Below are 72,089 nucleotides of genomic sequence, written 5' to 3'. Positions count from 1 at the left end.
TCAAGAATGCGGGGCTGATATTTTCTCACAATTCTATTAACCCAGATTTAATCAGATCCTGTGGGGGAATTTCCGATTTGCCGCGCAAATTTGGATTTGATGGAAAAAAATCGGTTCGGAATAATTTAAAAAAAAAACCGGGAGTGATCTCCCCTAAACTTTCTCGAATATTCTTACATAAAATAACAGGGGATGGGAACTCGGGCTATAGACATGATTTTTAATCCATTTTAAATACTTAAAGTTTTTAAAATAGAATAAAATCTCGTAGACAAATTAATTGCACACCATGTGAACGCCAAATAAAAAAGCGCATAATAGTGCGCAATATTATTAGTACTTTTAAAATTTACATTAGTTTTTTGAGAAATCGGAAGTAGCGTAAATTACTACTTCCGGTCAACGGAAATTACTCAAAATTTAACAGAAGGTAGACAATTAGATGTTTTACTTACATGTGAAATTTCATTTATCTATCTGAAATAGTACTCAAGTTATAGGCTTTTGAAAAATTCAAAGTAGAAAAAGTACCACTTCCGGTTATCGGAAATCGCTCAAAAGTTGATACGGATCTACGATTTTGATAAAATACTTATATATGAAATTTCATCAACCTTGCTGTAACGGTACTCAAGTTATCGTGTTTACACACGGACACACACACAGACACACACACAGACATACGGACAGAATTGCAAAGCCCGGTTTTTCAGACTGGATTACGCATAAAACCTCTTAGTTTTGATAAATCTGGATTGATAATTTTTGCCCGATTAAAATAAGTCCTCTATACTTCGGATGTGATGAAGGACTGAGGTGTAATACGGTGAAAATTGTTAAAATTTCAAGTGATTTTTGTGCACAATTACAATACTTTCTCTATACTTCGTATATACGAGAAAGTAAAAAACAACAAAAAAAAACAACAATTACGAATGAAATATAATCTTGCCATATGCGTGAGCCCTACCCACCCCTAACTCAACACCACCCCCTCCTCCACCCATACACATCACATCCTACACATTAGAAGACCGATGATTCTGGAATGTTAAAAGCCATTTTTCGCTTGTCTGTCTTAGGTTAAGTCTGGTTTATGGGCGATTTATATCAGGTATCACCACGGCCCATCTTTATGCGACATATTGTTCAGGCTGGTGTCAGTGTCAGTTCAAGTGTCAGTGTCAGTCCAAGTGTCAGTGTCAGTCCAAGTGTCAATGTCAGTCTTAGTGTCAGTGACAGGCCGAGTGTCAGTGTCAGTCAATGTGTTAGTGTCAGTCCAAAAGTCAGTGACAGGCCAAGTGTCAACGACAGGCCGAGTGTCAGTGTCAGAGTGTCAGTGACAGGCCAAGTGTCAACGACAGGCTGATGTCAGTGACAGGCTGGTGTCAGTGACAGGCCAAGTGTCAACGACAGGCTGGTGTCAGTGACAGGCTGGTGTCAGTGACAGGCTGGTGTCAGTGACAGGCTGGTGTCAGTGACAGGCTGGTGTCAGTGACAGGCCAAGTGTCAACGACAGGCTGGTGTCAGTGACAGGCTGGTGTCAGTGACAGGCTGGTGTCAGTGACAGGCTGGTGTCAGTGACAGGCCAAGTGTCAACGGCAGGCTGATGTCAGTGACAGGCTGGTGTCAGTGACAGGCCAAGTGTCAACGACAGGCTGGTGTCAGTGACAGGCTGGTGTCAGTGACAGGCTGGTGTCAGTGACAGGCTGGTGTCAGTGACAGGCTGGTGTCAGTGACAGGCCAAGTGTCAACGACAGGCCGAGTGTCAGTGTCAGAGTGTCAGTGACAGGCGGAGTGTCAGTGACAGGCTGGTGTCAGTGACAGGCTGGTGTCAGTGACAGGCTGGTGTCAGTGACAGGCTGGTGTCAGTGACAGGCTGGTGTCAGTGACAGGCTGGTGTCAGTGACAGGGTGGTGTCAGTGACAGGGTGGTGTCAGTGACAGGGTGGTGTCAGTGACAGGGTGGTGTCAGTGACAGGCTGGTGTCAGTGACAGGGTGGTGTCAGTGACAGGGTGGTGTCAGTGACAGGGTGGTGTCAGTGACAGGCTGGTGTCAGTGACAGGGTGGTGTCAGTGACAGGCTGGTGTCAGTGACAGGGCAAGTCAAATTTCGGGCCACTTCTGCAAACATTCCGAAACAAAAAACTTGATTGATTAAATTTACAAAAAAAAAGAACATCGAAAATTTTAATACGTAACAAAAATTTTAAAAAATGTTAGTGACAAGTTTTTTTTTTTTTGGAACCCTGAACAAAAATCTTATATAAATTTTTAGTAATTCAGATGCATGACATCAAAATTTGATATTTTATCAGCCAGGTGCTTAGCTTAGCCTTAATGTTTTACCTGTAACTCAGGCACATTGACGATGAAAGGAAATCATACACAACTTACCTTGTTGGTCAGGGTTGGCTGGGCCGCTGAGACACCGGAAAAATTCCGGTGAGCCGCCGGGAAAAATTCCGGTGGGCCGACAGGAAAAATTCCGGTGGGCCGCTAGGAAAAATTCCGGTGGGTCGCCATGATTACTTTTGTAATTGGCCTATTTAGTATTTACAAAAGAAATGCAATCTAGTTCGAGAAAGGGCCGCTTTTTAAACATTTCCCGATACGTTTGTAGACAGCCAGCTAAACCCCTGATGTTGGTATAACAAATTCAGCAGAAACTTTACTGCACTATATAGTATTCGTATATTTGTGTATAGTAATGCAGTATTGTCACACCATCGTCACAACCAGTAGTATAGTGCTGATCAAACCAGTAGTATAGTGTTGATACATCAATATCATTCAATGATTAGACTTTTAACCAAAATACATAGTTTTCTGACATACATTTAACACTACAGTGTAAGTATAGGTTCATATGAGTGCTGGGAAAGTTGGATAACATAATGGATAATTGATCGGAATTCTCGAGAAAAAAAATCAAACAGAGGATGATTTATTAGACTTTAGAGTGATGGGAAAACTGATAAAATATTTCTTGAGTTTCATTCGAGAGTTGTCAATTGTAGAAAACTGTTTAATTCGACACTTTAAATAATCCTACTTCTCGGTTTCCATGGCGATGGAAGGGAGGGGGGGGGGGGGTTAGAAGAACTTGTGCTTCTCAAACTGGGTTCGACTGAACCCAAGGGGTTCGATGAGTCAGGCTCATGGGGTTCCTTGGAGGTCAAGACACACACCCGACTCTTGTTTTAAGGTTGGATATTGTCAGTGTGGACGTTAAACATTATTAAGAAGGGTACGGACAATGCACATAAGAAATTAGTAGGGTTCGGTACCACAAAAAAGGTTAAGAATCACTGCTTGCTTTAGACAAATTTTGACATCCAATTTAAGTTTTTGTTTTTCACAACACGTCAATTCAGAAATGGAAATTAGGCAAAAATAGTAATCAATTTACGAGAAGAAAAAAAAAATCAATTATACTTGTTTGGATTATTTGGCGAGCAAAAAAAAAAAAAAATGGCTGCGTGGAAATTCAGTAGTCTCGATTTCATCAGCGTCAGCATATTGGGATAGAGACTCTCAGCTATGTTACATGGGAAATTCTTGATTAGAAACATTCACAGGTTTTATGTTTCTATAAAATCAATTTTTCCCTTTTATTTAGCATATTTTTATCCGACTAAGATGTACGAATGTATATGTAGGAAATGTACTTCAGACGAATTCAAACAGGTGAAAATCTCTATCTTTGAATCAGACTAAATCAATAGGTAGAAATTTGTCATCATATCACACAATAAACAGGCAGAAATTGTTCATAATATCACACAATCAAACAGGCAGAAATTGTTCATAATATCACACAATCAAACAGGCAGAAATTGTTCATAATATCACACAATCAAACAGGCAGAAATTGTTCATAATATCACACAATCAAACAAGCAGAAATTGTTCATAATATCACACAATCAAACAAGCAGGAATTGTTCATAATATCACCCAATCAAACAGGCAGAAATTGTTCATAATATCACACAATCAAACAGGCAGAAATTGTTTATATCACACAATCAAACAGGCAGAAATTGTTCATAATATCACACAATCAAACAGGCAGAAATTGTTCATAATATCACACTATCAAACAGGCAGAAATTGTTCATAATATTACACAATCAAACAGGCAGAAATTGTTCATAATATCACACTATCAAACAGGCAGAAATTGTTCATAATATCACACAATCAAACAGGCAGAAATTGTTCATAATATCACACAATCAAACAGGCAGAAATTGTTCATAATATCACACTATCAAACAGGCAGAAATTGTTCATAATATCACACTATCAAACAGGCAGAAATTGTTCATAATATCACACAATCAAACAGGCAGAAATTGTTCATAATATCACACAATCAAACAGGCAGAAATTGTTCATAATATCACACAATCAAACAGGCAGATATTGTTCATAATATCACACAATCAAACAGGCAGAAATTGTTCATAATATCACACAATCAAACAGGCAGAAATTGTTCATAATATCACACAATCAAACAGGCAGAAATTGTTCATAATATCACACAATCAAACATGCAGAAATTGTTCATAATATCACACAATCAAACAGGCAGAAATTGTTCATAATATCACACAATCAAACAGGCAGAAATTGTTCATAATATCACACAATCAAACAGGCAGAAATTGTTCATAATATCACACAATCAAACAGGCAGAAATTGTTCATCATATCACACAATCAAACAGGCAGAAATTGTTCATAATATCACACAATCAAACAGGCAGAAATTGTTCATAATATCACACAATCAAACAGGCAGAAATTGTTCATAATATCACACAATCAAACAGGCAGAAATTGTTCATCATATCACACAATCAAACAGGCAGAAATTGTTCATAATATTACACAATCAAACAGGCAGAAATTGTTCATAATACCACACAATCAAACAGGCAGGAATTGTTCATAATACCACACAATCAAACAGGCAGATATTGTTCATAATATCACACAATCAAACAGGCAGAAATTGTTCATAATATCACACAATCAAACAAGCAGAAATTGTTCATAACATCACACAATCAAACAGGTAGAAATTGTTCATAATACCACACAATCAAACAGGTAGAAATTGTTCATAATATCACACAATCAAACAGGCAGAAATTGTTCATAATATCACTCAATCAAACAGGCAGAAATTTCGTTCGTCCCTTCACTCCACCAACTGTATGATTTTTTTATTGACTAAATTCTAATCAGGCCAGTCGCCCACACTGTGTGAAATGTGGGTTATCGCCCCCACACCACTACACCCCACTCCACCACTTCACGCCAATGCTCAGAATTCCCCCACCCACCCACCCCCTAGCTTGAGGACAGAAAGCATTGATCGCCAGGGGAGAGGAGAATCGTTACTGCTTTAAAAAACGTGTCTCAAAGGTCTTGTTTAGTGACTTCACCAGCGTGTCTCAAAGGTCTTGTTTACTGACGTCACCAGTGTGTCTCAGAGGTCTTGTTTGGTGACTTCACCAGCGTGTCTCAAAGGTCTTGTTTAGTGACTTCACCAGCGTGTCTCAAAGGTCTTGTTTACTGACGTCACCAGTGTGTCTCAGAGGTCTTGTTTGGTGACTTCACCAGCGTGTCTCAGAGGTCTTGTTTGGTGACTTCACCAGCGTGTCTCAAAGGTCTTGTTTAGTGACTTCACCAGCGTGTCTCAAAGGTCTTGTTTACTGACGTCACCAGTGTGTCTCAAAGGTCTTGTTTAGTGACTTCACCAGTGTGTCTCAAAGGTCTTGTTTAGTGACTTCACCAGTGTGTCTCAAAAGTCTTGTTTAGTGACTTCACCAGTGTGTCTCAAAGGTCTTGTTTAGTGACTTCACCAGTGTGTCTCAAAAGTCTTGTTTAGTGACTTCACCAGTGTGTCTCAAAAGTCTTGTTTAGTGACTTCACCAGTGTGTCTCAAAAGTCTTGTTTAGTGACTTCACCAGTGTGTCTAAAAAGTCTTGTTTAGTGACTTCACCAGTGTGTCTCAAAAGTCTTGTTTAGTGACTTCACCAGTGTGTCTCATAGATCTTGTTTAGTGACTTCACCAGTGTGTCTCAAAAGTCTTGTTTAGTGACTTCACCAGTGTGTCTCAAAAGTCTTGTTTAGTGACTTCACCAGTGTGTCTCAAAAGTCTTGTTTAGTGACTTCACCAGTGTGTCTCATAGATCTTGTTTAGTGACTTCACCAGTGTGTCTCAAAAGTCTTGTTTAGTGACTTCACCAGTGTGTCTCAAAAGTCTTGTTTAGTGACTTCACCAGTGTGGCTCAAAAGTCTTGTTTAGTGACTTCACCAGTGTGACTCAGAGGTCTTGTTTAGTGACTTCACCAGTGTGTCTCATAGATCTTGTTTAGTGACTTCACCAGTGTGTCTCAAAAGTCTTGTTTAGTGACTTCACCAGTGTGTCTCAAAAGTCTTGTTTAGTGACTTCACCAGTGTGTCTCAAAAGTCTTGTTTAGTGACTTCACCAGTGTGTCTCATAGATCTTGTTTAGTGACTTCACCAGTGTGTCTCAAAAGTCTTGTTTAGTGACTTCACCAGTGTGTCTCAAAAGTCTTGTTTAGTGACTTCACCAGTGTGTCTCAAAAGTCTTGTTTAGTGACTTCACCAGTGTGACTCAAAGGTCTTGTTTAGTGACTTCACCAGTGTGTCTCATAGATCTTGTTTAGTGACTTCACCAGTGTGTCTCAAAAGTCTTGTTTAGTGACTTCACCAGTGTGTCTCATAGATCTTGTTTAGTGACTTCACCAGTGTGTCTCAAAAGTCTTGTTTAGTGACTTCACCAGTGTGTCTCAAAAGTCTTGTTTAGTGACTTCACCAGTGTGTCTCATAGATCTTGTTTAGTGACTTCACCAGTGTGTCTCAAAAGTCTTGTTTAGTGACTTCACCAGTGTGTCTCAAAAGTCTTGTTTAGTGACTTCACCAGTGTGGCTCAGAGGTCTTGTTTAGTGACTTCACCAGTGTGTCTCAAAAGTCTTGTTTAGTGACTTCACCAGTGTGTCTCATAGATCTTGTTTAGTGACTTCACCAGTGTGTCTCAAAAGTCTTGTTTAGTGACTTCACCAGTGTGTCTCAAAAGTCTTGTTTAGTGACTTCACCAGTGTGTCTCAAAAGTCTTGTTTAGTGACTTCACCAGTGTGTCTCAAAAGTCTTGTTTAGTGACTTCACCAGTGTGTCTCATAGATCTTGTTTAGTGACTTCACCAGTGTGTCTCAAAAGTCTTGTTTAGTGACTTCACCAGTGTGTCTCATAGATCTTGTTTAGTGACTTCACCAGTGTGTCTCAAAAGTCTTGTTTAGTGACTTCACCAGTGTGTCTCATAGATCTTGTTTAGTGACTTCACCAGTGTGTCTCAAAAGTCTTGTTTAGTGACTTTACCAGTGTGTCTCAAAAGTCTTGTTTAGTGACTTCACCAGTGTGTCTCAAAAGTCTTGTTTAGTGACTTCACCAGTGTGTCTCAAAAGTCTTGTTTAGTGACTTCACCAGTGTGTCTCATAGATCTTGTTTAGTGACTTCACCAGTGTGTCTCAAAAGTCTTGTTTAGTGACTTCACCAGTGTGTCTCATAGATCTTGTTTAGTGACTTCACCAGTGTGTCTCAAAAGTCTTGTTTAGTGACTTCACCAGTGTGTCTCAAAAGTCTTGTTTAGTGACTTCACCAGTGTGTCTCAAAAGTCTTGTTTAGTGACTTCACCAGTGTGTCTCAAAAGTCTTGTTTAGTGACTTCACCAGTGTGTCTCAAAAGTCTTGTTTAGTGACTTTACCAGTGTGACTCAGAGGTCTTGTTTAGTGACGTCACCAGTGTGGACCACAAAAATAGCCCCAAGTTGTATGTGAATTGTTATTTGTCTGCGTGAGCGGAGAAGAGGGGTGGGGGGCACCTTCTAACAAACAAACACTACCCCCATACAAAACAGCATCAACAGGCTACAAAGTGTAACTGAATTATTTCAGTCTTCCCCCGCCCCTATGCCATCCCCTCCCCTGTGTCCTCCCCTACCCTGAGTCCAAGAAATCAACACGGTGTAAGAGAAAGGTCTGGACACGCGGATTTTAAAACCTTAGGGGCCGGGTTCACCCCAAGCCATGTTATGTCTTTAGAAATTTTAGAGGCAGAGAGTTCACTGGTTACAATGTAACTACCGTTTCTGTTTTGATTTGAACATGTTGAACTGGATCAAAACTTCTCTAGATTTAGCCCCTCTTGGCTTACCACATACCAAATATATATTCATCGAAATCCTGTTAAAATATCTCGACAAACTGTGACAAAAATTCGAGACATTTCGCCATAGCAATATATATCACAGACGGCCATCTCAGTTTTGTCTAGATATTTTAATCACCACGATCTTCCCTCCTTCTTCCAACCCCCCTCTTCCCCGCACAAACTTTCTCCCTGCTTGAGAAAAGCCATTAGCAATGTGTAGTGAAGATCAGTGGTCCCATGGGGTATGGGACAACAGCATAGACACAAGAGCCGAAATTTAAGTTTAGTTCAGTGCGGTAAGCAATACTTGAACTTTTATTTCTTCTTACTTCTTTATTATTATTCTTTTAAATCATCGTATTATTGATGTCAATTTCATCAAAAAGCATTAAATATTATGTGTTAGCATCTTATTCCGAATTCATCCTCTTTTTTTCTGGATTTGTTTTCATAACCTTTGTCCACCCAAATATATCAGCCAACAGTTGTCTGATTTTGGAGTTGTCTCTCCTAGATGGGTAGCTGGCCTTAGCTCAAGACAAGAGTTAGTGAGCATACGCACTACCACCCGACCCCACGAAAAGACCTTTAACATGACAATAAGTGAACAAAAGTTATCACATGAAGCAATCACTGAACACCTTTAGGTTGATAGTCTATTTACCTGTATTTGTTTCTGTCCTCTTTAAATACAATATACACAAACTCACCAGTATGTTAATCCAATATGACCTACCTTGCTGTTTGGTCATATTGCATATTTATGGCCAATCATATGATATGTTGTACAGATATTTATGTTCACATGTAACATAGATTATTTGGCCTAGCAAACGATCTGATCAACCTATAATACAACCAACATCTAATAAACACAAGCAAGTTATACTAAGACCAACAGCCAATGAAGTCAAACAGACAATCTGTACAACTTATTTCATTCGACCCCCACATACTAAGGACTAACAGCCAACACAATTAAGCAGACAATATGTCCAACCTATATATTAGAACCCTCACATAATAAGGACCAACAGACTATCAGACTGACTTAGTCTTGTCTGTAAATGGTAGCAGCTGCAGACGAATCCTCTAATCCCTTCTGACCAAATTTGGACCTCGATTACTTCCCTCTACGGTAGCCGAAAATCCAGGAATATGACAGCTTCTCTCTCGAGCATTCCCCCACGTCCGCCCTCGGTGAAGATCTGACCAAGCCGTTTAATTAGCTCCTCTTTGCACTCGACACACTCAGTGGTGCCACCATCATAGACAACAAGAACTTGGGTCTGGCAGCAGAAGGGTAGCTGGTGTGTTGTATGGTGTCGTAATATATATATATATATATATATATATATATATATATATATATATATATATATATATATATATATATATATATATATATATATATATGTTGACTGTGTTGACTGACGCGAATGTTGACTGGCGTGAATGTTGACTGACGTGAATATTGATTGTGTTGATTGACGTGAATATTGACTGACGTGAATGTTGACTCACGTGAATGTTGACTGACGTGAATGTTGACTGACGTGAATGTTGACTGATGTGAATGTTGACTGACGTGAATGTTGACTGACGTGAATGTTGACTGACGTGAATGTTGACTGACGTGAATGTTGACTGATGTGAATGTTAACTGTGTTGACTGATGTGAATGTTGATTGATGTGAATGTTGACTGATGTGAATGTTGACTGATGTGAATGTTGATTGATGTGAATGTTGACTGATGTGAATGTTGACTGACGTGAATATTGACTGACGTGGATGTTGACAACAGCACGGGACCTGGCGTTAATTAATCAGCTGCAGGCGACTAGAGAATGACGTCACGGCTGACGAGGTTTGTTGTCAGCATGCACCACAGGGGAGTGGGGGGGAAACGTGTGTGGTATTTGTGGAGGATATGTCAACATTCCCACAGTCATGTCTAATAGGCAAATATATTTACAAGATGTAATGGCTAGACGGCCTATTTATGTATAGGCCATATGTAACTAAATGTACCATATTTTTAAAGTACTTAATGTTGTCTAAGCAATCTATATGTTTTAAGTGAATAATATTCTAATACATGCTTATTTTTAATTTGTGTCATAGATCATAGTGTGCCTTATTTACAGCCTATGTGGGGTACCCAGTGTTGGCCTTGAACTCCCAGCTTGACTCCTATCAGGGGTGCCAAATGATGGCCTTGAACTTCCAACTCTTTACCCCTATCATGTGTACCCAGTGTTGGCTTTGAAATTCCAACTTGACCCCTATCAGGTGTACCCAGTGTTTAAAATACGATCGACGTTTCGTGTGACACTGGAATAAAACGCGTCATTAAATTTCAAGTTGCCATGACAACCAGGTCCTGTCGCCAACAAGCCAGGCCCGTTATCTGCCCATTATCTGTCCGTTATCTGTCCGTTACACCAGGTGAGTGTCCACATCTAACAAGGCTGTTGCTGGTATTTGGCCGGAAATTTTCCAGTGTTTGTTTTGGTATTTTTCCGGTACTCGACAGGTGTTTATCTGGTGTTTGTCTTGTGTTCAACATGCCATTTACCCGTTATATTCATGTATAGAAACAAGTATTTTTCACATTTACCCGTTATATTCATGTATAGAAACAAGTATTTTTCACATTTACCCGTTATATTCATGTATAGAAACAAGTATTTTTCTGGTATTTAACGGGAATTTGTCTGAAAATTGTCGTATTTATCCGATAATTATGACAGATATTTTGTCCGACTTTGAAGGATATATAAGTGAGATATCTTTTACAGTTGTAAAGCAACGTTATCAATTCATCAAATCGTATAGGTTACATTTTGTTAATTGATTGAACAATGATGTCAAACAATTGTCATAATTATATTTTAAGTCTTTGTTTTTTAACAAAGATATTCGTAATGGCTAGTAGAAGAACATCAGTTTTACAGTCTGAAAAGAATACATTTGTTCTGAAGTCCAAAAATTATTATTATTTTTTGTCAATGTAACCAACTTATTTTATAAATCCTTTCCTTAAAGATAAAAATACATTGCACTATTAAATTTTATCACTACCATAACTCGAAACTCTAGTGTCAGATTTGGGAATGTATTTTATCTGATACTTAAAACTGTATTAAGCATTTTATTTTTTAAAAATTATCAACTAAAATAAGAAAAAAATGTATTAGATGCGTCAGTAAAACTAAAAGAAGTTCAACTCTCCACGAACATTTGTGACCAGCACTTTTATGTTTACTATTATAATAATCTTATCTAAAGAAAATGCGTGTTTTTTTTGTATTTGACTACAAAATTATCCACCTAATTACAATCGGATAAATAACCGGGTCGTATAACTCTAGCTTGCAAAAATTACAAATCCCCGCTCTGTTTCTATAATCTCAATAGTGAAGAAAGGTCAATTTTTCATGTTGAACTCTACAAATCAGCAATCCCAAATTAAAAATCCATTGCCATTAAAATACCTGCCTGTTGAAGAATCAACGGTTTAACAAGTGTGAAGCTACATCTGAAGTTTATTTTCTGAATCTCTGAAATAACAGGATTAGAACTCTTTAAATCTCACCGTCATGATGAGCGAATGTTAACAGGAAAAGCATGTTTACCTTTAGAGAATGTTTACCTTTAGAGACTGTTTACGTTAAGAGAATGTTTACGTAAAGAGAATGTTTACGCCGAAAGCAGTTGCAGCTTGTATTGATTCAGACAATATTTTTAACCGGCGTGTCCCGGAAAAGCAGACAAATAAACAAGGAAGAAATCTTCTTGATTTCGCAAAAAAAACACACGAGTTCTCGGCCTTTAATCTCGATTGTCGTTCCTGTTTGTGCTGCTTTTTTTTTTATCTCCGAACGCAACAAATTTAACACTTTGTTCAGGTGCTGAGCCCGTGACTCGTAACTCAATAGTGACAGGTTCGAATCCCGCGGTAGAGGGCCTATGATGTATGTATGACATTAGATGGGAACATGACAAAATGGCCCACATGACCACTGGAGATAAACCCTTCACACATAATGTTCATTGAACATTTCAATATGAGTTTGGGGGCCCCTTTTAACAATTTCCCAGACCTCTTGGACGAAGCCAGTCCATCTCTATACATTCCCTTGTATTTTATTGTAAGTAGCTACAGTATTAAAATACACTACTACATGTGTTGTGTATTTATTCTAGAAGTGACTTTGTAAACACATTTTGACCTGAGGTTTTATATGATAGAACTGACTTTATAAATACATTTTGACCTGATGTTTTATATGCTAGAACTGGCTTTATAAATACATTTTGACCTGATGTTTTATATGCTAGATCTGACTTTATAAATAAATTTTGACCTGAGGTTTTATATGCTAGAACTGGCTTTATAAATACATTTTGACCTGATGTTTTATATGCTAGATCTGACTTTATAAATAAATTTTGACCTGAGGTTTTTATATGCTAGAACTGACTTTATAAATAAATTTTGACCTGATGTTTTATATGATAGAACTGACTTTATAAATACATTTTGACCTGATGTTGAAAATGACGTCGATGAACGTGTTTAGACGACAAGATTTCGCAAAGCTATGTAAATATCAATCGTGACATGTCCTTCCCTAATTAATGTTTTTAATTAGAGATTAGTTTCATTAGATCGTGAGTGCATTGTCTCGCAAAAAATAAAATAAATGATAGGCACGTCTTGAAAAGGGGTGATGGGCTTGAAGTGTGTGGGGTTGGGGGTGAGGTGGAGGTGAAGATTAATGAATAGCTGCTGATTTAAGAACCTGTTGTCTGTAGACATCGATTCATGTTAAACATTTGGCACCAACTTACAGACATGAACACCCGCACAAGCTATTGTAGACAAACCATGCATCGGATTACATAAATAACTACTCACTTGCAATCAGAACAAACACGGAGTATCTCTTACGCTCACATTTAACATTAGATGATATCAACACGAACACAACGATATTACATCACACTGAGACATTCACACACACACACACACACACACTCAAACACACACTACACAGGGCATGTATAAAAGACGTCCCCAATACTTAACATGAAAAATCAGCCCTACTTCCCCTTCAACTGTCGATCCTACAATAACCATAAACCTAGCGAGAATCCATTCTACCTGTTTTACATTGGTTTTTCAGATATAAAAATTATATGCTCCGTCACAGTTAGTGAGACTCTTCCCTCAACCAAAAGTCAGACCCCCACCCTTCTAAGGTGCAAGACCCCCCCCCCCCCCACTCCTCAACCTGCAGTATTCCAAGCGATTCTTGACTTCATCCATACGCTAAACACCCCTGTGTGACCGCGTCATGAAATCACGTGACGCTGAGCCCGGCGTCATCCTGGTTTCACTTCCGGTTCCAGTTCTTTATCTCGACGTTATGACGTCATCGCCGGATGACCGAGAGATAAGGTCGGCTGCTGTCGCCAAGCTGTTTGCGGTTGCTGTCACGGCTGTTCAGGGTAGGGGGTTCTGGCGGGCTGTAGCGAGGTGGTTTTTTTTTTTAGCTGGAGTGGTTGAGCTGGGTGTGTTAAGACTAAAGGGGGGGGGGGATGTTGAAATAGTCCTAGTAGTTGTGTTGGAGTTGTTGTATTAGATTGACGAGAAGAAGTGGTTGAGATTAGGTGGTTGAGATGAGGTTGTTATTATTGGAGTGGTTGACTTGTGTGGTCTAAAGTGCATTAATTGCAGTGCTTGAAGCCAGCGAAGTCGTTTTCTACTCAGTGATATATCATTATAATATCGCCAAAATAACTGCAAAAACACGTTGATATTAATCTATAACTTGGTCAGTATAATGAGTGTTTGATTACATCATGTAATATTACATACGCTACTTGGTCATAATGATAGAAGCTTTGATTACATTATTATATCTAGCCTGAACATCATGATTAAGTGCTTGATTACATAATTAATACCGGTTATTTTTGGCTCATCACTGCGACATTTAGATCTTACCCGACAGTTTTAAAAACAAGGTTAAAAATTAATTAATTATCAATGCAATTTTCGCTGTAGGCGTGTATTTTATCATGAAGAATGTGGAGAGCATTTTTGTACATTGACATGCTGTGAAAGAGGTTAAAATATCTTATCAAGACCGCCTTAAACAAGCCATGTCATCTTTAATGACAGATCTGGTGTCTGGAGTATAATTTGCTTTCGTCCTTGTGTTAACTTGCAAAGGGAGAGAAGTATAAAAATAAATAAATTGAAAATGAGCTGAATTTTTGTGTAAACCAAGGGCCTTAATTAGCATGAAATAAACAGACGTAATTTAATTTAAATCTAATAAACGTATGTGAAAGATGTGTACCTGCCTGTATATTTAATATAAAAGTTATAAAGTAAACTGACAATATGGAAAATCAATCAACATAGTAAACGCTATCTAACGTCAGGTAAACATTTATGTCCACGTCTGAGCACAATACACACACAAAAACTGATGTGTTGTAAAATTACTCGAAATACCTTTTGATGCTGAAATGGGATATTATTTTAGAAAGGAGTAACGGCAATAAAATAAGGCGTCTGATCTGGCTGAATAATAGAAAATAAATCTATTAGAATGACGAAAAAAAAAATGTATGAAGTGCAAATGAATATCAATCTATAACCCTAAGATCATGAGACAAAACTCAATTACTTTTTACATCTTTTTCCGGTTTTTAAAATCTCTCTTCAAAGGAACCTCGGAATAATGAATTGTTTTTTTTTTAAATTTCGATTAATTTTTATTTTGGTTTGAAATGAAGCTTCAAACTTGATCAAGCCACTAGAAGAAGACCGGCTTTGATGTTGGGTCAAACTGCTGCTCCATGTCATGAAGAAATTGGATCGGAGCTTATGAGCAGGGGATAAGTGGGTAGAGACCAATTTATAGGTTTATAGGAACTATTTTAAGTATATAAAAATGCATTATAATAGATAAATATATAATTTATATAGAAAATGTGTATTTAACCCTAATGTGCATGTTTTTCAATATGTAAAGCTGTTTATATTTTTTTAAAATACATTCGTATAACATGTATGAAACAGTGTCTGATTATGAAACGGCTTTAGTTTATGTGATATTTAATAACTTTATGAAAAAATTCAGCTCACGATTTTACGCTAAGACAATATTAAGACAAGCTATAGCAATCAATTTGACTCTAATTCTCTCTAATTTTCTCTATCTTTCTCTTCTTTAAGAAAAACCCCACAAAAATACTCTCACTCATACATGTCCACGCGCGTTTGAAATAACACACTTATATAGAGACAGCGACAAATCACCACCAACCCTCTCTACGCAAACACTCAAATTATACACATAACTCTTTCCTACTCTCCCTAACGACGCCACTCCGTGAGCTAAAAATAAATCGTCACAGTGTGCGTAGAGTAAACAATACCCAAAGACCCCACCCTCCAGTACCCTCCCACCTTCATGATTTCCTCTCCCATTCCAGCTCTGGTAAACAGAGGCTGAGGCGCCATTCCAGTGTTGACATCCAGCATACACGCTATGGGCTCACACGAACAGCCGCTGTCTCAACATCTGACACAACATCTGACACAACAGCTGACACAACAGCTGACACAACAGCTGACACAACAGCTGACACAACATCTGACACAATATCTTACATCTTACACAACAGCTAACACAACGACAACAGCTGACACAACATCTGACACAACATCTGACACAACATCTTACATCTTACACAACAGCTAACACAACGACAACAGCTGACACAACAGCTGACACAACATCTGACACAACATCTGACACAACAGCTGACACAACAGCTGACACAACAGCTGACACAATGACAACAGCTGACGCAACATCTGACACAACAGCTGACACAATGACAACAGCTGACACAACATCTGACACAACAGCTGACACAACAGCTGACACAACATCTTACATCTTACACAACAGCTAACACAACGATAACAGCTGACACAACATCTGACACAACAGCTGACACAATGACAACAGCTGGCAGAACATCTGACACAACATCTGACACAACAGCTGACACAATGACAACAGCTGGCAGAACATCTGACACAACAGCTGACACAACATCTGACACAACAGCTGACACAACATCTGACACAACATCTGACACAACATCTGACACAACATCTGACACAACAGCTGACACAACATCTGACACAACATCTGACACAACAGCTGACACAACATCTGACACAACAGCTGACACAACAGCTGACACAACAGCTGACACAATGACAACAGCTGACACAACAGCTGACACAACATCTGACATCTTACACAACAGCTAACACAACGACAACATCTGACACAATGACAACAGCTGACACAACATCTGACACAACATCTGACATCTTACACAACAGCTAACACAACGACAACAGCTGACACAACATCTGACACAATGACAACAGCTGACACAACATCTGACACAACGACAACATCTTACTCAACAGCTGACACAACGACAACAGCTGACACAACAGCTGACACAACAGCTAACACAACGACAACAGCTGACACAATATCTGACACAACAGCTAACACAACGACAACAGCTGACACAACATCTGACAAAACATCTGACATCTTACACAACAGCTAACACAACGACAACAGCTGACACAACATCTGACACAACATCTGACACAATGACAACAGCTGACACAACATCTGACACAACAGCTGACACAACAGCTGACACAATGACAACACCTGACACAACATCTGACACAACATCTGACACAACATCTGACACAACAGCTGACACAACATCTGACATCTTACACAACAGCTGACACAATGACAACAGCTGACACAACATCTGACACAATGACAACAGCTGACACAACAGCTGACACAACAGATGACACAACATCTTACACAACAGCTAACACAACGACAACAGCTGACACAACATCTGACACAATGACAACAGCTGACACAACATCTGACACAACATCTGACACAACATCTGACATCTTACACAACAGCTAACACAACGACAACAGCTGACACAACATCTGACACAACAGCTGACACAATGACAACAGCTGGGACAACAGCTGACACAACAGCTGACACAACATCTGACATCTTACACAACAGCTAACACAACGACAACAGCTGACACAACATCTGACACAATGACAACAGCTGACACAACAGCTGACACAACGACAGCAGTGTGAACTACAACTTCAATACCAACAGCTTCCATATCTACAGCTGCCCAGCGTACAGTTTCCATACCTACAAATACAAATAGTTCTACAACTTCTATACCTACAGATTCCGTAACTACGGCTTTCATACCTAGAGAAACCATACCTACGGCTTGCATACCAACAGCTTCCATGCGTACAGCTTTCATACGTTCAAATAATGTCGTAGCGTCCGTCACAATTTAGTTAGAGCTTAAGCTATAACAGCTGCAGTTAAAACAGCGTCGCTTATTACAGCTTTGGTAACAATAGCATCCGTTACAGCAATTATTTTCTTTTACACCTCTCGTTACAGCTTCCGTTACACCACCCTCTTCTATCCCCATCTGTCGTCTGCCGGCTTTAACCGGCTTCCCATAAAGGACTTACAAAACTAACCGCACATCGGAAACATCTTTAATCTAATTTCATTGTCCAACTTCAGTCACCTTCAGCGATACTCATTTTATCATTTAGGTGAAGAAAATTATTCATGATAAGAAACCTCACACCCTCCTTCACCCTACCCCCTCCTACGCCCCACCCCTCCTACGTAACTCCCGACCCCCTCACTCTCCGTTTACTTCACCACATCTCATGACTCTACTATTATCGATTTTTTCCTCCCCTCCACCCCCCACCATACTTGTAGGGCAATAACTGGTATAGTGTGATAGGCCACTGTTGATTTCAGTTTCTTTCAATGCCAGAATGTGGTCTGGAATTAGACCAGCCTCAACTATTGTGTTTTTGTACTCTTAAAGTTCGGCAGTTTGTTTTTTCCCCCACATTTTCCCGTGAGTAGGAAGTCATCATGACGAACATCTGAACCTCGCGATTGTTTCCTAGTTCAGGAATAAAAAAGGCTGCCATTTCCGTATTGTCCCGTTTTATTGTAATTAGGGCGTGTCTGTAAACTAGGACACAAAATCGGTTGAATTTCAACATTGATATTTTGTCCTTTACTGAAAGACAATTTTGTGTTCATTAATTTAATGTTTTAAAAGCAAGCAATATACATAATATATCAGATTGTGGTTTTTTCACGGCATGTTGTGAATTTTTTAAATCAATAATTAAACTATTTATAGATCGACTATATGGGAAATACGGAATAAATTCAGCTTTTGCACTTCTGTCCTTTGGTTCTCACCAGGCTTTTCTTCCACCCCCACAGAGCCCAGGGTAAACTTGTACCCCGCCGTCCAGTACCCAGCTCGACCGTAGGAAGCTAATAACTGAAAAAAAAATTGAATTTTTAAAATGAAATAATATAACTATTATTATTAGTGCAAAGAGCTGGAGAGCCGCATTTTGACATCAAGGGAGCCGAATGCTGCTCGCGAGCCACAGGTTGCCGACCCCTGCCCTAAAGTATGGTATTGTTATGTTTAATTTAGAAATAAAGAATGCTTTTTTACTTTCTCGTATATACGAAGTATAGAGAAAGTATTGTAATCGTGCACAAAAATCACTTGAAATTTTAACAATTTTCACCGTATAACACCTCAGTCCTTGATCACATCCGAAGTATAGAGGACTTATTTTAATCGGGCAAAAATGATCAATCCAGATTTATCAAAATTAAGAGGTTTTATGCGTAATCCAGTCTGAAAAACTGGGCTTTGCAATTCTGTCCGTATGTCTGTGTGTGTGTGTGTCTGTCCGTGTGTAAACACGATAACTTGAGTACCGTTACAGCTAGGTTGATGAAATTTCATATATAAGTATTTTATTAAAATCGTAGATCCGTATCAACTTTTTCCGATAACCGGAAGTGGTACTTTTCCTACTTTGAATTTTTCAAAAGCCTGTAACTTGAGTACGATTTCAGATAGATAAATGAAATTTCTCATGTAAGTAAAAGATCTAATTTTCTACCTTCTGTTAAATTTTGAGTAATTTCCGTTGTCCGGAAGTAGTAATTTAAGCTACTTCCGATTTCTCAAAAAACTAATGTAAATTTTTAAAGTACTAATAATATTGCGCACTATTATGCACTTTTTTATTTGGCGTTCACTTGGTGTGCAATTCTTTTGTCTACGAGATTTTATTCTATTTTTAAAACTTTAAGTATTTAAAATGGATTAAAAATCATGTCTATAGCCCGAGTTCCCATCCCCTGTTGTTTTTTATAAGAATATTCGAGAAAGTTTAGGGGAGATCACTCCCGGTTTATTGTTTCTTTTTTTTTAGAAATAAAGAATGCGTGTTTTGTTCAAACCGGAGGTGATTTAATGTGTATATTAAAATTATTATTAAATAATGGGTGGTCTAAAACGATAATGAGAAAAGATATTAAAGTTTTACGTTTTTAAATAAAATTCTAATTTTAGCTATACTTAAATTAAAATTAGTCACATTAATATGAGTATATTTTGGTATTTACAAGCTAGTTAAAGCAAACAGATAAAAAATTAACTATTAGCTTCTCACACTTTCGCGGCATTAGTATTTTTAGATAACTTTTAAACTGTATGTTATGTCCCTTGTACCAGTATTTTACCTAATATTTCTAAAAAGGGAAGTAATAAATTATTTAAGATCATTTAAATTTTTAACCCTATCTTAGTATCTTTTCTACCCCTTGTTCATATTTTTAAAACTTTATTCCTTATCGCTAAATGAGAAAAGACTAGAATAGTTTAAAAAATAGATGAACAATACGGTTTTTTTTGTGGCAATCAGAAAGAAAGTACTGGCTTAAACAAATGGATAAACCTAATCTAAACTTCCAGAAGTAGATGTAGGTGTGGTGATGACGTAGCTTTTAGTGAGAAGCATGACGGCAAATGTCGTGGATGTAGAAATATAGAAGGTGTGGGTCTGTAGATGCAGTGTGAGACATGCGATGCCTGGTTTGATGCACACACGATGCACACATAGTGCACATACGATGCACACGTGATGCACACATAGTGCACACATAGTGCACACACGATGCACACACGATATACAACAGAATTGCCACACACGATGCATCCATAGTGTCAAAGACGTAATTGTTACACAGGTAAAAAAAAAAATCCATTTTGTGGCGAGATCACGCAGCATGGACAACATAACATGAAGATTATGTCATTCCTTCAATCAAATGTACATTCAAATTTTGCTTTCTCTGTTTGAGTGAGTGTTTTTAATGTATAGTTATTTATTCAACTTCTTGAGACCAGATGAATCTAGGTAGAATAATATTAGAGATTCAAGATAAAATAACACATAAAACATGTTTTTTAATCATGCTGACACAAAGCAACAAAAACATGTTTCTAATCATGTTGACACAAAGCAGCTTACAAAATTATTTAATTACTGTGCTCTAAAAAGCGAAACTTTAATAAGTTCTGAAAGCTGAAAGAAAAGGTGCATTTCCTGCTTGGTAAAAATTAAAAAAAAATGTTCCCTATTAGGAAAGTATTGTTGTGTCCCCTATTTGGAAGGTACTGAGACATGTAGACTTATTATTTTCCAAGAAATGAAGAGTACTGTGGTACTTGAGGTTACTTTCCAGGTCAATTATTAATGAACTAGGCGTCTCGAAACTGAACACGTCTCATTTTTTGGTGATTGTTTGGACATTGTTTTGGCATTTATTGTCTCTTTTGGTCGTTTTAGTCATTTTCGGTCTTGTTGTCATTCTTTGTGTTTTTGAGGTCAGTTATGGTAATACCTTTAGATTTTTTGGTTATTTTAAATCAAAATTTGTTCATTGTTGTAGTTGTAATCTATTAAGTAGTTTAAACATTTTGTTAATCGTCTATCTGATCCTAGAGTCAAATGATGATTGTCAAATGTATGCAATACCAAGAAATGGCAAAACTTCATTTTAGATTTGATACTATCATGTCTACTAAAATATTAAATGCTTCTTATTTATTTGGTTCAACTGCTTGCTCATCGTCTCTTTTTGCACAAGAGTGACAATAGGAAACATACAGTGAGTACAATAGAAAACATACAGAGCGTACAATAGGAAACATACAGAGCGTACAATATGAAACATACAGAGCGTACAATAGGAAACATACAGAGCGTACAATAGGAAACATACAGAGCGTACAATAGGAAACATACAGAGCGTACAATAGGAAACATACAGAGCGTACAATAGGAAACATACAGAGCGTACAATAGGAAACATACAGAGCGTACAATATGAAACATACAGAGCGTACAATAGGAAACATACAGAGCGTACAATAGGAAACATACAGAGCGTACAATAGGAAACATACAGAGCGTACAATAGGAAACATACAGAGCGTACAATATGAAACATACAGAGCGTACAATAGGAAACATACAGAGCGTACAATAGGAAACATACAGAGCGTACAATATGAAACATACAGAGCGTACAATAGGAAACATACAGAGCGTACAATAGGAAACATACAGAGCGTACATTAGGAAACATACAGAGCGTACAATATGAAACATACAGAGCGTACAATATGAAACATACGGAGCGTACAATAGGAAACATACAGAGCGTACACATATTTTAAGGTCACTTTTATCCTATGTTCAGAAGAGGAACTTTGATCTTAGATGTAGTTTTGGGCTCAAATCCGAAGAACGTCTTTGAGTCCACCCAGCTCTGATGAGTACCTGACACGGTAGGGAAAGTAAAAGCGGCTGGGCTTTGGCTGACTACACTATCCTTTCATATGCAGAGGTCACTGAAACAGGTGAACTCTACTTCACCTGCCCCATGGATCATAATGTTTGAAATTGTACTTTACTTCAAATAATAACTCACAGGAAAGATACCTGTAAACGAGGTACATTAAAAACATGTAAAAGAATACATACAAGTTTTACTAGCCTTTCCCGTAACCTTGCGCAGGCTATTGTGTTATCGTGGTAAAAATCCAATAAACGGCCACTTGTTTGTTCTATCCCACGCACATTTATAATCGCTGTCAATGCTGTTGACTTCTGTCTCTCATGGGATCAATACTCTGACATAATGTCTCGTGCTGCGTTTAATTACGCTAATTAGTGTGTCACTGACACACGACCAAGAATTTTCTTTGTGTGCTGTTTGAATGGGTTCAAAAGGTTAGATTTGTATTCACTGTTATGAACTTTTATCTGATAATATGGAGGATTTATATCATCTTATGTACCATCACCATCGCTTTAAGAATGTTGGACAGCGTCCTTAGTTACCGTTGGCAAGATGGTTGACTTTCTATTAAATCGCTAATGCTACACTCAGAGGCGTAGCGGGGGGGGGGGGGGGTGCGGACCGCACCGGGTAACACCATTTAGGGGGATGACACCAAAGCAAAAAATAGCAAAATATATAGAGAGAAAAATCTCAGGGGGGTTGTAAATCGTAAGTATGAGGGGGGGGGGGGGTTGCAAATCGAAAGTTTGAGGGGGGGGGGGGGTGCAAATCGATAATTGAAAGTTTGTCCCCGGAATAGGTCGCTACTGGGGGTGACACCATTAAGTCCCGCAACGGGTGACACCTGACCTCGCTACGCCACTGACTACATTCTAAAGCATTATAAAATCATATTTAGAATTTTGTTGACGTGTAACCAAAGTTCACACAATCAGAATATTGATGACATACACGCGTAACGTTAGTTGATATTTGATTAAAAAAATTGAACTATGAATGTATCTTACATCCGATCCATATCCTTTGTTGACATTGAGAATGAAGTGTACATCTGATTATATGTGATCAACAGCAGTTTTAAAAACATCAACTTTTTCTTGTTGCTATGATTACCGTTTCTTGGATCGTATATAAAATATTACCTTAAAAAACACTTATGCATAAACATGGCTCATGGCATCCGTGTTTTAATCGCTAACATTATATTTCTGTTTCAGAATTTAACCGTTAAAAGCTGCAATGCCACTAGGGATTAGGGAAAAGTAGTGCTAGAATATTCATCCACAACTAACCATTTCGTTGAATGGGGTTGTGTGAGGAGCTGGGGGTGGGGGTGGGGGAGAACCAAATCAGGGAAATGTCTGCTGAATGTCGGCCCGAGGGACGGGACATACATCAACTCCCACTCAATTCCATATATAATATTTCTGTTTGACCTTGCTGGTGGGTTACCATGGGCTGAAAGAGGCCCGTCGATTCGGTGGGGGTGGGGCTGTGGGGTGGGGGGGTGTATATGGTCCGTCAATTCACTGGGGATGGGGGTGTATATGGCCGGTCAATTCATGGGGGGGGGGGGGGTGTATATGATCAGTCAATTCACTGGAGTGGAGTTGGATATGGCCCGTAAATTCATTGGGGGGGGGTGTATATGGCCCGTCAATTCACTGAGGTGGGGGTGTATATGGTACGTCAATTCACTGGGGTGGGGGTGTATATGGCCCGTCAATTCACTGGGGTGGGGGTGGGGGTGTATATGGCCCGTCAATTCACTGGGGTGGGGGAGTATATGGTACGTCAATTCACTGGGGTGGAGGTGTATATGGCCGGTCAATTCACTGGGGTGGAGTTGTATTTGGCCCGTAAATTCATTGGGGTGGGGGTGTATACGGCCCGTCAATTCACTGGGGTGGGACTGTATATGGCCCGTCAATTCACTGGGGTGGGGGGGGGGGGTGTATGGTGATTCATTGAGGCAAGGGAAGACAGCTCTATGTTCAACAAATTCTCTTGCATTAATACTGCCAATTAAGTGTAAATTTGCAAACATGTGTCTGTAATGTATATTTTCGTAAACATTAGTTACTAGATTATACATGCCCGGGGTTAAATGTTAAAATTCAACGGATATAACATGATATATAGAAAATGATTTGCATGATGGAGACTAACACGCATAAAACCTACAGACGCAAGCCCAGTGATGTTGGTACAATATATAATGTCAGCTGAACCTCTGTTTGCATGGCTACCCCTAAAATAGAACAACCCTTTAAGATGTATATATATATATATATATATATATATATATATATATATATATATATATATATATATATATATATATATATATATATATATATATATAGGCCTACATATATATATAGGCCTACATATATATATATATATATATATATATATATATATATATATATATATATATATATATATATATATATATATATATATATATATATATATATATATATGTATATATATATATATATATATATATATATATATATATATATATATATATATATGTGTGTGTGTTTGTGTGTGTGTGTGTGTGTGTGTGTGTGTGTGTGTGTGTGTGTGTGTGTGTATGTATGTATATTTACGTACTAGCCAAGAAGGCCATTAAATCGATGAAACGTATCAGCCTACCCTATATCTGCTTATTTAATCTTGTCTGAGTCCGTGTTTAAATCCTGCAGATTACCAGGGCAGTGAGGTTATGCTGGCACATTGCTGGGATTAGCTCCACTGTCTGATGGTAGGAGTGGGGGGGGGGGAATAGGTCCAAAACTGATCGTAGTAAGTGGAGGGGAGAGTTTATCAGCTAGGTTGTCAACTAACAGAATGAGAGAGCATGCATATTTTAGAGCGTGGAGTTCTGGAACTAAAAGTAAAAGCTGTTTTTTGCCCGAACAAAAATGATGGAACAAAAAAACACGAAAATCTTGAGAAGATAAAATGGTTAGAAAATAAAACTAGAATAAATGAAATATATCGAACTTTAACACATCGTTGGACTACTATAAATGATAAGCATGTTTAATTCCTATTTAAAACTATTATTTCAAAACAAAGATGAAAAATACCAGAATAAAACAAGGCCGTGATTTCAAGATGGCGTTAAATCAAGTTTAGTGTTTTACGTTAATTAAATAACATTGATATCAAATATTTTAATGAGTCTTTCTGAAAAAAAAAATTTCTATCAGGAACAGTAGCCCAATATATTAGACTGCCTTGGGAAGTCTGATTATTTACACGGTTACGTACCCTGTAACGTAACGTTTGGACTCCGACATTATTTTTATGTAAAATTCATAACTTATACATTTAAAAAAATATGTGCACTTTTTGCACTTGGGAGTTTAAACAAAGCAAAATAAATAGATTTTCTAAGTAGAAAGAAAGAATAATACAATCTTGTTTATTTTGTTATAATGGTCAACAAAATGGCATGTTGTAAGGGAGGTAACACTGGTTTTATTTTCTTATTTTGAAGTAGAGCACAGTTTTCTTTCTTTAAAATACGTAATTATTTATTTTTTTACTTTCGTTCAATTAATTTTGTTGATATTAAAATATATGAAATTGCTGAGATTTTTTTAATTTAACAAAAATATCCATAATGAAAGCTTTTTTAAGGGTGTTATTTGTAAAGACTATATTTTTAAATGTAAATATAAACATTATAAACTATCATTCTGAAGTTATTACATTATGTTACTTTTATTATAGATCATGATCTATAGCATTCCTTGTTTTAACCTATTCTCTAAACAGTTAGAGTTATAGTGAGATGAATTGTAGAAGGGTTCGCAAAAATGCTTTATTGCTAGTTATAGTTAGTAGGCAAAACAGGATTACAGAGTAGTAACAAGACAAGAAAGCGTTCATTAAAATACAAACTTCACCACAAAGTAACAGCATACACATATCACACTAACAGCAACACTCAACATTTACGCCAATCAGAGCTCAAGTTCACGTAACTAATTTTGACATGTAAGAAATTATACACAAAATCCCATGGACTGGCAAAAAGTGGAGGTGGGGGGGGGGGTTTAGGGTGAATAAAAGGGGATGTTGGCGATGGTGAATTGAGGAAGAAATATTAATTTATATTAACACACATTTTATTGTTTATACTAGGAAATAAATAACTAATATGAAATAAAAGCGCACAGGTAATGTACACACACACACACACACATACATATATTCATTTATTTATTTAGTTAATTAATTAATTTATTCATTTATTTAATTATGAGTTTATATTTGTTTTTTGTTTGTTTGTTTGTTTGTTTTATTTGTTTTTGTTTGTTTGTTTGTTAGTTTGTTTGTTTGTTTGTTAGTTTGTTTGTTTGTTTGTTTGCTTGATGTTTGTTTGTTTGTTTGTTTGTTTATTTGTTTGTTCGTTTGTTTGTTTATTTGTTTGTTTATTTGTTTGTTTATTTATTTGTTTATTTGTTTGTTTATTTGTTTGTTTGTTTATTTGTTTGTTTGTTTGTTTGTTTGTTTGTTTATTTGTTTGTTTATTTGTTTGTTTATTTGTTTGTTTGTTAGTTTGTTTGTTTATTTGTTTGTTTGTTTGTTTATTTGTTTGTTTGTTTGTTTGTTTGTTTGTTTGTTTGTTTGTTTGTTTGTTTGTTTGTTTGTTTGTTTGTTTGTTTGTTTGTTTGTTTGTTTGTTTGTTTGTTTGTTTGTTTGTTTGTTTGTTTGTGTGTATATACTTCACTATGTATTTCCACACCTGATTACACCTCTTCTTACACCTGTGCTTACACCTGCTTTACCTGACAATTTTGTTTCCCTCTCTGCCAGGTGTGACCACATGTCACATTGACCCCCAGGCCACACGATGGTCTCCGTGGTGGCGCTAGGTGTGGTGTGTGGTTTCGGGGTGGTGGCCGCCCTCTTCGTGGGTGTGCTGGCCGTGTACCTCCTGTGTCGACGCCGGAGCGCCAGTGCCGGAAATCTGCCGGTCGACCGGAGCTCCTACGAGGCGGTCGGCGACTACAAGCCGCCATCTTTGTTGTCTGTTTCCTCGTCCCAGGTGAGTGACGCAGTTAAAGTGTTGTAGTGTGAGTACCTTCTGATCACGTTATCAACGTGAATGTTATAAAAAAATACCAGAATGCTGCTCTCCATTATGGACTTCACTGGTTCGTGAAAGGGGGAGGGGAATAAAGGGTAGTATGTTATATTAGCATATATATATATATATATATATATATATATATATATATATATATATATATATATATATATAAAAGATGAGGCAATAAGGGCTTATTATATATATATATATATATAGGCTTTATATATATATATAGGCTTTATATATATATATATATATATATATATATATATATATATATATATATATATATATATAACAAGTCTCTCCATAAAGCGCTACAATTTTTTTTTATAACAAAAATCACATTCTGGCAAACTATATTGAATTCTAGGGCGAATGAATGAAATTTATAAAGGGAAATGGCTCTTTACAGAAAAAGTCTTTGTTCAGTTATGTTGCGTTGACTCACTTTTCTCCCCTTATCATCGACTTCCGATTAGTTTGTATTTCTTAATATATTTTAGGATAATATCAGACTCAATACATTTTAATGTAAATTTTTACACATTTTGTCATATATCGGCGCCCCTAAGAACTAAAACTAGTGTTTACCTTATTCTGCAACCCCATTTTCTAGTGAATGAGAACCTAGCTTATGCTACGTTCTCATCTGTAATCGAAAAAAAAAAGCATCGAGAAAACTGTTCACGCTTGCTGCACAGATGTTTAGAGATTAATGCCTCGATTTCGCAATTCACTTTTCGAAGTCAAAGGTCACTGTCGTCAAGCTTTGGCCATCATTTTTTTTTCTTAAGCATGGTGAGAAGAGCGACAGATGGGGCAGATTTTGGTGAGTCTATATGAGATTTATGTAGGGGTTTATGGTGGGCTTATGTTATGATATGTATGTACAGGTTTATGTTGGGCTTATAGGCCTGTATTAGATTTATATACGAATTTATGTTGGGGTTATATGTGGTGTATGTAGGGGTTAATAGTTGGCTTATATGTGGTGTATGTTTGGTTAATAGTTGGTTTATATGTGGCGTATGCAGGGGTTAATAATTAGCTTATATGTGGTGTATGCAGGGGTTAATAGTTGGCTTATATGTGGTGTATGCAGGGATTAATAGTTGGCTTATATGTGAAGTAATTAGGGGTTAATAGTTGGCTTATATGTGAAGTAATTAGGGGTTAATAGTTGGCTTATATGTGGTGTATGCAGGGGTTAATAGTTGGCTTATATGTGGTGTATGTATGGGTTTGTGTTGGGCTAACATCTAATTTACATAGAGCTGTATGGTGTGCTTTTATCTGCTGCGTGTAAGGGTCTATGGGCGACTTCTATCAGAAACATATAGAGTGGACAGATAAGATGTATATAAAGGCTTATGTTGGGATTATATTTGATGTACGTAGTGGCATATGTTTAGGCTTTTATTGAGCTTATATTAGACGTATGTGCATATAAAATGTGCATCCGTTATAAAAAAGCCTTCATCAGTCTAATATCAGATGTATATAGATGTGTTATAAAGGTTTGCGCTGGGCTCGTATGAGGGAGAATATCATATAGCATATATACTCACTGTGTACTAGCTTAGGATGTGCGATTAATGAATAGAATAGTGTTAGCGTTTCAAATTGGCAATCATGTATTTTTTTTCTTGTGTATATCGTGCATACAAACGTTTTAGTGGGATAATATTAAGTTAAAGAACTTGATGTTGATGAGGGACGAACATATAGAGCCATAATATAGAGGCATAGATAGCATGTACACATTGGAGTGACGTAAGACTGATGTTAGATGTACAAGATATGTACGTGATGTAGGTTTTATGCTAGACATATGTATAATGTGTTATGGTCGGACGTTTTAAACATACCCATGAGGTGATTATGTGTCTAATGTGGGGTCATGTTCGACTCGATGGGTATGGAATGGTTGGTGGATACAGATGGATTGGTGGATACGGATGGATTGGTGGATACGAATGGATTGGTGGATATGGATAGATTAGTGGATACAGATGGGTTGGTGGATACAGAAATATTGGTGGCACAAATGGATTGGTGGATATAGATGGCTTGGTGGATACAGATGGATTGGTGGATACAGATGGATTGGTGGATACAGAAATATTGGTGGCACAGATGGATTGGTGGATACAGATGGATTGGTGGATACAGATGGATTGGTGGATACAGATGGCTTGGTGGATACAGATGGATTGCTGGATACAGATGGATTGGTGGATACAGAAATATTGGTGGCACAGATGGATTGGTGGATACAGATGGATTGCTGAATACAGATGGATTGGTGGATACAGAAATATTGTTGGATACAGAAGAATATCCAAATTATTTTTTCATCAATTTAAATTAATGGCGTCACTTGGTTGGATTTAATATGTCGGGCGTAGTGGCGTCACTTGACGTCATGTAGAGGAGTCTTTAGGTCAGATGTAGTGGCGCCACTGAGACGGGCGTATTGACGTCACTACGGGTATCGCAAGATAAGGCTCACACCCCCAGCCCCTCCCCCTCCCATGTGATGCTTCTGGTTTAAACTAAACCATGGTCAAATTAATGTCAACATACCTCCAAAGGTTTTACTCTTCTTTCTATCAACAGCTAATAATATTTAGTATGGATGTTACCAATTTAGAAAATATGATTACGACGACAAATATTGTTTCAGTCTAAAATAACCAACAGATGGTGTTAAATAAACCGATTAACGCCCCTGCCTTTGATCTAAATCTTACTGCATTGCCTCCTTTTCCGATTGTAATTAACATCTTAAGGTAACCAAACTAACCTAATCTACTGATAAAATAGCACATGTTTTTTTTTAATTATTGAGATAACATTAGGTCGGTGGATTATTTTAATTGAAATAATTCGAAATGAAAATAAAAATTTAAAATTGTCGATATATTAATGTCAACATTTTGTTTTAAATCTTAATTTGTCCAAACCACCCAATTTGAATGATATTCCACAATCGTCTGCTTGTGTACAACAGATTACTTGGCCTTCCCATAATCTTGATGTGGAGTACTTCAGCTTACTCGGTCATCCCTCCTGCCTACCATGGAATACTTGAGCTTACTTGATCATCCCCATATTTTAAAAGAAATACTTTAGCTAACTCGGTCATCCCTAAGCGCACGCGAGAATTTTATGCCTCTAAAACTCTCTTCTTGGTCACGTCTTTGAGTCGAGTCTCGTCTTTGAAGACGTTCATTAGAACAGCCAAGGCGTCAATTAGAACAGCGACTCGGAATTCCCGTTTCTTAGTTATCCTTGAGTTTATGTCTTCGTGGCCCAATCACGCAAGCCAAACATGTGTACTACGTCACACTGTCTGTGCTCTTCATTTCTTCATTGATTTTTTGTATAAGAGGATTTTTTTTTAAAGTTAATCTTTCAGTTTATTACGTTACCTTTATTTATCTTCTTTTTTATGACTTTCTAACTAAAATGTAATGGAAATTAGTTCTTTGAAGGGGGGGGGGGGGGGTGTCTACAAAGTTGGGAGCTTATCTGTTTCTTGGATGTGCTCACGTCTGTGGGGTTTTTTTTTTACTAAGTTTAGGTTTAACGCTGTCTACCCGCGTTAATCTAAATGTAAACACTATGCTGTAGGTCTAGATATCTTCATTTGTGTTGGCTAGCCACAAGTCTAGACATGGCTCTAGTCTAGTGAATTAAACTAGAGACTAGTTGACTTATATCTGGAGCAGGTCTAGTTATCCTTAACCAATCAATAATACACTCCATAGGAGATAAGCTAGCCAGCTACATTAGTCTAATTACCACAAGACTGTTGTTGAGTTCTCATAGATTGTAGACTAATTATCACATGGTAGACAAGATACCCTGTGTTAGCTACCACTAGACTGTAATCAAGCTTAAGTTGTAGTCTAGTTACCAAAAGACTGTAATCAAACCCATGTTGTTGTCTAGTTACCAAAGGACTAATCAAGCCTATATCTTAGTCTAGTTACCAAAAGACTGTAATTAAGTCCATGTTGTAGTCTAGTTACCAAAAGACTGTAATCAAGCCCATGTTGTAGTCTAGTTACCAAAATACTATAATCAAGCCCATTTTGTAGTCTAGTTACGAAAAGACTAATCAAGCCTATATCTTAGTCTAGTTACCAAAAGACTGTAATTAAGCCCATGTTGTAGTCTAGTTACCAAAAGACTGTAATCAAGCCCATATTGTAGTCTAGTTACCAAAGGACTGTAATCAAGCCCATGTTGTAGTCTAGTTACCAAAAGACTAATCAAGCCTATATCTTAGTCTAGTTACCAAAAGACTGTAATTAAGTCCATGTTGTAGTCTAGTTACCACTAGACTGCAGACCAGCAGACTGCATACCTTTAGAGAAACGATCTACAATAAGCTAACTACCACTAGACCAGGATGTAGATAACATATCCCTAGACTGTAGCTTACTGTCGATTAGCAAATCACGTATGTAGACTGCACTATTGAAAGAACCTTATCTAAATATCTCGCGTTCTCTAAAACCAAAAGTCTCTATCTAGTTATATAATGTGATCTCAAAAATACATTTACACAAAAAGGGGGGGGGGGACTATGTGTAATCATGTAAAAGTTGCCTGTCAAATATGGTGATCTATGAGGTAAATGAAGTAGTGCTCAACTGTTTCTGTGAACTCGGCCAATGATAGGATGGTGAGGTTAGCTTTCTGTTTCCCTAACGCGAGTTGGGTACCCAATAGAGCTGGGTGGACTCAGGGACCTCCGACGAACTCTAGCCCCTAATCCGAACTCACACACACACGCACACATTGAATACACACACACTCACATTACAAATATTTATATATATATATATACATAATTTATATACATATATATATATATATAGCCTATATTAATATATATATATATATATATATATATATATATATATATATATATATATATATATATATATATATATATATATATATATATATATGGCAATATATGCGAATATATTGAATATATTTATGTAATTTGATTGTATAAAGTCACAAACAAAACAGAAAGAAAACTTAAACCCAACCAACCAAGAGTAAACCTCTTATTGTATATTTTAATGTCTTTCATCCTAGTAAATCACTAAGTTAATGATTCCTATGTGGGCATTAGGTTTTGTTCAGTCGTCGAGATCTATGGATTTTGGCCGTCCAATGAGACATGATCTGACCGTCCAATACACAGCTCAATACCGGCGACCCAGGGTGACAGATGTGTAGCGCGTCCAGCCCTCGCCTTAGGCCCGCGGTATACGTCAGTGGGGGCCGGATGTTTTTATTCTGCATTGTTGTGAGTGAACTGTGCATTCGCCGGACTTGTTTCTGTGTGTCGGTGTGTTGGTGTGTTATTCTATCAGTAACAGAAGTGCTGGTGATTTTATTTGAAGATTTGAAGTGAAGGAATTGTTTATAAAAAAAGCAGTGTGTTTGTTTAGATAGTTTAGAATTGTCTGTTTAGTGAATAGGTTTGTAATTGATTCATAGTACTATTTTTATAATTTTGGCGGATCACCGTAAAACATGTTGTAAAGCCAAGTAATACAGTTGTTTTAAAACTGGCATAAAGTTATTAAACTATACATTGATCCATGTAGATTAATAGGCTTAATATATGTTGGAATTAAACAGATTTGCTTAACGCTTTTTTTATTGCAATATGCTAGCGACCCTTCCCGGCGCCCGGGAACAAACTTTTCGATTTTGCACCCCTTCCCCTCAAGATTTCGATTTGCAACCCCCTCCCCCCCTCAAACTTTCGATTTGCACACCCCCCCCTCACACTTTCGATTTGCACCCCCCTCAACCTTTCAATTTATTTTTCCAACCCATTTTGGCTCCCCCTAACGTCAGCGCCCGGGGACGTATGTCCCCCCCCCCCTCGCTACGCTACTGAGTAGGGGTCTTTATTACCAAGAGGGGGGGGGGGCACTTTAACCGTTACATATATAGATGGGGAAGGGGGGGGGCAATCATCCCTTACCAAGAGGTGTAGGTCTTCTTACCTAGGGTGTGTATGTGGGTAGGGGGGGGGGTTCATCGGTTACCAAAAGGTGGTGGTCTATCTGTTACCGAGGGTGTGTGTGTGTGGGTAGGGGGGGGGGTCATCGATTACCAAAAGGTGGGGGTCTATCTGTTATAATACACAACAATAATGAATGTGTTTTTAACATGACCAAAGATGTTTGAAGTTTAAATGACTATTGCTGAATATTTGGCATTCTCGAGTAGGATGGCATTAGTGCCCAAAATGTGGCTTTAATATGGCATCATCGCAAGTATATAACTCCGGAAATTGTATACATGCCTAAACATGTTATGTAACTGAAATATGGCATCTATGCTCATGCATTTTCTTCGTTCTCAAGCATAATATTGGATATGATTTCCTCCAACATAATCCTTACATGTCAACATGTTATGCACCCGTTGGTCCGTTGACTCCGAATTCAGGCTGCTTTTCTTTAAAGATGTACTTTCATAACCTTTTTGCACTAAGAACAATTTGCAACACAGCAGACGTTTAATTTTAGAGTTATCCATCCCGAATGAGTTGCTGTCCCCAGCTAACAATCTTCATCTGTCCGTTGATCCGAACTTAGGACATTCTGGCTGGCAATCAAACGCCCTTCCGTCCCACCACACCGTCCCCTGTACGGCCTTACATGTTACATAACCCTAATAGATAGCATAAGATGTATCTGATATATGGCATCAACGCCTAACCCTATACCTCTGAATGATGACGGAGTGACCCTAATTTTAGCACACTGATGCGCGACAATTTTATTTAACGGCTGGCAATTGAAGCGTGCATGCTGCTAATTTGTGTGGAAACGTGGGATAAGACGAGGGTGGGGGGTGTGGGTAGGGATGGAATCTGACATCACGTCTTGATCATTTTTTATTATAAGGCCACGCTAGACGAGCCAACCTGTTTTTGGCTTTGCTAGACGTACTCACCCAGGTTACATGAGAAACGTAAACTGAAATATGTCAAGCGATTTATAACGAACCCAGCTGTATGTAGCTGTGATGAACGAACCCAGCTGTATGTAGCTGTGATCAATGAACCCAGCTGTATGTAGCTGTGATGAACGAACACAGGTGTATGTAGCTGTGATTAACGAATCTAGGTGTATGTAGCTGTGATGAATGAACCCAGCTGTATGTAGCTGTGATCAATGAACCCAGCTGTATGTGGCTGTGATGAATGAACCCAGCTGTATGTAGCTGTGATGAATGAACCCAACTGTATGTAGCCGTGATGAATGAACCCAGCTGTATGTGGCTGTGATGAATGAACCCAGCTGTATGTAGCTGTGATCAATGAACCCAGCTGTATGTAGCTGTGATCAATGAACCCAGCTGTATGTAGCTGTGATGAATGAACCCAGTTGTATGTAGCTGTGATCAATGAACCCAGCTGTATGTAGCTGTGATTAATGAACCCAGCTGTATGTAGCTGTGATGAATGAACCCAACTGTATGTAGCTGTGATGAATGAACCCAGCTGTATGTAGCTGTGATTAACGAGCCCAGCTGTATGTAGCTGTGATTAACGAACCCAGCTGTATGTAGCTGTGATGAACGAACCCAGCTATATGTAGCTGTGATGACCCAGATGAAAATCGAATGATGACGTCCTACAAACTGAAGCCCGGGATTCAAACTCGAGACTTACGGGTTAGCGTTCGTATGCTCTACCACCGAACCACGCGTTCCTAGGTCTGCAATGTATGTTTATTTTAGGCCTTATATGTTAGGTCATTATGTTTGAGTTTACATCAACGTATTTAACTCAATTTGTAATCATATAGGCTCGTGGTTAAAAACACTTCGACGTCTGATGTACAATCTTTTTTGTCAAACTATCTTCTGCGCTGTATTTGGCTGAACTTAGATGTCTTGTTCTGGCAACCTTACCAGTTTGCCATATTTGCACCAAACAAGCTAGATCGTTTCATATTTCATCCTAGTGCACAGCAGTAGACATTGATTTATGAGTCGTAAAACCGGAGACTCGTTAAGGATTTTATTTTAAATTGGCATTTAAATCTTACAAGAATCGTGATTGCTCACGAACTAAATAGACAGGTTAAGTTAATTGCCTGTCAGTTCAACCTGAGTTCAGTTAAAACTTTGAATTTACAATGTAGAGTTTACAAATAGTTTTTAAGCTATCACACATCTATTTAAAGATCAACACTAAAGGGTCAGCGTGGTCGAATGGTAGAGCGTTTGACTGTTATCCCGAAGGTCTCGAGTTCGGATCTCGGATCGGACTTCTGACTGTAGAACATCCCTGAATCCACCCAGCTCTGATGGGTACCTGGCTTACGCTGGGGAAAGCATAGTGCTGACTACATCATACCTACATATACCGCGATCAAGTTCATCTGAACAATGAAGCGCTAGGTCTAAAGAGGAACTTTACTTACTGGGGAAATAATATACTGTTTTTCTTTCAGATCCTTTTTTTTCCTGGGAGGGATCACTAGCAAGTTTCGAGGGGGGGGGGGGGGGGGGGGGAGCGCACGCAAATTTCCAGAGATAAACACTTTTAATGAATTTTTAATATAACTTGAAAAAGGTGAACTCCTCTTCGCATGCGCCGTGGACCTCTATGTTCGAAAGGCTACTTTAAACAAAAACTGGTTCCATTTGTCGTTGAAAAGCTAACCTTGGCCTTGACCGTCAAAGGTCACCAATGTTGACGATATTAACTCACCCGACCTAAAATATAACCAGCAATAAAAAAAAAAAAACCATGGTCGGTTGGTTGACGTCATCACGTGGTTTGTTTTTAAGGGGAAACAACCTCACGTAGAACTGGACCACGGAGTGATCAAATGCCCTTGTTGCTAGCGTCAACAAACACCCGCACTAATGAAAGGCATGGGGTTAACCGTTACAGCAAACCTCAAACTGTGGGGTTGGGCGAGAGAGAGAATTTATGGGAGTTCAGAAAAGTTATTGGCATCGTATGTTAAATGTTTTTTGCTACTCATCTTATGTATAATATATAGCGGTAGACATCGCATATTAGTCTTATATCTTATATTAGACATTTTGTGGTAGGCATCTTATATTAGACATATTATTGAAGGCATCTTATATTAGACATATTGTGGTAGGCATTTTATATTAGACATATTATGGTAGGCATCTTATATTAGACATTATGGTAGGCATCTTATATTAGACTTTAGACATATTGAGGTAGGCATATTACTTAAACATATTTGTGTTAACCTTCTTATACCATACACATTGTGTTTAACACTTTAAAATTGACATATTGTGTTCGACATAGCAAAATAGACATATTGTGGTAAACATCTTATAAAAGACATATTGTGATAAACATTATTTAGACAAGCACACCAGTGTACAATTATCCGAAGGTCTGGAGTAACCTGTTCAAACAACCAATGTAATCTTTAAATACCGATCTTATAATAAAACCCGCTGTAAACACCATTCTTGTGTACCACGGCTTGCTTTTCCTACCCAGTTTTCGTATCGTTGTTAGGGTTTATACCTATGACTAGAGATTATTGTTGATACCTATGAACACCTATTAGCACCTATTAGCACCTATTAGCACCTATTAGCACAAGTTGAGATAAAGTTTCGTGGCGGTATTTTCACAAACATATTCCCAAATCAAAACTCGCTTTTCTATTTTTGTTATACGGAAAAATTTGATTCGTGCGCCGCCCACCATGTTGATGTAGTACTTGATCTATCTTCAAATACTTACAACACTGCATCAGCAGCCTATCCTACGCTACAACAACGAGCAATGCATGCTACTATCTGAATATAATCCCTTTTACGAATATATTGGAAGTTGTAGCTTCAGAAACTTGATTTGTATATTGTAGCTGTAATTAAAAAGTAATAAATGAGAATGATGTGATTTTAATGCTTTTCATAAAGATGAAGTCGTTGGGGAAAACCAAACTTTGGTCTCGTAGCTTCTCTAGTCTAGCGTAAGCGACTAACGTCACAAGCTCTACCGATCCGCCTAGCGCTTGACGTCACTTCCTCTTTCGCTTTTGCGCTTTTAAATTTCCGATGGATTTTTCTTTTTTGTTTTCATTTTTATACCGTCCTTTCATTGTGCGAGTTCTGAGGTAATTTAATAACTGTTTCCATTCTATTGGAGAGTTTTTGTACGCTATTCAGCGTTTTGGAGTTTCAGATATTCTTCTTTGTAAAGTTCTATTATGCATATTATTATTAGTTTTTTTTTTCCAAATGCCTTGTGATTTATTTCTACGAGATTTTAGTCGAATATGTGGATAATGATTTGCTATTCATATTTAATATTTTTATTTTTAAAATGAATGATGAAGATTTAAAAAAAGAGTGTACATAGCGCATCTTTATCTTAGATGGTTCTCAAACTGTCTGATAATCAACCTTTTGATATTGCTAGCAGGCGGGGTTCTAACTTTCGTCTAAAGCATAGGACTCAGCTAACATGTTCTTAGTCATAGACCTCTAGAACTGGAAGTCTTGCCAGCACTGGTTTCTCTTGGTCCAGTGTACGGCCTTAATAGGGCTGGTAAGTATGTCACCAACCAGTTCTATGGCTCATGCAGGTTTTATTGAGCCGTAGAGTTGGTTAGTGACCTACTTACAAGGCCTATTGTGATGTTATAAAAACCGATTAGCGGATCTAGCAGTTGTCCACTGTCGTCACTTCTTTAATGTCGTCACTTTTTAAATAATGTCGTTACTTCTTAAATTAAATGTCCCCGCTTTTTTAATGTCGTCATTTCCAGCAAACTATGTGTTGCATCCCGTGACGTTTTTATGAGAATAGAGCATCAGGTCATTAAAGCCAATCACTAACTGACCACTCGTCACCTTGTACTGGTCACTAAGTGCTTATCATCTGAACAAAACTATACCTTCAGTGTTCGAGGATCGAATGTTAACCGACCAGTGGTTAACATCGTGTGACCACCAGATTATATGAGATCAAAATATAGCACCTAACTGACCACTGATCACTATTTGTAACCGGCTTAAATCATCCAATGAGAGGTCAAATCTAGAGCTGCTGACTTGTGATCAATAATATCCAATCGCCTGGGTTTTAGTGAAACCACTCACGAACTCTCCAAAAATGTACTTTAGTCAAGTAATTTATAATCTTACACAATGTATACTAAACCACATCCCCCCCCCCCCCCTTCCAAAACGTAAGGACTAAAGTTCAATAAGATATGGCGAAATACCTTTGTTATGCCCCGCTATTGAAGTTTATTACAATCAATATATGGTGTATTTCTTTTCATTTTTTTGTGCTTTAAGGAGAGATTATTGGTGTAAGCTGAGTGTGATAGTGTGTGTAAGCGTTGTGTTATAGCGTGTGTAAGCGTTGTGTCATAGCGTGTGTAAGCGTGTGCGTTTATGCAACTGATGATGGAAGTGCGTGTGTGTGAGTGCAAGTGTGCACGTGTGTGAATGTGTGTGTCTGATATTAATTATGTGTTCGTGTATGGTGACTGTGTGTGTCTGTGAGTGCTTTTACGTGGGGGTGGGTGTATGTGTCGGCGCGGGTGTATGTATGTGCTTGTGTGTCCGATATTGATTGAGGTATTTTCGTGAGTGGCTTTGTGTATGTGTGTGTGTGATTGTGAAAACAGATGGGTTTCAATGTAACAGGGAACAGATATCACGATCTGCAACTGATGCCACTCCCCACCACACTTCCCCCCACCACCCCTCCCCCACAACCCCGTCAACCACCTCCCATCGCCCAAGCGCCTATGCCTACTCACCATACAGATTTCACCTTCTACATGAGCAGCTGTAGGAAGATAGATTATAATAATTTCATGCTTGGAACTATGGAACAGCTGATTTGATTTTCATAAACAACAGGCTAACGTGCGTGGGTTACTTAACTTTGTGGATCTATTTTTTAAATTGTGTCACAAATTTTAAGTCAGTTCTAGAGAAAAATCTGTGTCACCACTATTCGTATCAGTTATAGCTTGTGTCGCCTTTTTTCGAGAGTCTGTCTCACCTATGGTAGTATATCACCAGTGTTATAGTTTTAATTGGTCGATGATGGATTTACCACAAGAATTAGTAAATGTCACCATTGTTTTTAGGTATCACCTTTTCCAGTGTGTCACCAGTGCTTGTAAGTGTCACCAGCTCTACTGTGTGTGACGTGTTAATTTTCTCCTGTTTACTGAAACAATGTTGGAGTCACTAATGCCAGTCTAGGTCACCACTGTTTGTGTCACTAATGCTGGTCTAGGTCACCACTGTTTGTGTCACTAATGTCAGTCTAGGTCACCACTGTTTGTGTCACTAATGTCTGTCTAGGTCACCACTGTTTGTGTCACTAATGCTGGTCTAGATCACCACTGTTTGTGTCACTAATGCTGGTCTAGGTCACCACTGTTTGTGTCACTAATGTCAGTCTAGGTCACCACTGTTTGTGTCACTAATGCCATACTAGGTCACCACTGTTTGTGTCACTAATGCTGGTCTAGGTCACCACTGTTTGTGTCACTAATGCTGGTCTAGGTCACCACTGTTTGTGTCACTAATGCTGGTCTAGGTCACCACTGTTTGTGTCACTAATGCTGGTCTAGGTCACCACTGTTTGTGTCACTAATGCCAGTCTAGGTCACCACTGTTTGTGTCACTAATGTCAGTCTAGGTCACCACTGTTTGTGTCACTAATGCCATACTAGGTCACCACTGTTTGAGTCACTAATGTCAGTCTAGGTCACCACTGTTTGTGTCACTAATGCCATACTAGGTCACCACTGTTTGAGTCACTAATGTCAGTCTAGGTCACCACTGTTTGTGTCACTAATGTAAGTCTAGATCACCACTGTTTGTGTCACTAATGCCATACTAGGTCACCACTGTTTGAGTCACTAATGCTGGTCTAGGTCACCACTGTTTGTGTCACTAATGCTGGTCTAGGTCACCACTGTTTGTGTCACTAATGCTGGTCTAGGTCACCACTGTTTGTGTCACTAATGCTGGTCTAGGTCACCACTGTTTGTGTCACTAATGTCAGTCTAGGTCACCACTGTTTGTGTCACTAATGCCATACTAGGTCACCACTGTTTGTGTCACTAATGCTGGTCTAGGTCACCACTGTTTGTGTCACTAATGCTGATCTAGATCACCACTGTTTGTGTCACTAATGCCATACTAGGTCACAACTGTGTCACTAATCCCAGTCTAGGTCACCACTGTTTGTGTCACTAATGTCAGTCTAGGTCACCTATGTTTGTGTCACTAATGTCTGTCTAGGTCACCACTGTTTGTGTCACTAATGCTGGTCTAGGTCACCACTGTTTGTGTCACTAATGCCGGTCTAGGTCACCACTGTTGGTGTCACTAATGCTAGTCTAGGTCACCACTGCTAGTCTGTGTTACTAATGTAAGTCTAGGTCACCACTGTTTGTGTCACTAATGTAAGTCTAGGTCACCACTGTTTGTGTCACTAATGTAAGTCTAGGTCACCACTGTTTGTGTCACTAATGCCAGTCTAGGTCACCACTGTTTGTGTCACTAATCCCAGTCTAGGTCACCACTGTTTGTGTCACTAATCCCAGTCTAGGTCACCACTGTTTGTGTCACTAATGTCAGTCTAGGTCACCACTGTTTGTGTCACTAATGTCAGTCTAGGTCACCACTGTTTGTGTCACTAATGTCAGTCTAGGTCACCACTGTTTGTGTCACTAATGCCATACTAGGTCACCACTGTTTGTGTCACTAATGCTGGTCTAGGTCACCACTGTTTGTGTCACTAATGTCAGTCTAGATCACCACTGTTTGTGTCACTAATGCTGGTCTAGGTCACCACTGTTTGTGTCACTAATGCTGGTCTAGGTCACCACTGTTTGTGTCACTAATGCCATACTAGGTCACAACTGTGTCACTAATCCCAGTCTAGGTCACCACTGTTTGTGTCACTAATGTCAGTCTAGGTCACCACTGTTTGTGTCACTAATGTCAGTCTAGGTCACCACTGTTTGTGTCACTAATGTCAGTCTAGGTCACCACTGTTTGTGTCACTAATGTCAGTCTAGGTCACCACTGTTTGTGTCACTAATGCCATACTAGGTCACAACTGTGTCACTAATCCCAGTCTAGGTCACCACTGTTTGTGTCACTAATGTCAGTCTAGGTCACCACTGTTTGTGTCACTAATGTCAGTCTAGGTCACCACTGTTTGTGTCACTAATGTCAGTCTAGGTCACCACTGTTTGTGTCACTAATGTCAGTCTAGGTCACCACTGTTTGTGTCACTAATGTCAGTCTAGGTCACCACTGTTTGTGTCACTAATGTCAGTCTAGGTCACCACTGTTTGTGTCACTAATGCCATACTAGGTCACCACTGTTTGTGTCACTAATGCTGGTCTAGATCACCACTGTTTGTGTCACTAATGCTGGTCTAGGTCACCACTGTTTGTGTCACTAATGCTAGTCTAGGTCACCACTGTTTGTGTCACTAATGCAAGACTAGGTCACCACTGTTTGTGTCACTAATGTCAGTCTAGGTCACCACTGTTTGTGTCACTAATGTCAGTCTAGGTCACCACTGTTTGTGTCACTAATGCAAGACTAGGTCACCACTGTTTGTGTCACTAATGTCAGTCTAGGTCACCACTGTTTGTGTCACTAATGTCAGTCTAGGTCACCTATGTTTGTGTCACTAATGTCAGTCTAGGTCACCACTGTTTGTGTCACTAATGTCAGTCTAGGTCACCACTGTTTGTGTCACTAATGTCAGTCTAGGTCACCTATGTTTGTGTCACTAATGTCAGTCTAGGTCACCTATGTTTGTGTCACTAATGTCAGTCTAGGTCACCACTGTTTGTGTCACTAATGTCTGTCTAGGTCACCTATGTTTGTGTCACTAATGTCAGTCTAGGTCACCTATGTTTGTGTCACTAATGTCAGTCTAGGTCACCACTGTTTGTGTCACTAATGTCAGTCTAGGTCACCTATGTTTGTGTCACTAATGCAAGACTAGGTCACCACTGTTTGTGTCACTAATGTCAGTCTAGGTCACCACTGTTTGTGTCACTAATGTCAGTCTAGGTCACCACTGTTTGTGTCACTAATGTCTGTCTAGGTCACCTATGTTTGTGTCACTAATGTCAGTCTAGGTCACCTATGTTTGTGTCACTAATGTCAGTCTAGGTCACCACTGTTTGTGTCACTAATGTCAGTCTAGGTCACCTATGTTTGTGTCACTAATGCAAGACTAGGTCACCACTGTTTGTGTCACTAATGTCAGTCTAGGTCACCTATGTTTGTGTCACTAATGTCAGTCTAGGTCACCTATGTTTGTGTCACTAATGCAAGACTAGGTCACCACTATTTGTGTCACTAATGTCAGTCTAGGTCACCTATGTTTGTGTCACTAATGCAAGACTAGGTCACCACTGTTTGTGTCACTAATGTCAGTCTAGGTCACCACTGTTTGTGTCACTAATGTCAGTCTAGGTCACCTATGTTTGTGTCACTAATGCAAGACTAGGTCACCACTGTTTGTGTCACTAATGTCAGTCTAGGTCACCACTGTTTGTGTCACTAATGTAAGTCTAGGTCACCTATGTTTGTGTCACTAATGCAAGACTAGGTCACCACTGTTTGTGTCACTAATGCAAGACTAGGTCACCACTGTTTGTGTCACTAATGTCAGTCTAGGTCACCACTGTTTGTGTCACTAATGTCAGTCTAGGTCACCTATGTTTGTGTCACTAATGCAAGACTAGGTCACCACTGTTTGTGTCACTAATGTCAGTCTAGGTCACCACTGTTTGTGTCACTAATGTCTGTCTAGGTCACCACTGTTTGTGTCACTAATGTCTGTCTAGGTCACCACTGTCTGTGTCACTAATGTCTGTCTAGGTCACCACTGTCTGTGTCACTAATGCCAGTCTAGATCACCACTGTTTGTGTCACTAATGCTGGTCTAGGTCACCACTGTTTGTGTCACTAATGCCATACTAGGTCACCACTGTTTGTGTCACTAATGCTGGTCTAGATCACCACTGTTTGTGTCACTAATGCTGGTCTAGGTCACCACTGTTTGTGTCACTAATGCCATACTAGGTCACCACTGTTTGTGTCACTAATGCTAGTCTAGGTCACCACAACTATTCTGTGTCACTAATACCAGTCTAGGTCACCACTGTTTGTGTCACTAATGCTAGTCTAGGTCACCACAACTATTCTGTGTCACTAATACCAGTCTAGGTCACCACTGTTTGTGTCACTAATACCAGTCTAGGTCACCACTGTTTGTGTCACTAATACCAGTCTAGGTCACCACTGTTTGTGTCACTAATGCTAGTCTAGGTCACTATCGCTACACGTATCACCAGTAGTAGTATCTGTTACCAACACTAACAGTATCACCGTGACTTAAATGTGTCACCTTTATAACACTGTTTTAGTACGTATTATGAATACTGTATTGTATCAACCTTTTTCTAGTCTGTTTCACCCTTGCTAGTATGTATCACCTATCTACCTCTGTATCCCCATCACTAGTGACACCAATGATGTTCTGTATCACCATTGTAATCTGTCACCATTACAAACGCTAACCTATTCATCATACCTTAGAAACATCTTACTTTATAACTTAACCTCTTTGTCTTTCAACCCTCTCAAGCCCATTTGAATCCAAAGTGATATTTGACATTCAAAGTGTAAAAACTAACATTTCTCATATTTCATTTTATAAAATTGTTTTTCCCCATTAGTTTATCTACAAGAAAACACAAGTAATTGTTCATGATAATTAAATGTTGTTAAAGGTCGTAAAAGAAAGATTATGTGGTGAAATTAAAGGAGTTTTATTTCTCGAGTTTTGACGTCAGATATTTTTAAAATGTTGGCTTTGTTGTATGCGCTGGGTTAGCTGGTGGCGATAGCATCGATTTGGTGTAGAGGCCTCGGCAGGTGGGTTTAGAGTGGTTGTTGTGTTGATAGTTCTGATATAGTTCTGGTAGCGATAGGTCTTGTATTGATAGGTCTTGTGGTGGTTTGTGGTGGTAGGTCTTGTGGTGGTAGGTCTTGTGTTGGTAGGTCTTGTGGTAGTAGGTCTTGTGGTGGTAGGTCTTGTGGTGGTAGGTCTTGTGGTGGTAGGTCTTGCGTTGATCGGTCTTGTGTTGATATGTCTTGTGGTAGGTCTTGTGGTGGTAGGTCTTGTGGTGGTAGGTCTTGTTGTTGTAGGTCTTGTTGTGGTAGGTCTTGTGTTGGTAGGTCTTGTGGTGGTAGGTCTTGTATTGGTAGGTCTTGTGGTGGTAGGTCTTGTGGCTGTATGTTTTGTCGTGGTAGGTCTTGTGGCTGTAGTTCTTGTGTTAATAGGTCTTTTGTTGGTATGTCTTGTGTTCATAGTTCTTGTTGTGGGAGGTCTTGTCTTCTCAGTTCTAGCAGAAGGAAAGTCTTATGTTCATAATTCTTGCGAAATTAGGTCTTGTGTTGATAGTTCTTGTGTTCACAGAATCATTGTTCTAATGTTCATAATACTTATATTAAAAAATCTAGCGTTGATAATTCTTGTGTTTGGCAGGTCCTGTGTCCGGATTAATTATTATGTGTATAATTATTTTCGTGTATAATATAACCAGACCTACAGCTTCATTTGTGTCCTTACATTTACATTTCAAAGTTTTCCAAGATTTCTATCAGGAAGGAGTCTGATTAAATACAAACATTACAATGTGTTTTTCCAAATGTGACGGATAAATCACAACAAACACAAGAGCCCCAAAGAACAAAAAAAATGTTTTCGTGTGTACGCGAGAATGCCGTGCCTTGTGTGTCGTGATTTAGACTAGACACGCTGACGTCATGATGCAGTTGTCGAAATTTCTGGCAAAATTTAAATCCTCATCCCCCGCGGCGGCGGAAGTGAGTTTCAGACAGACGGTAGAGGACGCTGTGAGGAAACACCACGGAGAGGGGGAGTTGGGAGGTATCAATAATAACGAGTCGGAATCTGAGGTGAGTAGGGGAGGGTGGGGTGGGGAGGGGAGGGATTGAGGAGAGTCGTCGGTAGTTTTTAGTTGTAGGTGTATTTGGACAATGGGGTTGGTCTGTTGGGTATTTAGTCTTGGGGTGGAGAAAGTGGGTGGTTCTCTGTGGTGTGGTAGTGTTGTGGTCTAATTTATTGCTTGCGTTAAGGTGTAATTTGGTGGTAGCTTAAAGATCCACAATGGTGGTAGCTTTGTGGTCTAATTTAGTGATAGATTTGGATATTGATTGCAAGACCTAAGAACTACAAGTGCTTTAGTCAAGTTTTTGTTTTAAAAAAAATTAAACCAAACAACGAGAACTACTGCTTCAGTTTTACAAATATAAACAGTAACGCAGGTCTTTCTGTCCCTCTTTCAAGCAACTATACCAAATAAACATATGGTGTTATAGCCAATTTAATTGTAAACACAGGGTAAAAACTGTAAATATCTCTTCAAGGCTCTAAGCCACGGGCCTAGGTTGTGGAGACCTAGGCTCTATGATAATGGCCTAGGTTGTGGACGTAGGCTCTCAGCCAAGGGCCTAGGTTGTGGAGATCTAGGCTCTAAGGCAGTGGCCTAGGTTGTGGAGATCTAGGCTCTATGATAATGGCCTAGGTTGTGGACGTAGGCTCTAAGCCAATAACCTAGGTTGTGGAGATCTAGGCTCTAAGGCAGTGGCCTAGGTTGTGGAGATCTAGGCTCTAAGGCAGTGGCCTAGGTTGTGGAGATCTAGGCTCTAAGGCAGTGGCCTAGGTTGTGGAGATCTAGGCACTAAGGCAGTGGCCTAGGTTGTGGAGATCTAGGCTCTAAGGCAGTGGCCTAGGTTGTGGAGATCTAGGCTCTATGATAATGGCCTAGGTTGTGGACGTAGGCTCTAAGCCAATAACCTAGGTTGTGGAGACCTAGGCTCTAAGACAAGGGCCTAGGTTGTGGACGTAGGCTCTAAGATAAGGACCTAAGTTGTGGAGATCTAGGCTCTAAGGCAGTGGCCTAGGTTGTAGAGATCTAGGCTCTAAGCCAAAGGCCTAGGTTGTGAAAATCTAGGCTCTAAGGCCCTAATTTATTATTTAGAGGCCAAGACATTAAACACCGGGCCTAGTTTGTAAAGACCTAGGCTATATAATGCTCCGGGCCTATGTTGTTAAGACCTGTTCGACGATCTAAGCCGACTCCCTGCCCCCCCATCCCACCCTTTCTTGTCCATCCTTAAGAAATCGATTATTGGAGTGCTGATGCGGGTTGAAACTTATTGGAACTAAGGGACCCTGTTGTTGCTGACAACAACATGGACACATTGGTATAATCTTGGTGCTGATAGTAAAGACACATTGGTCTAATCATGGTGCTGATAGTAAGGACACATTGGTCTAATCCTGGCGCTGATAGTAAGGACACTTTGGTCTAATCTTGGTGCTGATAGTAAGGACACATTGGTCTAATCCTGGCGCTGATAGTAAGGACACATTGGTCTAATCTTGGTGCTGATAGTAAGGACACATTGGTCTAATCCTGGCGCTGATAGTAAGGACACTTTGGTCTAATCTTGGTGCTGATAGTAAGGACACATTGGTCTAATCTTGGTGCTGATAGTAAGGACACATTGGTCTAATCTTATTGCTGATAGTAAGGATACATTGGTCTAATCTTGGTGCTGATAGTAAGGACACATTGGTCTAATCTTGGTGCTGATAGTGAGGACACATTGGTCTAATCTTGGTGCTGATAGTAAGGACACATTGGTCTAATCTTGGGGCTGATAATAAGGACAAATTGGTCTAATCTTGGTGCTGATAGTAAGGACACATTGGTCTAATCTTGGTGCTGATAGTAAGGACACATTGGTCTAATCTTGGTGCTGATAGTAAGGACACATTGGTCTAATCTTGGTGCTGATAGTAAGGACACATTGGTCTAATCTTGGTGCTGATAGTAAGGACACATTGGTCTAATCTTGGTGCTGATAGTAAGGACACATTGGTCTAATCTTGGTGCTGATAGTAAGGACACATTGGTCATATCTTGGTGCTGATAGTAAGGACAAATTGGTCTAATCTTGGTGCTGATAGTGTGGACACATTGGTCTATTCTTGGTGCTGATAGTAAGGACACATTGGTCTTTTCTTGGGGTGATAGTAAGGACACATTGGTCTAATATTGGTGCTGATAGTAAGGACACATTGGTCTAATCTTGGTGCTGATAGTAAGGACACATTGGTCTAATCTTGGTGCTGATAGTAAGGACACATTGGTCTAATCTTGGGGCTGATAATAAGGACAAATTGGTCTAATCTTGGTGCTGATAGTAAGGACACATTGGTCATGTCAGCACTATGCTGTCTTGTGTAAGTTCAGCACTTAGATGTCTTTTGTAAGGTCAGCATTTAGATGTCTGACTTGTGCCCTCTGTCATCTTTCAATGAAATCCCGCCATGTTTCATATGTTTTCATTTAGTTTAAGCTCGTGAGATATTTATAATGAGCTCATAATATTAAAAGTAAATAAACATTCGGTGGTGTATGACAGAGTACCGCTAATCATTCATCGAACATGTGGGGTTCAGTCATCGTATGCATCAAAAATATACAACGTTCTTAATATAAAATAATATACCATGTCCTTTTAATAAAAAAAAATGTTACCTTCAATACCACCTTCAAGCCATCCAAAACAACGTCACATGTCATCAACGCAATGTCACATGTCATCAAAAAACGAACTAATGTCATCAACACAACGTCATATGTCATCAAAACAACGCCACATGTCTTCAATGCGGGAGCCGTACGTTTTCCCGAAAGACACTTGCCCGAATGCCGTTTGCCCGAAGGCCGATTTCCCGAATGGACACTTAACCGAATGCGCCAAACGCTCGAATGCGACAAATGCCCGAATGGACACTTGCCTAAATGCGACAAATGCCCGAAAGACACTTGCCCGAAGGCCGTTTGCCCGAAAATTGTTAACATTATAATTTACCAAATAATCAACCTATATTTGAAACGAGCTAATGCCATCAACACAACGTCCCAACTACCCAAACGGCTTAACTAACCAATGGACACCAGCGAGAAAAGTCTCAAAGGTATTTGAGAGGTGTATAAATTCATTTAAAAATCATGCACAGCGTAGTTACAATTAATATGGTTATAAAATCCTGTCTATCTGGTTTTTTTCGGACTTTACTAAAGATTGGATGTATTTGATGTTTATAATATTTTCGGTAACTAAATAAAAATTAAAAAAAAGCAAAAACAATTTGGTTTTCACGTGTAATGGCGACATAAACAATGGCATCCTGCTATTGGATAGGTCGCCATTGATTTTATTGTACACATTGTAAGCTAAAAATAGAAAACTAGGTCATGGGGTTTTAAATTTGCATTGTAATTTAAAAACTTGATCTGCAAAGTTTTGTAAACAAATAGTTATCGATCACTAAGTTACTGTACAGCCAATCAATATTTGTCTTACGAAAGTGAAACATCCGGTTATAACTTAGGCTTGATGAAAATAAATAGAAATGTAGCCTTAAACTCAACAAATTATTTTCAAGTTCTCTGGATTTGCAACTTTTATAACATTTATTCTAAAAATATAAAATTTCTAAATTAATTTTAGGCTTAAGTTTTTATTTTTTATTTTTTTTTTACGGTCTAAATCTAAAAAGCACGTTTTTATTCCATGTCAACAACATTGGGGACGGAATCTCGTCAACTCGCTCGCCTCCATTCAAATAATAATCATCCGTCACTTAATAATACTGCTAGTATTAGCCTACTATTTCAATATGTTTTGGTAAGCAGCGTATAATACACCTCTTGGAGTGATTTGTTTTCAATTTTTAAGGACAACTAGAATACCCGTCATCCGTTGGATAACTGTGGGTTTCGGGGGTCATCCATCAAAAAACATCACGTCTGTCACTCAGAGGCATAGAGAGCCTTCCCGGCGCCCGGGGACAAACTTTTCGATTTTAACCCCCCCCCCCCAAGATTTCGATTTTCAACCCCCCCCCCCCTCAAACTTTTGATGTGCACCCCCCCCCCCTACTCAAACTTTCGATTTGCACCCCCCTCAACCTTTCAGTTTATTTTTCCAAACCATTTTGGCGCCCCAACATATGTCCCCCCCCCCCGCCCCCCTTCCCCCCTCCACCTCCTCCCCTCCCCCCCCCCGCCTCCACTCCCCCTCCCACCCCCCTCCTCGCTACGCTACTGCAGTGTCACTTATCGTCACAAAAACAGAGCCCACATTCAAAAATATGTTTCATATCTTTTAAAAACACCGAAAACACCGATTTCGGACTATCCCTTCATATACTGACGTCACATGTGACCTACTCAACTCTACTTCACCTGCCCAGTGTCCCGCCAAGTCTCAGACAACATGTTTTTATCGTTTAAAAAACGATTCCAGCCGAGCATGTCTCTGACCACACTATCCTTTCATATGCTTAGGACAAAGAAACAGATGAACTCTACTTCACCTGCCCTGTATCCTGCCAAGTTCAGATAGGCAACTTTATCATTCACATCTAAAAAAAAAATTGAAAAAAAATATCATTGACATATTGGTCTAGAACCTGTGCCACCCACATGAGAGCGGGCTACGCTACCAACTTAGCTATTTTCTCGTGACGTCACAAATGAATTTTTATACTATACTTTTGAGTCTCCGCGCATAGATCTAGAGATCTTTAAATCTAGAGAAATTTATTGTAAAACTAAATGAAAAAAGACAGTTTAAAATTGATATAAGTGTTGGAACGTAATAAATACAGCAAACGGACGTATTGTTAAAGTTATGACCGACAGAAAATTAGATTTAGAACGCGTTAAACTTTTGAATGGGAACACAATTTTCTTCAATAGACGCCGCCATTTTATTGTACTAAAGAGTAAACAAAAACCTGTGACGTCACGGTCCCGCCGAGTCTAGTGGCTTTTCAAATATTTTAAAAAAAAATGGGTTATTCTGCGTAGGAATAAATCAATAAATTAATTAACGTCTTTAAATAAATTTGTGATCAACAGTCTGTCTGCATTAAAAAATTATTCTCTACCTGCATACCATTTTACAGCTTTCCAGATAGAGTCGAACATATCACAATTTTCGATCAGGCAAACAAATAAATATTCAAACATGTAAACAAAGTTGACTTTTAGTAGTATATAGATGAATATCCAATTATTGTAATGACTAACCACAAATTAGATTGAAAACTGTGTCAGATTTCTATTGAATTGTTTTACAGTGGGCAGTGAACAGCTGTGCAGGGGGTGATTGGGATGTACTGAGATAATTAGATTTTAATGACTAATTCACATGAGTTAGCCCATGGGTCATAACAAAACAAACCTTCTGTTCGACTAAGCGTACACATTGTTGTCCATTTTTGTGTGGATCTAGAAAATTGATTTTTAAACGTATTTAAAAGAGATGTATGGTTATATTTCTTTTTGTTTATTTATATGTAACTCTGAAGTATAGCAGTGTAATTCTAGCTCTTGTAAAACAAGACACCGACATTTACATTTAGACAACACATGTTGCATGAAAAAAAAAATCCATGTATAAATCATTAATTACTTTAACGCTATATAGTTTCGTTATAAACATAAAGTATGTGTTCCTATATATATATATATATATATATATATATATATATATATATATATATATATATATATATATATATATATATATATATATATATATATATATGTGTGTGTGTGTGTGTGTGTGTATGTATGTGTGTGTGTGCGTGTGCGTATGTGTGCATGTATGTCTGTATAGTGTAACTATCATAAGATTAGCGAGTCATTACATTTGTACAATGTGACTACCTTAATTTCAAACAGGATTTACAAATCTCGCGAGAATCTCGCACCGTGCAGCCCAAGACGTCGTCCATGTCAACTACGTCACGTTCGAGCATGCGCAGTGAGCAGTTCACCGATGACACCAGCAGTATAAGTGCCAAAAGCGACGCCAGTGTTGACAGTTTGATCTTTGACCCCAACTTTGGTAAGTCTGTCTTTGTTTGTTGTGGGGGGGGGGGGGGGTTCATGAAATCTAGTTCTTCTGTCCACATTTATATTCAAATCATATTTTATTCCAATTTTGTTATAAGTCTGCCTTCGTTTCTATTGTGGCTTTGTCTAAAGTAATTCTGTTCGCACCGCTGTATTCTTGTTATAACTCTAATCCCAGGATTGGCAGGTCCGGTGGCTTTATCGTGTCCTACTATCTTGACCACAGCTGTATATTTATTTGAAGCTTCAACACCAAGCTCAGCGATACTAGATGTATGATGTGTTTTTGTAATTCAACCCAACCGACTTAATCTAGATCTGCGTCACCGCGCGTCATTTGATACTTTATCTAAAATGTTGAATATGTAATCAATGTCTATGCTACATTATGTAACAACATTGTGGAACCATATCTCAAGAAACGCAAAAAAAAAACAAGTTAAATCTCATTCCCTATGAACATAATATCAAACTTAACATTAATCGTTATTCCATCGCTGTAGCTTCATTAACACCATCATCATCCTTCTCCACAACCATTGCTGTTTATGTTATCAACTCTCTCTTTTTGTTATCAACTCTCTCTTTTTATGTTATCAACTCTCTCTGTCAATACTGAGCTACATCTTGATTTCGGCGTCTGTATGTATCTAATCAGTATATCTCCTCAGCCGTATGTACGTGTGTGTGGTTTTGTAATATTTTTTTGTACTAAAAGTAGTAAACATAATGTGCTGTGCCCTGGTTTATATCATTATTTACAGACTATATCTGCATCACAGCATACAGCTGCCGTTTATATAAATTAACTAGTTACACCATAAAGAATGATCTACAATATGCAACATATATTGACTCAGTAATAAAGGGATGTAAAGCTTTTCATTACTTAACTCTCTAACCCACTTTCTCATTTTCTCTCATTTTATATGTATCTATATATGAACATTATATATATATATATATATATATATATATATATATATATATATATATATATATATATATATATATATATATATATATATATATATATATATATGTATATATATATATGTATATATATATATATATATATGTATATATATATATATATATATATATATATATACTTGTACTAATTCCCCTATAAGTAATGCTCCGTCCTCACGTGAACAATCGAAGCATTTGATTGGCTGAAATCCTATATCCCTATGGCAACGACTAACGTCCTTATAACTTAGCCTTCTAATTGACATCACGCTCTAGCAGGGTGAAAGTAGGGCAGCCTTGTGGGGAGGGCGCGGGGCGCGAGTGGGAGAGAAATAAATGACCATAAATTGACCCTTTTGTTCAGAATTGACCCTTTAGTTTGGGTGGGAAGCGGGGCATGGTGGAGGACGAACGTCGATTATTACAGCGGCATGGTGGGAAGGTCGTTGTCCTGTCTTTGAGAGTTGTCATGAGAAATAAGTGGACCTTGGCGGGATGCTGGGCACGTCGGCTCGGTCTAAGTGCTCACCCTCTAGTGGTGGGCAGTGCTGGTCTGTACATGCTTAATGTACGTATGTACACTGCTACACATATTTTACACACATACAATATATATATATACATATATATATATATATATATATATATATATATATATATATATATATATATATATATATATATGTATAATGTTCGTATGAGTGTCTAAATGAAAATTGCTATTACTGCCCGGGCAGCCTGTCTAAGGGCATAAACGTTTAAGTAGGTCCACCACGTCATAGACGTTTGGCGACTCTTGGACATCTGGCATCAGACCAGACGATTCCTTTTGGCGTCAACACCCAGAAATATATCGCCCCCCCCCCTTCCCCTTCTAAAAGACAACCTCATTTTAAATTACTGGATTGAATAGTTTGGCTGGAAGGCTTTTTTGTGACGTCATCCCGTTGAGCAGTGGTGTGGTCCAAAGTTTTCTGCTCACTCCGTCATGACATCAGTTGTTTAGGTTTGACGTCATGGGACAAAACAGTAACCATGACCATAGGATATTTTGACGACCTGGCCTAGCGGTAGAGAGCTGGACTGCTAACCAGAAAATCTTGAGTTCGAATCTGGATTAAAACAAAGGCGGCTGAGCATAGTGCTGACCACACCATTCCTTCATATGCCGAGGTCTCTGATGAACTCTACTTCTTCTGCCACATGTCACTTAGACTGGACCGTTTCCGGCAGAACCCAGGTCACGCCTCCAGCAGAACATGCTGGAACCTTCAACCCAAGCAGCTGATTAGAATATTCCACGTTCACAGGATGGCACCTGTCATGGCACGCCCGTCCCCTCGGGTCACCAGAAGACACATCGCCCCACCACACGGCTCTGCTAATCTTTTGTGAAACATTTCCACCCCCACCCCCCCTTCCCACCCCATCCCCACCCTCTGTGCCCGAGTTTTCCTTTTTCGCTTTCAGAATGCTAATTTTAGAGCCAGCTCATTTTTATTCGCACAATTTCAAAGGTCTTGAGCCCACATAATCCGTGATATCTTTTGCTAATTTATAGGGAGGTTTTTTTTTTACTCGTTCTCTAAGTCTGGGCTGTGACGTCATTTGATTGCGAACCGAGAGTTTAAACATGAATTCTAATTTGCAGGCTAGATGTCGCAATCAAGCTCTAATTTAACACAATTCATTCATTTTTCACGTTCGTGCCCAAGATACATGGGGCAGATGAAGTAGAGTTCATCTGTTTCAGAGACATCCGGATATGAAGAGATAGTGTGGTCAGCACTATGCCCAGCCTACTTTACTTTCCCTAACTTGAGTTAGGTACCCATCAGAGCTGGGTGGACTCAGGGAGGTTCTACTGACTTGAACCCGGATTCGAAATAGAGCCTTTCTGGTTAGCAGTCCAGCAAATTTAACACAATTACTAGGTTTGAAATAAATATTAGAATTGTTTTTAAATAGTTCTTTTTAATTAGAATACAGAATAATTGATTGGTTATAATATAACAAGTTTGATTGTCATCGATCTAGTTTTAAAAATGTTCATATTTATTCATGTTTATAACCTACACTTGATCAAAAACAAGTATGCGTTAAATAAAAACAAACACCGTTAGGTGGTGCTGCTTTCGACTCTTTTTTAGCCATTCGTTAATTAATTTTGAATGATTCATTTTTAGTTAGACTCAGTTTTAGTTTCGAAATGACTAATTTGTCTTTGAAAATTCGTTAAATGACATAAGTATTGATTAGCAAAAAACAAGTTTTAAGTTCAGCAAGGCCACGGGAGTTATCTACTCTTAAATGACCTTCACCCAAGTTGCACTGGGAAGATCGATCGCGATACCATCAATTTCATTCACGATACTAACGAGCACATTCACGATACCAGCTAGCACGCACAATACTACCGAACACATTCACGATACCAGATACCACCGACGATACTATCGAGCACATTGACGATACCAGTTATCAAAACACGTAACTAAAACCTAGTTTATCATTTGTCTCTCTTGATTCTTGGTCCTGCGATACTTTTAGGGTTGATTACATTCAAAACTATTCTAACGGTTTGTACAAGATGAAAGAAAAACTGGATGCTGTGTTCACGTGTTAGTCTTTAAGCAGTGTTGTTATTTCTAAAAATAGAATACTAAAATAACGACATGCTCTTCGAGAATAAAACCTTATCAGCATATACATCTAAAATACCAGGTTACCATATCATACGTCTAAAATACCAGCTTACCATTTCATACGATTAAATAACTAGTTTACGATTTTATACGACTAAATTACCACCTTACCATTTAATACGACAAAGCAACCACCTTACCATTTCATACGACTAAAATACTTTTTTACCATTTCATACGACTGAACTACCCGCTTACAATCCCGTACTTTAAATTACCTAATTTCCAATCTTATTTTCAGATAAGTTGAGTGGCGTAATGAGGATTTCATCGATTGGACCATTAAGCCTCGTATATTTATTCGTCTTATTTTTTTAAACCCCTTTACTTTTTTGTTTTACCGAACTGAGAAATTTAACGATAGAGACAATCTCCCATGACCTTGTTCTAAAAATAGAATCCTTCTGAAACTGCCGAGTTTCCTATTGACAGAAACCTATCAGTGTCTAGTGGGTGCCACACGCTCATTAATTCAATGTAATTACCGATTTAATTATGTAGAAATTGTTCCGATATGTTGTTTATTTTGGAATCTGATCGAGTATCTTTACCCTCATGTTGTATAATTGTAACTGCACCAGTCATTACATTTTTTATTTATTTCCGTAATTGTTTTCAATTAAGGACGCTCATTTTCATCTTCGATTTGTAAACCGTGTTTACAACGTTCCCTTACTCCTACCTGCAAGTGTTCCTATATAAGTCGTTTAAACAAACCCTTGCCTATTCCGGTACTCGGAACTTTGACCACATCGGAACTTTGACCACATCGGAACTTTGACCACATGTGCTTTGACCATTTGGTGTTTGACTATAGGGAGTTTGACCACATCCGGGCTTTGACCATTGGGGTTTAGACCATATGGGGTTTGACCATGGGTTCTTTGATCGGAGTTTCTTCCAGGCATCCCTTCAGGGCCCCCGAAGAAAGTCTACCGCCCCCCCCCCCCCAAGAACGAAATGAAATTTATATAGAAATATATACTTTTACCAGTGTCCGCCTCACCCCCCCCCCCCCCCCGAAAATTTCAACTCCCCTACCCCTCCCGGAGAAAAAAGGAAGAAACGCTGGTTTTGACCTACCATCAGGACCCCTAAACTTTAGCCCTACTGTCTAGTTGATATCTCACGACGGTAACCTTCTCCCAGCCTGTTACTCTCCTATCGATTTAAACCAAAACACCACAAATAAATACATTAACAGAATCTCACCCCACATCATACCCACAGCTAGACACCCCTCCCCCACACGCATTCTCTCCACACCCCCTCCCCACATCCAACCTCCCAACACACCCTTCCGTACCTGCAACCTCCCCACACACCCCTCCCCACATGCAACCTCCCCACACACATCTCCCCACATCTAACCTCCCCACATACTCCTCCCCACACACATCTCCCCACATCTAACCTCCCCACATACTCCTCCCCACACACATCTCCCCACATCTAACCTCCCCACATACTCCTCCCCACATGCAATCTCTCCACACACCCTTCCCTCCGACCAGCCATGCCTAATGCTAATCAAACCAGATATTCTATCGTCCAATCGCCTGTCGTTTCCCTGCCTGTTATCTCTTGGTTGTTGTTTGGCAAAACTTGATCACCGATATGCCGTGATGTTTGCCTCTTTATGGCAAACTTCAAACATCAAACACACATACTACATGATACGATTGGCTGTGCTAAAATTTACATCAAACACACATAATCTTGGCGCATCATACAATTTGCTGTTCTAAAATTTACATCAGTCACATAGATTTGGGCATCATACAATATGCTGTTCTAAAATTCACACCAAACTCACATAATCTCGGGGCATGATACAATGGAATGTGCTAAAATTCACATCAAACTCACATAATCTCGGGCTATGAAACAATTGGATGTGCTAAAATTCACATCAAACTCACATAATCTTGGCGCATGATACAATTGGCTGTTCTAAAATTCACATCAAACGCGCATAACCAGTTCAAAAGCATTTCAGTTTTTAATGATTTTCGCGTTTGAAAATTTGTTTGGCAAACTGTTAAAGCTGTATGTGGGTCTAAACATTTTGTTTTAAAATAACACGTTTATTTCTGGAGATCACGTGCTATTCTTGTGTTGTACATCAATACTTTCACATTGGCTAACCCTAACTGGCACTAGACTATCACGATAAATAAAATATTGTTTTACCACCGATCTCGTCAGCATCTCGTGTAGAGAGATGAATGTATCTCTAAATCGCCATTAACATTATAACAAATGCCTTTATTTTATCTAATCCTAGTCAACAGACGCGTTACTTACACGTAACTCATGACTAATCGTGTCTAATCATTTCTGATCTCTAACTGATGACAATATACTCATTCATTCAGGCCGGCGCTACCTATAAGGCGAACTAGGCGGTCGCCTAGGGCGCCATCCCTAAGGGGGTGCAAAAGGTTTAATCGCTATTATCGAAAAGTACCTAATAATTGATAACTTTTATAAAGGAGTAGCGATAAATTTCGGCACCCAGGACGAACTATTAATTCTGCACCCCCCCCCCTCACCCCAAAATTTATATCTATATGGGCCTATATTTATTCGCGATGGTGAAAATGCAACCCCACCTCCCTAAGTTTGAAAGGTTGGGGCGCTTTTTACCAGTCATTTTGCCTTTTGAATTTGGTGTCACATAATTGATGTAGAAAATTATTAAATAAGTTCGTAATTTAAATTTCGAACATGTTAATAGGGCTTGTAAGTTTCGTTTTCTCTGACTTTGAATTTTAAATCTGTTCTGCTGTATAGAGTTTTGTAATGACGGGGTGTTCAAATTATTGTCACTTGTTTGGAAAGTTTTGATGATCGTTTGATTTGGGAGTAACGGCGGAAGGCTGTTGCTGAAATGGTTTCGTAGGTATAAAGTATCTAAGTGTTAAATTTCGTATTTTTTATTTGGCTGTTGTGTAGTTGAAGGTCTAGTGGAATCTGATTGGTAGTAGAGAAATGATAATGTAGGTGATGAAGTATCGTAGTTCTGGACTTCGGGAGTATTGATTATTGTGGTATTAAGGTATCGAATTATATTGACTGTTTAAAGTGTAGTAGTAGGTCCAGTGAAATCGTTGTTGATTGGAACCACCGTTTATAGAGCTTGGTTAAGTTAAACGTGTTGTTGTCGTAGTTTTGGAGCATCGAGTCTAGTTGTGTTTAGTTATCGAAGTTTGATATGTGTTGTGTATGTAGTAGAGTATATCGAGTAGTCGAGTTTATCGTAAGGTAGATGATTTAAATTCAGTACGGAACACACTACAAAGAAAGGCAGGCGTTCTCTAGTTGAAAAATCTTTAGTTTTTTAGGAATCTACATTAACACTCTTAAAGTATTAATATATATTAAATAGGATGAAATTTATAACTAACCGTAATCTTTGATTTTTCAAATTATAATTTTTTAAATATATTTAATCTATAATGCAAGCAATGTCTAAACAGTTCGAGTGTTTGATTTTTTTGAAAGACATCCCTTTATTTAGGGGATCCAAAATTTGACATATATGTTAGATGAACTGTGTATACCATTTAATGTATGTCATCAAAATTGGATAGAAGTATGCTATAATAAAGCTACCATTTTTAGAATTTCAAACAAAACATACAGTTAAGTATTCAATAGGTAAAATATATTGTTTTTACAAGGTTACATAGCTAATATAAAAAAATTGTTATAATCATTACGTAATGAAATTTAGAACGTTTTATTGTGTTTTTCAAACATGTCTTAGTTACACTTGATTAATTTAGCAATTCTTGTGAAAGTTATTTCCCTTGAATAAAATTTTGTTATTTGGATTTTCAAATGGGAGATAATTCGTTGCTTAACTTTACATTCATTTCAAATTCCTGCACCTTAGGTTGACAGCTTACATATAAATACAACTTTAAGTTATTATTTGCTATTGTAAAAATTATATAGAGCTTAAGTTCTAAACAAATTAGCTTGGTAGGTTTTTTATAAAGTTAAAAAACAAATACATCAGTAGCCGTTGCAGATTGCAATACATAATGTTTGTAGACATACAGTCTGAGTCGTAAATGAAACATCTAATTAATTGTCTTTTCATATTTTTCACCCTCTCCTAAAGGATTCAAATATAGCAATTTTAGGCTGGAATCTATAACATTTATAACCTTTTATTTTTCCATATAAAAAAATCGTTACATAATCACACAATATAGACATTTTTTTTATAACTAAAATCAGTCGAGCTTAAAACAAGTAAGTTCCGTTTTGGAACTCACCTTGGGAGGACTGCAGAGAGTCCAACACTACAAGAACTTTTTTTTTCAGTGTTTTTTTTTTAGACTTTTTCCCCCGGGAGGGGGAGGGAAGAAAACACTTAAAATTTTCTAGGGGGGGGGATGGGGGGGGGGGGGGAGAATGTCGCAAAGTACAAAGTAGATTCGTGGACTTAGCAAGTTTCAACAAAACGTGATTATGCTTGCAAACTGGAATTGGAGGAATTAGTACAAATGTTTGCAACGAATGAGACAAGTAAAATTTGATTTTGATGTCTACATTTAACGTTTATGCAATTGATAATAAACTAATATGTCACTTTTAATGAATTGTTTTCTTATGCATATGTTTTAATAATTAATTTGTGTGAAAGGGGGCGTTTTAATAAGTTTTGCCTAGGGCGCTGCATAACCTCGCGCCGGCACTGCATTCACTACATATAACTCCCGCTAATTATACATTCCGTAGCTTCTGAAACTCCTGCCTCATATGTATTCCTTGTCTCTCGCCCGTTCCATCAATGGCATTCATTTCTCTAACATGTCAGCCTATGTTAAAGGGATCTATTCGTCAAATCCCAAGAATTCAATCTCGGTAATACGATGCGTACTTTCTATTTCTATCAACTGTTTCTAGCCCGATTTTATAGCAGTGAAGAATCTAAAGTAAACATATACATACGTACATATTTATATCATAAAAAGTAACACTTTAGTCTCCGAGGATATATTTTCTTATGATTTATTTTAACACTGGAATTTGGTAATTTCCTTTTTTACTTCAAGCACATACGATAATGTCATAATGTAGATTAGACAAACTTGTGGTTATGGTTATCGTAATAACTAACAGACACGCATGTAAACATTCCTACATATATACAGAGACATAAGAAAAGATGACACACACATACATCAGACAATGACGACGCACATACAGACAGACACACAGACGATCCGAGCAGTTCATGAACTCATCAATCGGTGATTGATTGCCCGTCACGGTTGGGGCACAGGGACGCTCGCTAAGAAAGGAAGCGATATGCAAATCATCTATTTCTCCACTGACTTATGCGTCAGTTAGCTCTCTGTGAAGAGTAGTTTATTGGGGAGATGTTAATTAATTCATCAGTTGTGAATAATCAGCGCTGAGCGAGGTTTTATCTGTCGACCTGCAAGGTTAGTGTTCTCGTACGTACATCACATGTTTACAGCCCCGCATCACAGACCCATGTCATAGACCCACATCACAGACCCATGTCACAGAGCCATGCCATAGACCCATCTCACAACACCCATGTCATAGACCCACATCACAGACCCATGTCATAGACCCATGTCACAGACCCGCATCACAGACCCATGTCATAGACCCATGTCATAGACCCATGTCATAGACCCACATCACAGACCCATGTCATAGACCCATGTCATAGACCCATGTCATAGACCCACATCACAGACCCATGTCATAGACCCATGTCATAGACCCATGTCATAGACCCATGTCATAGACCCATGTCATAGACCCATGTCATAGACCCACATCACAGACCCATGTCATAGACCCATGTCATAGACCCATGTCATAGACCCATGTCATAGACCCATGTCACAGACCCATGTCATAGACCCATGTCATAGACCCACATCACAGACCCATGTCATAGACCCATGTCATAGACCCATGTCATAGACCCATGTCATAGACCCATGTCATAGACCCACATCACAGACCCATGTCATAGACCCATGTCATAGACCCATGTCATAGACCCACATCACAGACCCATGTCATAGACCCATGTCATAGACCCATGTCATAGACCCATGTCATAGACCCATGTCATAGACCCATGTCATAGACCCATGTCATAGACCCATGTCATAGACCCATGTCATAGACCCACGTCACAGACCCATGTCATAGACCCATGTCATAGACCCATGTCATAGACCCACATCACAGACCCATGTCATAGACCCATGTCATAGACCCATGTCATAGACCCATGTCATAGACCCATGTCATAGACCCATGTCATAGACCCATGTCATAGACCCACATCACAGACCCATGTCATAGACCCATGTCATAGACCCATGTCACAGACCCATGTCATAGACCCATGTCATAGACCCATGTCACAGACCCATGTCATAGACCCATGTCATAGACCCATGTCATAGACCCACATCACAGACCCATGTCATAGACCCATGTCATAGACCCATGTCATAGACCCATGTCATAGACCCACATCACAGACCCATGTCATAGACCCATGTCATAGACCCATGTCATAGACCCATGTCATAGACCCATGTCACAGACCCACATCACAGACCCATGTCATAGACCCATGTCATAGACCCATGTCATAGACCCACATCACAGACCCATGTCATAGACCCATGTCATAGACCCATGTCATAGACCCATGTCACAGACCCACATCACAGACCCATGTCATAGACCCATGTCATAGACCCATGTCATAGACCCATGTCACAGACCCACATCACAGACCCATGTCATAGACCCATGTCACAGACCCATGTCATAGACCCACATCACAGACCCATGTCATAGACCCATGTCACAGACCCACATCACAGACCCATGTCATAGACCCATGTCACAGACCCACATCACAGACCCATGTCATAGACCCATGTCATAGACCCATGTCATAGACCCATGTCACAGACCCACATCACAGACCCATGTCATAGACCCATGTCACAGACCCATGTCATAGACCCACATCACAGACCCATGTCATAGACCCATGTCACAGACCCACATCACAGACCCATGTCATAGACCCATGTCATAGACCCATGTCATAGACCCATGTCATAGACCCATGTCATAGACCCATGTCACAGACCCACATCACAGACCCATGTCATAGACCCATGTCACAGACCCATGTCATAGACCCATGTCACAGACCCACATCACAGACCCATGTCATAGACCCACATCACAGACCCATGTCATAGACCCATGTCACAGACCCACATCACAGACCCACATCACAGACCCATGTCATAGACCCACATCACAGACCCATGTCACAGACCCACATCACAGACCCATGTCATAGACCCACATCACAGACCCATGTCACAGACCCACATCACAGACCCATGTCACAAACCCACATCACAGACCCATGTCATAGACCCATGTCATAGACCCATGTCACAGACCCATGTCACAGACCCATGTCACAGACCCACATCACAGACCCATGTCATAGACCCACATCACAGACCCATGTCACAGACCTATGTCACAGACCCACATTACAGACCCACATCACAGACCCACATCACAGAGCCATGTCATAGACCCATGTCACAGACCCATGTCACAGACCCACATTACAGACCCACATCACAGACCCACATCACAGAGCCATGTCATAGACCCATGTCACAGACCCATGTCACAGACCCACATTACAGACCCACATCACAGAGCCATGTCATAGACCCATGTCACAGACCCATGTCACAGACCCACATCACAGAGCCATGTCATAGACCCATGTCACAGACCCATGTCACAGACCCACATTACAGACCCACATCACAGAGCCATGTCATAGACCCATGTCACAGACCCACATCACAGAGCCATGTCATAGACCCATGTCACAGACCCATGTCACAGACCCACATTACAGACCCATGTCATAGACCCACATCACAGACCCATATCACAGACCCATGTCAAAGACCCACATCAGAGACCCACATCACAGACCCATGTCACAGACCCATGTCACAGACCCATGTCACAGACCCACATCACAGACCCATGTCATAGACCCACATCACAGACCCATGTCACAGACCCATGTCACAGACCCACATTATAGACCCACATCACAGACCCACATCACAGAGCCATGTCATAGACCCATGTCACAGACCCATGTCATAGACCACATCATAGAATCACATCACACACCCACGACACACATCCCATAACATATATGTCAATAACCTTACAAAACGACTGCCCATAACCCCACAAAATGTCTGACCATAACCCCACAAAATGTCTACCCATAACCCCACAAAACGTCTGAAATCTCCGTCCCCTCTGTGAGATTATCTCCCCTTTCAGAGATCGATAATGGCTAGTGATCGCTTGATCAGATTCGCAAATTGAGACTCTTCGGCATTTAGACGTTTTTATCAGAAAATTTGTTATCAAGAAATGCTCAGTGTCTGGCCCTCTCCCGGCTGTAATGTTAAAGGCGACTGGTGCGTCACTATTGTATTCGTTCAATAGCATGTAGAGCAGCGTTTGGAATGAAGGCGACGTGAAAATGGTGTACACAAAAGGTGTTGTGCATCAAGTGGTGTCAGGTGTTAAACTCAGAGCTGAGGTGTTGAGCTCAACGCAGTGGTGTTTAGCTCAATTATTTTTCAATATAAAAAAATCGTTACATAATCACACAATATAGACATTTTTTATAACTAAAATCAGTCGAGCTTAAAACAAGTAAGTTCCGTTTTGGAACTCACCTTGGGAGGACTGCAGAGAGTCCAACACTTAGCTCAACGCTGAGGTGTTAAGCTCTGTGATATAGTGTTTAACTCAGTAATATGGCATTCAGCAGTAACGTGTTTTAGCTCATCAATATGATGTTTATTTTAATTGTTTAGCTCAATGTAATGTCTAGTTCAACAAAGTGGTAATTAGCCGCGAAACTATCTCTTCGCGAAATTCAGCAAATTAGTTCATTAAAATATTTAATCGCAAAATTTGTATCTATTTGCATAGGGCATAGGCTTACCAACAACTTATTAATTTTTAACCCTTTACGAACAAGTCATTTATTATGTTAAAAACTTCGAAGTTGTGTTTGATTAATAAAGCGTATGTAATTTCACGACTTGTCATGTCTTCGACAAAAACCAACCCTCATAATCATATACGACCCAATAATTCTTGGATTAACTAAATGCCCATGTTAAAGTATTCAGAGATAAACCCATGCTATGATTAGAAAATGGTACACTCGGATCCCGTGTATGATAGGAGCCCTGTGTACTCTCAGAGCCCTGTACACTGGGAGCCCGTTTACTCTCAGAGCCCTGTACACTCTGAGACCGTGTACTCTCAGAGCCCTGTACACTCTGAGCACGTGTACTTTCAGAACCCTGTACACTCTGAGACCGTGTACTCTCAGAACCCTGTACACTCTGAGCACGTGTACTCTCAGAACCCTGTACACTCTGAGCACGTGTACTCTCAGAACCCTGTACACTCGGAGCCCTTGTGCACTACGAACTCGCATACACTCGGAGCCCGCAGGCACTCAGAGCCCGTGTATACTTTACGCTCGTGAATTCATCTATCGCCAACTACTCTCTTAAACTATTTTTGTTAAACTGGAAAGACTACACCGCTTTTTAATTAAATTTCTCATTACCAAGTTATCATTTTCACATGTAGGTAATTACTAATAGACAAACACATAATCTAATTAGCGTCTAGAATCTTCGCCACTTCCCCGGGGGGAGTGAGGTACGCCATACAATACCACTAACGTCATGAACATACTACAGCCGGGGGGAGGTGATCATAAGGCTTCAAGAAAATTTGAAACCCTTCAGAAAACGCAAAATTAAACCTCATAAGATCTAACTGAGGAACGGAGACAAAATCGATCATCACTGATTACTTTGTAAAAGTAATAAGGAAAAAGACATATGGTTGGGGAGTTATTTTTTTTTTTTAGTATTTTCCCTTCTAAATGATATTAATTTTTAATAAGTTCTGTTTTGAAAGTTTGTAGTAGTTAGGTATAATACGTTCTGTGGGGAGAGAGGTGAATAGAAATCTGTTTAGTTTCTCTGTTTTGAAAGTTTGTAGTAGTTAGGTATAATACGTTCTGTGGTGAGAGAGTTTAATAGAAATCTGTTTAGTTTCCATAAAGGGTATCGTTTCTCTGCGTTGATTCGTGACAGATTTCTCCTAGTATGGATATAACAACTGAGACAAAGTTCAGATCATATTAAAGTTTACTTATGTAAGCACACATCAATTGAATCCTGATCCTAACCTTACCGATATCTACTATCCAACACCACTACCACCAACTGCCCCACTGAATGAAGATGAAGAGAAGATCCAACACACAGTACAATTCAAGATATGATGTTCTTTAATTACACAATCAACTGTTCTACTGATAGACTATACTATCTAATGTCTTCTAATAACAACTAACTACACTAGAAGCCTAGTTTGCCTCATCACGCTTATCCGCAAACACACAAACACACATATACACACATTCACACACGCACGCGAACACGCACACAAACACTCTTTACGTCGATACTTCGAAGAACTGGAATTAAATTCTCATTGGATTATGAGTGGTACCTTCAAAACAGCTCCTGCGTTATTTACAAAGTTCGTGCTTTTGTCCTAAAGACAGGTCAGTTTCTCCAGCTTAATTTCAAAGCTACGACGCTTGTCAAATAGTTTAACTTAGATTAACCAGCCAACTATCAATCTTAACTTTCGGAACTAGTCCTAACGCGATACTTTACTTTAGGTCACAAGCTCAAATCAAAGCCATGTTAGTTTTAGGGCTATTTTTAATTTAATTCTTCTCCTGTGAACTGAATATTTATTTACTAAGGACAGCCAACAATATTCAATTCGCTCATCATATGCGACGTCACGGCAATTCACTTGAATTGATTGATCGACATGACGTAACCATGATTGTGAAATACACAGGTCAATGACCTCACGGCAGGTTAGATCAACCTGATTTTTAAATTTGTGCCGTTTCATTTTTACCTCAGGTGTTTCTGTTTTCTAGCAGGTTGGTAGTGTCTAGCAGGTTGGTAGTGTCTAGCAGGTATCAGGTAGTCTAGCAGGTATCAAGTAGTGTCTAGCAGGTTTCACTTAGTCTCTAGCAGGTACCTCTATTGGATTATCTCATTGGTGGGCGTTTACTGGCATATCTGCAATATGCTTGCGTGAGTACACTTTTCACTACCTGCAGAAAACTGTCAACATTCCCCTCTACATACACACAAATGACCTCACGGCAAATGACCTCAGACAAACTATTACCTAAGGATAGATCTCCTTTATCACTTTGAAATGTGTCGAACATGACCTTAGGATAGACCTCCACAAACATGACCTTAGGATAGACCTCTCCCATCACGTAGTTTGAAATGTTTCAAACATGACCTTAGGATAGACCTCTCCCATCACGTAGTTTGAAAAGTTTCAAACATGACCTAAGGATAGACCTCTCCCATCAGTTTGAAATATATCAAACATGACCTTAGGATATACCTCTCCCATCACGTAGCTTGAAATGTTTCAAACATGACCTTAGGATAGACCTCTCCCCTCACGTAGTTTGAAATGTTTCAAACATGACCTTAGAATAGACCTCCACAAACATGACCTTAGGATAGACCTCCACAAACATGACCTTAGGATAGACCTCCACAAACATGACCTTAGGATAGACCTCCACAAACATGACCTTAGGATAGACCTCCACAAACATGACCTTAAGATAGACCTCCACAAACATGACCTTAGAATAGACCTCCACAAACATGACCTTAAGATAGACCTCCACAAACATGACCTTAGGATAGACCTCCACAAACATGACCTTAGGATAGACCTCCACAAACATGACCTTAGGATAGACCTCCACAAACATGACCTTAGGATAGACCTCCACAAACATGACCTTAGGATAGACCTCCACAAACATGACCTTAGGATAGACCTCCACAAACATGACCTTAGGATAGACCTCCACAAACATGACCTTAGGATAGACCTCCACAAACATGACCTTAGGATAGACCTCCACAAACATGACCTTAGGATAGACCTCCACAAACATGACCCTAGGATAGACCTCCACAAACATGACCCTAGGATAGACCTCCACAAACATGACCTTAGGATAGACCTCCACAAACATGACCTTAGGATAGACCTCCACAAACATGACCTTAGGATAGACCTCCACAAACATGACCTTAGGATAGACTCTCTCATCACGTAGTTTGAAATGTGTCAAACATGACCTTCCCAGCGAACAGATGGGTCGTGTGATCGATTTGTTCGTGTACAGTCGATACAAGATCGACACGGGGCTCTACTCTGATGATCCAATTTTTCTCTCCCTTGCTACTCTGGTCATCCTATTCTTGTCTCCCTTCTACCTATTGGGTCCGCCCAATCAGCAAATGATCAACAGTTAGGACATGTTCTTTTTTTTTTTTTTAGATTGGAGCTTTTTATTCTTTTATAAATTTTCCCGTGTGTGTTTGGAATTATGGAAAGATAAACTGTGTACAATGTGTATTTTTGTAATTCAATTCGAGGGAATTAGTTTAGTTTCTACATTTTAATTATGGGTTATAGGATTTGACAGTGAATTTGTGCGAGGTTTCAAGATCTTGTTGAAGTGAAGATGGTCAACACGTAGAAACTCCGTGTGGTTAACGTAGTTTTAAATGAGTTTGACTTTGTGTTTCTGTTATCCTTTCAAACTATAATCATTATTCTCATTCTAGCTAGTAGATAATTGTGATCATTTGTGTGTGTATTCATTTTCTAGTCGTGAGATGTGTATAGACTCTGTTTTTCAAGTGATGATCAATTATATGGTGCAGTGAATGGATCATAGGATTCATCTCATCACTAACATATTGCAACAGATGGATCACTACAGTAAACACATGCGTCAATAACATTGTTTTAATTTGCATCAAATCGATCATACACTCCGGTAAACTGATCAGATTTAGCTTTGAATGGCTCACACCATGCAGCTAATTCATCGTTACACTTCAGATCGTTTAGTTATAGCTCTCCGTTACCCGTATGTTGAGCATTAACTTACAACATCTACCTCCACTGATAGCTTAAGTTGGTCTGTGTGTGGGATGTTTTTGTTCAATTTCTCCACTGTCAGTCTAGGACTCACAATTCTTGTTGGCAAAATGTTCCGTTGTTTTATTTAAATAATACATGTACTTCTGTGTATTTCAAGTTTATATAACATCCATATAATCTGCAATATATATAGTATCCCTATCATCTCTATCTGTATATATATATATATATATATATATATATATATATATATATATATATATATATATATATATATATATATATATATATATATATATATATATCCTGATAACTCTATATCTATATCATCAATATCATCTACTTCTACATCATGTATAACATCTATATATATATATCTATTTCTACATCTATATTGAAATCTACTTCTACTTCTACATCTACACCAATATATCTATATCTCTACATCTACTTGTATTTGTATCTATATATATACACCTATATCTATACCCATCTCCATCTGTAGATATATATCCATATATAACACATGATATACGTGTTAGTTGTAGCCTGCACAATGTAACATCGCCTTGCATTACCCCATCATAAAGTAAATATCTCAACGATTTTAACAGCACCATCTCCAAGTTTCAAGTGCGCTAATGCCACAGTTTTCAGGGCCTGTCTAGATTCTCCGTGGGTCTTCCATTATCCCAAGATCCGGTGTCCGTGTGCTCACGTTCCTCGCTCCCCACCCCCCCTCCCCCTGCATGCATTTCACTGCTTTTATTCTATTTCCTGTGTGGTTTATGGTCCTGGGGAAAATGTCCTCGACCACTGGGGACAATGTCCTCGACCACTGGGGACAATGTCCTCGTAATGTCCTCGTCCACTGGGGACAATGTCCTCGTCCACTGGCGACAATGTCCTCGTAATGTCCTCGTCCACTGGGGACAATGTCCTCGACCACTGGGGACAATGTCCTCGACCACTGGGGACAATGTCCTCGACCACTGGGGACAATGTCCTCGACCACTGGGGACAATGTCCTCGACCACTGGGGACAATGTCCTGGACAACTGGGGACAATGTCCTCGACCACTGGGGACAATGTCCTCGACCACTGGGGACAATGTCCTCGACCACTGGGGACAATGTCCTCGACCACTGGCGACAATGTCCTCGTAATGTCCTCGACCACTGTGGACAATGTCCTCGTAATGTCCTCGTCCACTGGGGACAATGTCCTCGTCCACTGAGGACAATGTCCTCGTAATGTCCTCGTCCACTGGGGACAATGTCCTCGTCCACTGGGGACAATGTCCTCGACCACTGGCGACAATGTCCTCGTAATGTCCTCGTCCACTGGGGACAATGTCCTGGACCACTGGGGACAATGTCCTCGACCACTGGGGACAATGTCCTCGACCACTGGGGACAATGTCCTCGACCACTGGGGACAATGTCCTCGTCCACTGGGGACAATGTCCTCGACCACTGGGGACAATGTCCTGGACAACTGGGGACAATGTCCTCGACCACTGGCGACAATGTCCTCGTAATGTCCTCGTCCACTGGGGACAATGTCCTCGTCCACTGGGGACAATGTCCTCGACCACTGGCGACAATGTCCTCGTAATGTCCTCGTCCACTGGGGACAATGTCCTCGTCCACTGGGGACAATGTCCTCGACCACTGGCGACAATGTCCTCGTAATGTCCTCGTCCACTGGGGACAATGTCCTGGACCACTGGGGACAATGTCCTCGACCACTGGGGACAATGTCCTCGACCACTGGGGACAATGTCCTCGACCACTGGGGACAATGTCCTCGTCCACTGGGGACAATGTCCTCGACCACTGGGGACAATGTCCTCGACCACTGGGGACAATGTCCTGGACAACTGGGGACAATGTCCTCGACCACTGGCGACAATGTCCTCGTAATGTCCTCGTCCACTGGGGACAATGTCCTCGTCCACTGGGGACAATGTCCTCGTAATGTCCTCGACCACTGGGGACAATGTCCTCGTCCACTGGGGACAATGTCCTCGTCCACTGGGGACAATGTCCTCGACCACTGGCGACAATGTCCTCGTAATGTCCTCGTCCACTGGGGACAATGTCCTCGACCACTGGCGACAATGTCCTCGTAATGTCCTCGTCCACTGGGGACAATGTCCTCGACCACTGGGGACAATGTCCTCGACCACTGGGGACAATGTCCTGGACCACTGGGGACAATGTCCTCGACCACTGGGGACAATGTCCTGGACCACTGGGGACAATGTCCTCGACCACTGGGGACAATGTCCTCGACCACTGGCGACAATGTCCTCGTAATGTCCTCGTCCACTGGGGACAATGTCCTCGTCCACTGGGGACAATGTCCTCGACCACTGGCGACAATGTCCTCGTAATGTCCTCGTCCACTGGGGACAATGTCCTCGACCACTGGCGACAATGTCCTCGTAATGTCCTCGTCCACTGGGGACAATGTCCTCGACCACTGGGGACAATGTCCTCGACCACTGGGGACAATGTCCTCGAAATGTCCTCGACCATTGGGGACAATGTCCTCGACCACTGGGGACAATGTCCTCGACCACTGGGGGACAATGTCCTCGTAATGTCTTCGACCACTGGGGACAATGTCGTCGACCACTGGGGACAATGTCCTCGACCACCTGCGTGTCGACACAGAAATGTCCTCGACCATCACAAAAATGTCCACAAGTTTCTCTTATATATATATAAAAAAAAACTCCGCTAAAAACAGACGATGCTAAATTTAGATTCCAATTATGTTTACGGGGACGTGCGCAAAGTGCTCCCCGGGGGGTAGGGGAGAAACTGAAGGATGGATAGGTGATGTTGTAGGGAGGAGAGGACATAAGAGTGGGAAGGAGAGGACATAAGAGGGGGGAGGGGAGGAACTGAAGGAGGGATAGGCGATGTTAAAGGGAGGAGAGGACATAAGAGGGGGGAGGGGAGGACATAAGAGGGGGGGAGGGGAGGACATAAGAGGGGGGAGGGGAGGACATAAGAGGGGGGGAGGGGAGGACATAAGAGGGGGGAGGGGAGGACATAAGAGGGGGAGGGGAGGACATAAGAGGGGGGAGGGGAGGACATAAGAGGGGGGAGGGGAGGACATAAGAGGGGGGAGGGGAGGACATAAGAGGGGGGAGGGGGAGGACATAAGAGGGGGGAGGGGGAGGACATAAGAGTGGGAAGAAGAGGACATAAGAGGGGGGAGGGGAGGACATAAGAGGGGGGAGGGGAGGACATAAGAGGGGGGAGGGGAGGACATAAGAGGGGGGAGGGGAGGACATAAGAGGGGGGAGGGGAGGACATAAGAGGGGGGGAGGGGAGGACATAAAGAGTGGGAAGGAGAGGACATAAGAGGGGGGAGGGGAGGACATAAGAGGGGGGAGGGGAGGACATAAGAGGGGGGAGGGGAGGACATAAGAGGGGGGAGGGGAGGACATAAGAGGGGGGAGGGGAGGACATAAGAGGGGGGAGGGGAGGACATAAGAGGGGGGAGGGGAGGACATAAGAGGGGGGAGGGGAAGGACATAAGAGGGGGGAGGGGAGGACATAAGAGGGGGGAGGGGAGGACATAAGAGGGGGGAGGGGAGGACATAAGAGGGGGGAGGGGAGGACATAAGAGGGGGGGAGGGGAGGAACTGAAGGAGGGATAGGCGATGTTTGTAGGGAGAGTGAGGACATAAGAGTGGGAAGGAGAGGACTAGAGGGGGGGGGGGAGGACATAAGAGGGGGGAGGGGAGGACATAAGAGGGGGGAGGGGAGGA

General features: G+C 39.7%; 1 protein-coding gene across 1 annotated transcript; it reads left to right on the top strand.

Moving 5' to 3' along the window:
• The first annotated feature begins 27,049 nt into the window (after positions 1–27,049).
• LOC131957132 (uncharacterized) lies at positions 27,050–53,673 on the top strand. Its single transcript, XM_059321847.1, has 3 exons — positions 27,050–27,244; positions 51,236–51,401; positions 53,615–53,673. Exons 1-3 carry the CDS (start codon positions 27,050–27,052, stop codon positions 53,671–53,673), a joined length of 420 nt encoding a protein of 139 aa, XP_059177830.1.
• The last annotated feature ends 18,416 nt before the right edge of the window (positions 53,674–72,089 follow it).

Source organism: Physella acuta, unplaced genomic scaffold (genome assembly GCF_028476545.2).
Source record: "Physella acuta isolate Inbredline_101_S28 unplaced genomic scaffold, ASM2847654v3 ptg001211l, whole genome shotgun sequence".
Taxonomy (NCBI): domain Eukaryota; kingdom Metazoa; phylum Mollusca; class Gastropoda; family Physidae; genus Physella; species Physella acuta.
The sequence above is the reverse complement of the archived record's forward strand: the minus strand, read 5'-3'. Positions and strand labels throughout refer to the sequence as shown.

Coding starts and splice junctions, on each gene's coding strand:
- LOC131957132 (XM_059321847.1), top strand. CDS start 27,050: ATGGTCTCCGTGGTGGCGCTAGGTGTGGTGTGTGGTTTCGGGGTGGTG. Junction 27,245..51,235: donor TGTCTGTTTCCTCGTCCCAG/GTGAGTGACGCA, acceptor AATTTCAAACAG/GATTTACAAATCTCGCGAGA. Junction 51,402..53,614: donor GATCTTTGACCCCAACTTTG/GTAAGTCTGTCT, acceptor CGTTTCCGGCAG/AACCCAGGTCACGCCTCCAG.